This window comes from Homo sapiens, chromosome 16 (assembly GCF_000001405.40).
Source record: "Homo sapiens chromosome 16, GRCh38.p14 Primary Assembly".
In the NCBI taxonomy this organism is placed as follows: domain Eukaryota; kingdom Metazoa; phylum Chordata; class Mammalia; order Primates; family Hominidae; genus Homo; species Homo sapiens.
Window position 1 is genome coordinate 76,990,265 of NC_000016.10, and position 72,089 is coordinate 77,062,353.

At 37.9% G+C, this 72,089-nt stretch overlaps 1 long non-coding RNA gene across 1 annotated transcript, besides 1 other annotated feature; it reads right to left on the bottom strand.

Moving 5' to 3' along the window:
- Window positions 1-17,719: 17,719 nt before the first annotated feature.
- On the bottom strand, window positions 17,720-35,873 carry LOC124903724 (uncharacterized). Its single transcript, XR_007065120.1, has 2 exons — window positions 35,760-35,873; window positions 17,720-18,045 (listed from the first exon to the last, which is right to left on the bottom strand). It is a non-coding gene; the product is annotated as an uncharacterized LOC124903724 (long non-coding RNA).
- Window positions 29,347-29,516: an enhancer, noted in NCBI's record as "experimental_44883 CRE fragment used in MPRA reporter constructs". NCBI's record gives its function as "activates a minimal promoter by MPRAs in K562 erythroleukemia cells, with activity observed for both the introgressed and non-introgressed 16:77053593 variant alleles {active_cell/tissue: K562}" and the evidence as "EXISTENCE:reporter gene assay evidence [ECO:0000049][PMID:34662402]".
- Window positions 35,874-72,089: the final 36,216 nt, after the last annotated feature.

Here is a 72,089-nt window from a genome sequence, read left to right on the forward strand (position 1 = left end):
AATTCACTGGTACAGCAAAATTGCAGTAGGAAAAAAGTTTAATTGACACAGGACTAGCCAAGCAGTAGTTCATTAGTCAAATCAGTGTCCCCAAAATCTAGGAAGCTAGGGTTTTTATGGATACCTTGGTGGGCAGGGGGCTAGGGAATGGGTGATGCTGATTGATTGGGTATGAAATCATAGAGTTTTAGAAAATGGTTCTTGTGCACTTAGCCATTTTGCTTTAAGGTTAAATTATAAATAAATTACCCACTATGTTAGCTTGACCTACACCTAAGAATGAACAAGGACAGCTTGGAGGTTAGAAGCAAGATGGAGCCAGCTATGTCAGATTTCTCTTACTGTCATAATTTTGCAAAGGCATTTTCACTAATATGACTATTCAACTGCTGGGTATAGAGAAGACTGATATGTAATTGAACTAAATCATTCTCTACTTGAGTTAATTTTCTGTTACTGCTGTAACAACCAAAAACTTAATGACTAAAAACACAAAAATTTCTTTCCTAGAGGAAATAGCTTAAGCATTTAAAACAAAAAACATAAACTTATTATCTTACAGTTCTGCAGATGAGAATTTCAAAATGATTTTCAGTAGGTTAAAATCAAGGCATAGGCAGGGCTGGATTCCTTTCTGGAGGCTGCAAGGAGGAATCCATTTCCTCCCCGTTCCCGAAATGTAGAGACCACATTCTGTGGCTCATGGTCCTCCCTTTTTCATCTTCAAAGACAATGGCATTGTATCTTTCTGACCATATACCTCTCTCCTCTTCTGCTTCTTACAGTGTTACCATCATCGGATTAGCAACCTTAATTCCATTTGCAACCTAATTCTCCTTTTGCCATGTAAGGTAACACATTCACAGGTTCTGGGGATTTGCATATGGACATCTTCGGAGAGCCACTATTTTGCTCACTGCACTACTCATGAAGAAGATTAATAGATTTGATATGAATTTGATAAAGCAAGAAACCCTGGAAATCATATTATTTAATTACCTGTAGGCAACCACCAGAACTAAAATGAAACAGAAGGAATAAAATTTGAAGTTATATTCCTCTGCAGAGCAGGACTATAAATAGAAAAAGGTAGGGCAAGGCATTCTTGCTTTTCATTAATACTCCTCTGCTCTATTTTTCATATTTTAACATCCATATATTATACTACATTTTATTTTAATCCAAATATGCTTCTTTGATCCCCAAGACCCTTCTCTCCAAGCTCATTTTAGCCACTCCTTTCATTGCTACCAAACGTGTCACCCTCATTTTAGTTCCTCAGAGAGACTGGTGTTTCTGCCTCCCATCATTTCCACTTGCTCTCTTCTCTGCCAGGAAAACTTGTCCCCACTGTCTAGATCGATAGCTTCTTCCCCTTATTTTGGTGTAAATTTACGCACTGCCTCCTCTTGGAGGCTTGCCCTGTCTAAACTATCTCGTCAGTTGCTCTCATTACTTTCTGTCATATGCCTTATTTGCGTCTGTCTTAACGTTTATTATTATATGAAGTTCTTTTATTTAACTTCGTGTTATTTTCTCAGTCTCCATAAGGATTCGAAATCCTTGACAATGGGTTCTACGTGCCTTGTTCTCTCACTGCAAGCACAGGGCCTACAACAGTGATAAACGCAAAGCAAGTTTTCAAAACCTGTTTGAAGAATGAAGAAAATAGATGCTTGAATTATACATGTCATGGTCACATTGTACTTGAATACCTCCTGTGATGGGGAGCTTACCACCTCAAAGGACTGTTCATTCTTTTTTTTTTTTTGATATCTGTGTCTTCAAGAGCAGATAACAGGAAGTGCTAAATATTCATCTTTCCTTTTGCATTTCATATCATTTTTCTACAACTTTTCAGATAAAATATTGATATTGTTGATAATTAGCTGTAGCTTTCATCTTCATGAGTTACAAACCAATGAGGAAACAAAAAGAAAATAATCTTAAAAGGTTTTAGAGAACTATATATATTTATCCTATCTCCCCCACCCATTCCCACTTTGTCCAGCACATATTGCAAATCTAAGAATCATCTTGTTTCGCCTTGGGTTCATTAATGTTCGTTAATATTTTCCCACAGGAATATATTGAAAACCAAAATTGTCACATTTAAAATTTTCTTCCTATTTTGAATTTGGCTAATAAAACCCATGTTCTATGAAACACCTATTGTATGAACTTAAAAAAAAAGCAGTTTTACTTTTATAACAAGCAGATTTCTGTAAACCACATTGCTCATTTTAAAATGATTAATGAAATGAAACCATAAATGTCCTACTATATACTTGTTGTTTCTGTGCAGGTGGGCAACATTGTTTAGGTATATTTTTAAAGTAAGGGTTATACTCTACTATTCTATACCCTGTGTCCAAATACATCAAAGAAATTGAGTCATGTTACAATCAAGAAACTAATAAAAATAAAAGATGCAGTCATAGGTGCTGAGGGTGACTTTGTAGAAGTTATTTTTTGAACACAGATAGTGTGAAACCCCAAGTCCAGTAAACCCCTATTGGAAGGCAGTATTGTCCCAAATGAAGCAAGAGGAGCAAGTGGCTCAGTATTTCACATGGAAGCATCCAAGACGCTAAATGTGGAGGATAATGAAGAAGCAATAGATGCAGCAACGCTGATCCAGCCTCCCTATCCATCTTACACAGTCTGAGTTATTTTTTAAGTCATTATCCACTAGACACCAGGACAATTCTTAACACATAAAACTGGGACACAGAGACCTAGCATCTGAAGGAAAATCACTTTGATCATTGACCAAAGTGGTCAAAATCACTTTGTCCAGCACAGCAGGAAATGAAGCAGAGGCTGGGCTGATTAATTTAACCCCCAGTGCAGTCAATACAGTTAAAGATACTTGATTAGTGGTTTTACTTTTAATGTACTTTTAATGTACTATTAGATATTTGTAGACATTTTAATGTTGCTTAAAGTTCAGTAAGTTCTTCCTATCTATACACATAGCTTACTGTTTGTCCCTACCCTACTCTGGGGTGGCATCTTCTCCCCTTTTCCAGAAGATGCATTTTCCTGGCATTTAACAAATTTAGCTTGAGCAGACTGGAGCAATAACTGGAAACAAGCCTGATGAACTTCTTTTCATTGTGCTGATGAAATACGATAATGCTACAAGTTAAGAAAGAACTCTATATGATAATGGATATGGCCAACTATGATGAGAAAGGATCCAAGATTCTCAAGGCTAAAGAAAGAAAAGCGAAAAAGAAAAAAAATAGGGCTCATACAACCACTATAACCACCACATTTCTTGAAGGGTATTGGTGCTAAGTGGCTTACATACATTATTTCCTCATCACTTCAGCTCCAGACGAAGATACTATTAGGAAGAACATTTGGCAAAGCAGCAGCCAAGGCTCAGAGGTTAGCTGCTCTGCCTAATATCATCCAGCTTAAAAGAACTGAGATTCTGATCCGGGAGATCTGTCCACGAAACTTATCACTTTAGGCACTAAGCTTGAACATTCCATGACCTGCTTCTATAGTTTTCCGTCATGATACATGCAAGCATGATTCAGTGAATTGAGTAAGGGTTCAACTGTGTCACTGTCTGCATGGTCTTCGCTGGGTCATTTAACAGAAAGGCATAATAAGGATTGTTCTCTATTTCCACAAGAAGAGAGGAAATAAATAAGGTGCATATGGAAAGAAGTTAGGCTAGATATAGGTAATATTCATCTGGCAAAAAAAAGTCACTAAACTCACTTTTTTTTTTCCTTTTTTTTTTTTTTTTGAGACGTAGTCTCGCTCTGTCACCCAGGCTGGAGTGCAGTGGTGCGATCTCGGCTCACTGCAAGCTCCATCTCCCGGGTTCACGCCATTCTCCTGCCTCAGCCTCCTGAGTAGCTGGGACTACAGGCGCCTGCCACCACACCTGGCTAACTATTTTGTATTTTTTAGTGGAGACGGGCTTTCACCGTATTAGCCAGGATGGTCTCGATCTCCTGACCTTGTGATCCACTTGCCTCGGCTTCCCAAAGTGCTGGGATCACAGGCGTGAGCCACCGCGCCTGGCCTAAACTCACCTTTAAACAATCACCTACTTCTCAGGAAGATATCACCCTGCGTTGATGTATAGAAATACTTGTGAAGTGCAGTTGTTACATTTATTCCTTACTTGTCTCCATCCAATAGAATGTAACTGCTATGACAGCAGTGCTTTTCATCTGTCCTATTTACTGGCATTTTCCAAATGCCCAGCAGAGTGCCAAATAAGTAGTAGATACTCGGTAAATATCCCTGGAGTGAAGGAAGGGGGAGAGGAGAGAAGAAAGGGAAGAGGAATAATTTTAGGAATCAGAAACAATTCTGACAAGTCATTTTAATATCATCATGAAGGGAAATAGGTTGGGAATAAATTTGTACCATTTGATTAATCTCCCTAACTTCAAGTCTATGTTAAGTAAAATAATAGATTCTAAGGAAAGCTGGGGAAAAAAACCCTTTCTATCAGGTTGGATGTTCAATTTTAGGATACGAATCAGGTAGGTTCTATCCTCAGGACAGGATATAACCAACTTCCTTTCAGGTTCAAGACATCATTTTATGCATCATCCTTTTTTAAAAAAAACAAAAAGTCTATAGAAATACTAATACCAGTTTCTAACTGCTATTGAAATGCGTAAGGTAAAACCATGAAAAGCAGGTGTTTTTGCTGAAGAACTCTTGTGCTTTTCTCTTCCTAAACTTGTACAGAACTCCATAGTACAAATTAACTGGTATTCTCCCAAAAAGAGAAAATATTTTTCAACTATTTTGTTTTGGGATGGTTGATGACAAATGGGGCCGTTTTGCCAAATTTCTACCTGCTTCTGTGTTTCTCTTTGGTGCGTAAAAAGTCGATTTACCTCTCAAGCAAAATCTTTTTAGGGTTTTATCTTTTATGTGATCACTAAAACACTGTAATCAGTTCTGCATTTCTGATTACAGTTAAGGACCTTTCATGGATGTCATTCGTTATAAATGTGGACAATATCAAAAGAAGCCAATTTTAATAAAAGTCTCTCTGCAAAAAGATATTAGAAGCTTCTTCCTTCTGTTGTGATAAATACCTCCAGGTGGTATTTGATGGACAATAAGAATTCTGTGCAGCTGGCATTCATCGCAGAGTTGGGAATTAGAATTTCAGATCATGCTGGCAAGCCTAAGTAATTCTTTAATTCTTCAAATGCAATGCAATTTGCTCAATCTTACACAGCATTCTGATTTTAATTAAAATATACTATATGATATAGAAATGTTACATCAACTTGCAAATCCCTACTTGATGGAAGTTGGAAGAGGCATGAAAAACCACTATTTAATTTTTATATGTGTTAGACTTTGTCAAAAGAATAAAACATTACCAGAGGGGCCATAACAGTTCATACAGAGGTTATAGGAACTGAGCATTTCAAAAGGATGTTATAGTGCTACAAAGCAGATGTGAATGATCTTTATTTTCATAGAAAAGCTTTAAAAGTAAATACAGAGATCTGCTTCATGCGTGACTAGGTTTCCCCCAAGTATTCTTCTAGTCAAATGCTGTAAATGACATTTTCAGGAATAGCCACCTGGGGAGAATAATGTCAAGGTTAAGAGCAGATGTGTACACATTGTTTTAAATTGATAATTGATGCTTACTTGGAATATATTTTTTAAAAAGCGGAGGTGATATGAGAAGTAAACCACTAGCCTTTGAGATATTGCCCATGTATCATTAAATATTTCATTTAATTGGAGAGAGGAATTATGGATAACAACAGGTGCTCTCTCTAGACCCTACTGCCTCTTTGGAATAGAAAATGGGACTGCGAATCTGTTGTCAGTATCTGGACTACAGAAATCTCAGAGCTCCGGAAAAGCAAATACAGTGTTGCTTAGTAATGCTAGATAAATCTCGGTATTGAATTTTTAAGTGCTCCAAAAGCAATTTTTATTCAGGCTTAGAATAGAGAATGGCATTGTGGGCTTCTTACGCAGAAAAGGTGCATATTTTGAACTCTCAAACAAGTATAAGATATTCTTCTCGGTTGAGTCTATAAAAATGTATTAAAGACACTCACATCTCTATTAGAAGCATATTACCAAGTGACAGGAGCATCCCCAAACTGGAGTTTTCATAGGCTTTGTACCTTTCTGAATTCATGAATGAATTACATCCTGTATAACCAGCCAGACTATATGAATCTTTAAGACAACTACCTCTAGAATCGGACCCAGTGTTGGTGACAACAAGTTTCTTTTAGTTTTATCATTTAACTGTGAAAAATGTGGGGGCTTTGCTTATAAATTTTACTTCAATAAAGTAATTCTGTCAACCCTATATTCTAAATACCCCAGAATCCAAGTCACACTAAGGCTACATTTGAGAGTAATTGCAATAGATAGTATTATTGTTCCCAGTTAGTTACTCTCCTACACACCTAATCATTGTCATGTGACATACAATATCTCTTAATTGGAGTAATATACTTCTTTGTCCCATAGATGACAAGCTTGGTCTTGTGACCCATATTAGCAATGAAACATAACGGAAGTTGTGTACTCTACGTCAAATTGGAAGCCATGAGATCTGTTGCTCCTTGGTCCTTTGCCATTTTTCCTATGCCATGAGTACAACATGTTCCAAATAATAGTAGCTCCTTTAAACTGAATCCTGGCACAACAGAGCAAAAGCATACCTAAATGTTAGCCACCGCAGTGAAAATGCAACATGAATGAGAAACATAAAATTTTATTCTAAATTGTAAATATTGTCAGTCCAAAACTTTAGCAAAACCTGGCTAATATACTATTTTAAAAATTTTTATTAATTGAAAGTGATCGTGTTGCCAATATATTCCCACATTTACTAAATGCATGCACAGATGTCATGTTATTGTCAAAACTTGTATAATTTAGAATTTGTAAAATCTGATAGCAAACTCAGAAACATTCAGTATGTGGCCTTAGGTTTTTACATAAAAGATAACATTGTGATGAGGTTTTGGAAGCCAGCATGCTTAATTATTTAGCCAAAATGAAATTTTCTGAAGACACCCTAGACTTTCCCGCTTTGAGAGTGTTTTGACATTCAGAAGGTCCCTATCTCCATACAACTCTTCATTTCCACCTGTCATGGTTTCCATGCCATGGATTTGAGTTCAAATATCACATTCAGCTTCAAATCTCTGATCCTTCCAGGGGAGCTAATTTTACCATCTCTTCTGCTTCATGCTAGTTGCCTTCTTGCTTCAGAGGACACTAGAATGTAAGCTCCATGAAGTCAGCGACATCAGCTGTTTTGTTCATTCCTCTTTCCACAGTGCCTAGAACAATGCATGGCCAAGAGCAGTTTTGCAGTACATGTTATAGATGAATGAAGTGTAGCACTTTTTACAATCCACTTTGCATTTCTATCGCCATAAATACTAAGAAAATGTCTATATCTTGGTCAACCTTTTATCCTCACAGAGCCTCACACAGTGATTTGAACATACATAAAAAATGTTGATTAACAATTGTCCTACCAATTAAATTGTCTGTTTACCAATTGGCCTATTAGATGTATGGGAACAATATTAAAAGATCACAGACCATTTCTAATACCATTTTTGTAAATACATCTAGTGAATTCAAGAAATGAATGCTTCCTGACTCTAAATTTTTCTAGCTCTGTGATGATAGTCATTCAAAGCACTGTAAATTCTAGATGTTTGGCTGCATTTATACTGAAACACCATATTCCTTTGGCTGTTCTTCAGTATGTCTCACTCTTTGTGTTGGACTTGTCTGCCTCAACTCACAAGGAAAAGTTCCATAATATTGCACTGGCATAATTGGCTACTATATCTGAGCCAGCTAAAATTTCAGCAGACGACGAAAAGAAGATGTATTTGCCCAGTCCTGGTGTCTGTGAGTGATTTTCTCCTGTGTGTATGACAGCTGAAGACTCATAGGCCCTAATCCTAGCAAACATTATCACAACCTACACATGGGGCTATGAACGGCCTACACTTCAGTTTGGCCCCCATTAATTTACTTCATTTATTTGACAGGTAGTCACTGTGTATGCACTATGGAAGTTTTTTGACATACAGTCAAAAAAAAAGGACACATTGGATTATATTAACAAATTTAAAAACCTAAAGGTTTCTTCTTTATAAGACACTTTTCAGAATATAAAAGGACAAGACATAGAATGGGAGAAAATGTTTGCAATGTATCTATCTGACAAAGCAACTGTGTCCAGACCATATAGATGACTTTTACAACTGAATAAGACAAAATATAAATTAAAATTGTCACAAAGTTGAATAGGCACTTTACCAGAGGAGATGTAGCGATGGCCAATAAGCACACAAAAAGAAAATCAACTTCACTAGTAATCAGGGAAATTAAAACCATGAGATACCACTATCTGCTTAAAAGAATGGCTGAAGTTCAAAAGTTGTCAAGTGTTGGCAAGAATGTGGGTAGGGGGGTGGGAAATGTGGTTAGAAGAACAGTGATTAGTCCCATAAGAAAAGATCAGAAAATGTAACACATGGGGAAGTAAATGCAGAAAATATGCACTCAATATAACAACTTAGTTGACCTTTCTTGGCGGGATATGGTGGCTCACACCTGTAATCCCAGCACTTTGGGAGGCCCAGGCAGGCAGATCACTCAAGGTCAGGAGTTCGTGACCACCCTGGCCAACATGGTGAAACCCCATCTCTACTACTAATACAAAAATACAAAAATTAGTTGGGCGTGGTGGCCTGTGCCTGTAATCACAGCTACTTGGGAGGCTGAGACACAAGAATTGCTTGAACCAGGAAGGCAGAAGTTGCAGTGAGCCAAGATGCGCCACTGCACTCCAATCTGGGTAACAGAGTGAAACTGTGTCTCAAGAAAAAAAAAAAAAAAAAAAAAAAAATTGGCCAGGCATGGTGGCTCAGGCCTGTAATCCCAGCACTTTGGGAGGCTGAGGCGGGTGGATCATGAGGTCAGGAGATCGAGACCATCTTGGCCAACATGGTGAAACCCCATCTCTACTAAAATACAAAAAATTAGCTGGGTGTGGTGGTGTGTGCCTGTAATCCCAGCTACTTGGGAGGGTGAGGCAGGAGAATCGCTTGAACCCAGGAGGCGGAGGTTGCAGTGAGCTGAGATTGCGCCAGTGCTCTCCAGCCTGGTGACAGAGCAAGACTCCATCTCAAAAATTAAATAAATAAAAATAAAATTTAGATGGCCTTCCTTAATCCAGAAATAAAAACTGGAGACACTAAAGCAGCATCCTTACCCTACGCTGGGTCCTGACCACCTCTGTTTTCTGAAAATCCAGTAAAAGCTACACTCTTTTCACTAAAAAGTACACAAATCCACAAAATGTTCTTCTAGCCTTCTTTACTTTGCTCAAATTATACCACTTACATTTGGAATTTTCACAAAATGTTTGTAGTCTGCATTTTAAAAAGCATTTCTAAAATAAACCTCCCTCAAAAAATAATACATTTTATGATACTGTGAGGAAGCATACCATGAGTAATGTTCAGAGATTTATTTGAATCTAACTAGGTAAGGAAGTATATTTAAAATAACGTGCTGAAGAAATTCCACTCATAGGTCTTTATCCAAGAAAAATGAAAACATAAAATGCTTATACAACAATGTTTATATCATCTTTATACTTACAAGCCAAAAAACTAGAAACAAATGTCTGTCAAAATGTGAAATGATAAACAAACGTTGCATAACCATAGAATAGAATACCGATCAGCAAAAAAAGGGAACTACTCATATATGCGATGGATGAATCTCAAACTATACGCTGCCTGCAAGAAGCTGGACACCAAATAGCACATACTGTATGGTTCCACTTACATGAAATTCTAGAACAGGCAACATTAACTATAGTAACAGAAAGTAGGTCAATGATTGTCTGGGGCTGGAAGTTTTAAAGGTATAAAAGGGAACTTTTTTGGGTGATGGAAATATTCTGTATCTTGCTTATAGTGCTGGCTATACAGATATATCATTTTAGAAGCTCATAGGATTGTATACTTTTTGGCTAGTTTCTTTTGCTTAAATTCGGTTTTAATGGATTTGATTTAAAAGCTAAAATAAAATCTTGTAAGTAAATACATCTGTTGTGATGGTTAATTTTAAGTGTCAACTTGACTGGGCTAAGGGATGCCCAGATACCTGGTAAAACATTTTTTCTGGGTGTATCTATGAGGGTGCTTCTGGGACAGATGAGCTTTTGAATCAGTAAAGTGAAGAAGATCACTCTCACCAATGTCAGTAGGTATCATCCCAGTGCATTTTGCAAAAGTGCAGAATTGGGTGAATTTGCTCTCCACTTGAGCTGGAAGATTCATTTTCTCTTGCCCTTGGAGTCAGTGTTCCTGGTTCTCAGGCCCTCACGCTTGGACTGGAACTATACCATCAGCTTTCGAGGACCTGCTGCTTGCAGATGGCAGATCATGGAACTTCTCAGCCTCCACAGTCACCTGAGCCAATCACTCATAATGAATCTCTTTCTGCATATCATTATACTTCCTACTGGTTCTATTTCTCTGGAGAACTCTGACAAATAGACCTCTACATTCATGATTTCAAGGATGATGACTCTAACTTGTTTGAAATATGTCATTATCACACATATCTTCTTAAACACAAAGCACATGCACTGAGGCTTTTTTTTATAATATAACAAAATCCAGTGCATAATTATGTTCACTTCCCTAGGTATAAACAGTCATAATATTTATCGCATAATTAAACAGGCAAGATTTACTCCTTTGGGCATCTACCAGAACATATTTAAATGTTGTCTTTGAATTGTGCTGTATACACAAATGTACTTTGTATTTAAGAAAAAAATGGCTTATCCCTAATCTTCTCAACAAAATCAAGAGAATAAAATAACGTAATTTTTCATCTTTAGCTTGCATGTGGAGAAACTGAATATAACTTTTAATTTAGTGGGTGCCCTTGGGTCACTAATGAGTCAGAAATAAAATAAAAAACTTAATTTCCATTCTGCTGATTTTTAATGCCGTTATGTCCAACTCCCAAAGACTTAATAATAAAACATCAACAAAGTCACTTGTAGGTAATAACATTCTTCAATGCTTCTGTGTATCTTCCTCTAGGGATAAACAGGCATATCTACATGTATTTAGTAATAATTCTAAATTGCACAAAAGAAATAGCCCTGATATCACTATTTTCAAGCTCAAAAAAATATGCTGACATTAATTTCACATTTAACAGTTCTGTGCAAGTCGATCCTATCAATACAAGTGCTAGTCTCAAATCAGAATTTAAATTAATAACCCATCTCATATTAATAGCTAAACAACCATGAGGCTTCAGTGACCTCATTAGAGGCATATAGCTACATTTTTATTATAAATTTAAGCAGTTTGACAAGAAATAACCCCACAAAACACATAAACTGTAAATTCTTTCAATTGCCATACTGTATTAGCGTACAAAGGCTGCTGTAACAAAGTACCACAAACTGAGTGGCTTAAATAGCAGAAATTATTTTTCGCAGTTCTGGAGGCCAAGAGTCCAAGATCAAGGCACTGGCGAGATCAGTTTCTTCTGGGGTCTATGAGGAATAATCTGTTCCACGCCTCTTCCCTAGTTTTCTGATGGTTTACTGGCAATCTTTGGCATTCCTTAGCTTGTAGCAGTATTGCCCCATCCCTACCTTTAACCCTACCTTAAACTTCTTATGGCATTCTCCCTGTGTGCGTATCTGCCCCAGATTTCCCCTTTGTAGAACACCAGTAGAACACCAGTCATATTGGATTAGGAGCCACCCTGTTCCCATATCACGCCATATTAAATCATTGTATCTGCAATGATCCTAATTTCTAAATAAGGTCTCATTCTGAGGTATTGGAGGTCAAGACTTCATATAAATTTCGGAGAGGAGACACAATTCAACCCAAAGCTTCAAGTTATCTTTCTGGCTTCCCCTTAGTACCTCCTCATATGCAAATCTCAGGCATCTTTCCAGGTGCTCATTTGTAAAATTTAAAAAGGTGAGGTCTCGTAAGGTACGGCTCATTCACTTGTCCTCTTCCTGAGACCCAGGTATGGTCCTAACTTTGGGTAGAACTGAGCTAGAGAGCTCCACCCCAGGAGCTGCAAGCCTGAAAGACACAGTTCAAGGATACAGAGAACACACCCATTCCTGGATTCTATCCCTTCCACCTTCCTGTGTTAACAGCTGCTCATCCTCACCCCAAACCCCTCAAGGGTGGGAAGGTGTCCCCTTTCCTAGTAGGAGGGGACAGGGATGAGGCTAGAGAGGTATAGAGTGCCTGACGAGCCAAGAGCAAGAAGCAGACATAGAGCTGAGTTCCCTGACCCACACACCTGCCCCTGCCTAGCCCCATCCACCTGCTGAGAGGCAGACAAACACCCAGGTTTTAGGCAGTCTGCTGGGTTTACTTTTCTTCTCTCATCTCTCACTGTACCCCTCCCAACTGAGCTGAAGGTCTTTGTGTCCCTGGACCTCATCGTGGTGTCTTCCCTTCGCACAGCCATTCCCTTTGCCTACACCCCAGCCATCATCACCACTGCCACCCCACTGAGTAACACTTCCTCTTTTTCTTAAATTTAACTTTTATTTTAAATTCAGCAGTACATGTGCAGGTTTGTTATATTGGTAAACTTCTGTCATGAAGGGTTGATGTACAGATTATCTCATCACCCAGGTAAGCCTAGTAACGATTATTTATTTTTCTTGATCCTCTCCCTCCTCCCAGCCTCCGCCCCCAGATAGGTCCCAGTGTCTGTTTTTCCCCTTTACGTGTCCATGTGTTGTCATCATTTAGTTCCAACTTATAAGTGAGGTATTTGGTTTTCTATTCCTGTGTTAGCGTGCTAAAGATAATGGCCTCCAGCTCCATGCATGTTCCTGCAAAGAACACAATCTCGTTCTTATAACACCTCCTTTTACTCTCAGTTTAGATGCCCCTGCCTAACACTGACAGCACCTTAAGCTTTTTCGCAACAAGCCTTTACCGTAATAACTGCTCACCTATGCATAAGCTCTGTAAGGGCAGACAGATAGATACTCCCTTCACTCCACTAGCCCCAGCACCCAACATAGGCTTGGGCCATGCTCATTGCCCAATAAATATCTGTTGGTGAATAAATGAATGCACAGTGTTTGCAGATGACCTTGAGGACATGATTTAAGAGCACTTAATGATTTTTGTTTTTTACTTCATGTCCTGTCCTCTCATGATTTTGTTTAAACACTTTGACGAATCCTTTCCTCACAGCAACACGTCAGCCTACAACTAGTCTCAGGGTGTTAGAATTGGAGGTTCCTTGGAGAACATGTGGACAATCACCCCTGAGGGAAATAAAGTCCAGAGAGGTGAAGTGATGGGCCCAAGTCCAGCCAGCTCTTTGACAAGACTGAAGCTAGAATCTGTCTCTTGAGTCAGGCCTGTGCTCTTCCTAATCAATAATGTCTAACTCTGTTTCTGGAAAACCCAGGAATGCATGCACGCTTCTCAAGTCCACGTTGTGGTCTAAGTGGAAGTCCAAGGTTATACCACTGGCTTCTGCTGATTTTATCTTGCATTTTACAGGCCACCTTGCCTTAAGATAAACTACTAAAACTGCATCACAGACACATACACTTCTAATAACATTCAAATAATGCAATTCAAGCTGTTTTCCCAGCCCTCAATTCTCTTGCTTCCACTGCCTTAGGCTCCCTTTAAATGCATCTCTTTTTCTGTGATTCCAACAGGAATATTTCCATCTCTGGACTGAAGAACTAGCCCCATGTGCATGTTTATATCAATGCGCAATCAATCATAGTTTGTTCTTTTTAAAATGGTTTTCTTTTTAAAGACCCAAGTTTTGAATGGCTGGTTCAAATCAATTGGTCACTTAGGAAGGAAATTAACAATCTTTCTGATTGCAGATCAAGATTTTTTTTCTCCTCTTAATTCCTATTATTTTGTCCTGAACGCAAAAGTATTCCAGGACTAGAGAATTATGCAACAACAGTTTGGTAATGATTTTTATATGACTTGCTGACATATAACATAAAGAAGGAACATCTGAGAAAATGGCTCTTCTAAAAAAGCAAAAGTTGAATAGGACTTTACAATAAAATACAGTCGTGACTAGAAATACATTATGCTTTTGCAACATTGTGATCAAAATTTTCTGCATCTTCATGCAAGATAAATAAGGTTTAAAATTTAACAGCAATATAAATCAATAAAAATAGTACCCCTTAAATACACTGACTTGATCATCACATGTTCCATACATGTAATGAAATATATGTAGCCCAGAAATATGTACAATTACGCATCAATAAAGTAAAAGGAAGATCTAAGCATAATTCGTGTGTGTGTATGTGTGTGTGTGTGTGTGTGTGTGTGTGTGTGTGTGTATAGCCAATGTTTGTGGCAGAGAAACCGGTGAAATCGTACTTTCTAAACCCTTTACATTTTTGAAAGTTTTGGTGTTTACAGTTGTACTTCTATGACTTATCATCTTCATTTCAACTTTTTAAAAGGTATATCAATATTTATCTAAACCGGCTGGGCGTGGTGGCTCACGCCTGTAATCCCAGCACTTCTGGAGGCCGAGGCGGGCGGATCACTAGGTCAGGAGATCGAGACCATCCTGGCTAACATGGTGAAACCCCGTCTCTACCAAAAATACAAAAAATTATCCGGGTGTGGTGGCGGGCGCCTGTAGTCCCAGCTACTCGGGAGGCTGAGGCAGGAGAATGGCGTGAACCCAGGAGGTGGAGCTTGCAGTAAGCCGAGATCGCGCCATTGCACTCCAGCCTAGGCGACAGAGCGAGACTCCCTCTCAAAATATATATATATATATATGTATATATGTATATATATATTTGTTTATTTTAAACCATAAGAGCAAAAAAATGACTTGTTACATAATAACCCAGAGCAGAGAATCAACCAGAATAAAGGATTCATAAGTACAAGCAAGATTAGCAAAAAAAAAAAAAAAAAAAAGCCCACTAGCATTGTTCCCCACCTAAACTATTAACAGAAACTCAATTTGTGATGAATGTGTTGTAATCACTGAATTACTGTTAAATACAAATGCTTGGGCTTGCATTGAGAAACTCCACATACATTGGCTTCTTCTCTGAGTTTACAAATTCTAATTTCAATTTTTACCTTTACTACTAATACTTTTAAAATATCCTTAAAATATACTCAACACCCTAAGGCATCATATAGTGCCCCCTTTCCTGTACAATGAAAAGAACATACATGTAATCTATCTTTTCAATTCTCCCATAATCTTGATCATTAGAAGATAATAATTTTAACTAAAAAAGTATATATTAAAAAGTCCAGTTGTTTCATTCTGTTTAATGAATCTATCAATACAGCAAATTATTGGCTCCTTTTAAGATATTTCTAAGATAAATCACCTACCATGAAAGTAAATGAAAATCCACAGTTCTTCATTGAAAGTTTATGAAGCTTGGGGGCCAAGTTAGGACACTGAATCTGCTAACTTGTAGTTCACTCGTTGCCACAGAAAATATTTTTAAAAACAATGTGTAAATGTAACAATAACGTATTTCGTCGTATTAGCAGTATTAAGACTTACCAATTTACTGACTACTCCATATTCTGTAGCACAAACCCAAATCACTCTCTAGAGATTCCAAACCAACTTGGCTACAGGCACCCACAATGCAGACTCAGTACAATAGCATGCTCTCGTAGCCTGCAAGTCTTTCCCGCTCTTCCTGTTTTCTGCCTTGGTGTAGGATACCTCCATCCACTAGAATGGCCAACCCAGAAATCTGGGAGTCGCAGTGGTCTCTTCCCTCTGCCCTGTCATAGATGATCAATCATGATGCCCTCAAAATTTGGCCTTGTAAAAGATCTTGAGATCTGTTCAGTTGTATGCCAGAAAAACCTTGCTCTGTGAATAACTGTTTCTCACGTCACTTGGAAAATGACCTGAAGCATTAGAAGAAATGTTGACAAGTCTAAATTTTGGGGAGCAACAAATCTAGTGAGCTCAGGAACAGGACCAAGAAGTCTCTTCCACATAGAATCTAAGAGACTCAGCCTCATGCTGTAAGTCTAGATGTTGATCTTTGCTTGCCATTCAATGATTTCCAGGGAAACATTAGACAATTTTATTATAAAATGCTTCTTTTCTGCCTAATTGTGCCTTCTGTTCTCATAAAAAATAAACATCTTGACTTAATTAGCTTTTTTAAAAAATGTAAATATTAGTTGACATTTTCTTCCATAGTATATCTCTGCAGGATTCAAAAAATGTCATGACTTTTTATCTTTGAGTTTATTTTTCTCTTCCCCTAACTCCATGAGATTCAACAACTGAAAGGTTACTATAACTTCAAACCCCCACAGTACCCTTATAGTTGCTACTCCACAAAGTATACCCACTACCTTGACGTCTAACATTAAGAATTATGTTTGCGGCTGGGCATGATGGCTCACACCTGTAATCCCAGCACTTTGGGAAGCCAAGCTTGGTGGATCACAAGGTCAGGAGTTCAAGACCAGACTGGCCAAGATGGTGAAACCCCGTCTCTACTGAAAATACAAAAATTAGCCAAGTGTGGTGGCAGGCATCTGTAATCCCAGCTACTCGGGAGGCTGAGGCAGGAAATTGCTTGAACCCGGGCGGTGGAGATTGCAGTGAGCGGAGATCGGGCCACTGCATTCCAGCCTGGGTCATAGAGCGAGACTCTGTCTCAAAAAAAAAAAAAAAAAATAGAATTAGGTTTGCCTGTTTTGGGACTTGATATAAAGGAGAACATACAATTATGTACTCTTTTTTATCTGACTTCTCTCACTCATCATAATGTATGTGAAGTTGATCAGCATTGTGTTGTAGAAATGCTTTGTTCTTTTTCATTATTGTATGATGTTCCATTAAATAAATTTACCACAATTTATCCCTTGTAGTGTTGATACACATTTGAGTTGTTTTCAGTTTGGGGCTATCAGAAATAATGCTTCTAAGAACATTTGTATCCATGTCTTTTGGTGAAGAGATATATACACACCTGAAGAAAAAGGGCTGGACTGTAGGATATGCAATTATTTAACTTTAAGGGCTATTGACAGTTTTCAAAGAGATTATACTGATTGACATTCCTCTCAGCAGTGTATGAGAATTCCAGTTGCTCCATTTCCTTACCAACATTTGAATGTTTTTAGTATGATTTTTATTAGTATGATTTTTATTTTAGCCATTCTGGTAGGCATATAGATTATATAATGTTATGCTTTTATTATTTTTATATTTATTGTTTTATCAATGAATAAAAGACATTGAACATATTTTCACATTTATTGATCATTTGAATGTCTTTTTATAAAGGGTCTGTGCACTTTTAAAGATTCTTCTTTTTTTTACTGTTTTGTAGGAATTCTTTACACAGTTTAGGTATAGGTCCTTTGGCAGATAAATGCATTGCAAATGACTTCTTCCACGCTGTATTTTGCCTTTTCATTTTCTCAATGATGTTTACTGGTGGACAGAACTTCTTAATGTAGTTCAGTTTATCAACTTTTTCATTTAAAGCTAGTGCTTTTTGTGTCCAATTATAGAAAATTTTTGCCTACCCCAAGGTCATGAAAATATTTTCCTATGCTTTCTTCTATAAGCTTTATTGTGATATCTTTCAAAAAGGCCACATGTTAGCTGTAGGTTTAGTTGTGAGGAAGACATTTTAATAATAACAAGCACTAATACATGCTAGAACTTTAATCATTATATGAAAAGTCATGAAGCAGAGACAAAGGCAAATATTCTTTCTCTTGCTTTACTTTCTTGCAAAAATAAGAAGAAAAGCAGCCTAGGAAAAAGAAAAATTTTTAAAAAGCTTCACCTTGAAGGTATTCAAGTGGTGTGTTTCCGAAGTCCTTGTCGATGTTTCTACCCCGTGGAAAACCTCTGGAGATCTCCATGTATTGATTCTCTGGGGGCTCAGACATCTTCCTCTTGGGGGTGCTGATGGATGTTTCTGGGAAGCTTCTAATCAATTAAGTGCCAAAGGTGAAAAAAAGATAAGGCCATTAATGACTATGATATCAAGGTCTATGCTGGAGAAAAAATACCCTAAGTGAGCAATAAGATTTTCTAGAAATTTCTGAGACATTCAGACTTCTTTAAAGAGTACAAAGACTTTTAAAGGTGAACCAGTTACAATATAATCAGAGCATCCTGGTGCCCCTGCTTTTTTTTTTTTTTTTTTTTGCAACATTGATATTTTAAACAAAGAAAAAATACAAGACCCTGTGAGTTACTTGGGTTACTGAAAAGCAGACAATGAAATAAACTATGGAGAATTTTTTTTTTTTGAGACCGAGTTTTACTCTTGTTGCCCAGGCTGGAGTGCAATGGCACCATCTTGGCTCACCACAACCTCCCTTACTGGGTTCAAGCAATTCTCCTGCCTCAGCCTCCCTAGCAGCTGGGATGACAGGCATGCACCACCATGCCCAGCTAATTTTGTATTTTTGGTACAGATGGGGTTTCTCAACTATGGAGAATTTCACAACTGAGAGCAGGAAAAACTGTGGGAAGAGTCCTTGGCATGTCAGAATTCCTATAGAACTTCATTCAGCAATATGCTGAGGGTTTTTTTTTTCTTACAAATGTGGTTTGCCATGATTTTGCAGTTGGTTCCTTTCAGATAAGAATGATCCTTAGAATTCTCTTTCTTGCTATCCCATTTCAAAAAATGTTTATTTCCATGCTCTGAAAATTGGTAATGTGGCTAAATTCCTCATCTTTTTGTGTTTGTAAGAAATGGAATTAGACTATTATAAAGTGGGAAGGGGAATTATTTGCCAGCAGTAACATGAGTAAATTTAGTCAACTTTTGATTGATGACAGTGTCTTGCCTGGTGAAGAGGGAAAGAGAGAAATTCACATAGCTGGACCCTGACATGCACTGCAGGTGCCCAACTACATAATGCCAGCTAATCATAGGTGGTGAGGGAAAATAACTGTTGTCAGACAGTCCTAATAAAGACACTAAATCAAACATATTTTAGTATCAAGGTGATGATGATGAAAGGGAAAGAGTCTCCCAGATATGTGGAAAGTGATTAGTTATACAATAAAGGTAAAACTATGCCTGATAAACCATCAGACATAAGTTCTCTAAAACCTGCAGCACTAACAGGAGGGGAAAAATAGGCTAAGTAAATCATCAAAACATAAACAGACCGTCATTTTATGGTTCTTTAGTCTGCAGGCTTTCAACTTCTCTGTTAAACATTTTGCTCAGCTGGAAAAAACTCAGTAGCAAGACCAGCCATGGTCCTCATTCCTACCGGTGATGTTATCTCAAGAATGCACTACACCAAGCGCATTGGAGCCTGCCCAGCTCTGCACCGTGCCTGATAGCAGCCATCAAAGGGGCAGTCCTCAAATGCCACCATCACAGGACAATCCCCACCTGTTTGCTTTGTCCTTCCCTATGCCTCTTTAAAATTCGCACAATAGTGGTTCATGCTCCGAGGATTGTTATCTGAGTGAAGGCAGGCTGCCTGAATTTGAAACTGAGTGTCTTGAATAAAAACCTTGTGGTTTTGTTATGAATAAAAAGCTTGTGGTACTAACTTGAAGCAGAGAGAAGAACCCAGAAGCCAAGGCAAGATGGTCTGTATGGTTTTGAGCCTCTATATCAATGTTAAACATATTCTGTAGAGGTGCCCTTTGGTAAGGCATGACTCTAAAGAAATAATTCTGACTTCCAAAGGCAAGGTTAAAGTGGCCTTTAGTTTTCAGATTTTCAGAATTCCAGAGACAAATTATGATTATAAAACTGTTAGAATAATACATGTAAAGACAGAAGAGTTTCATGTTGTTAGTATATGTATTCGCATGTTTGGGACACTGTCTCTTCCTCTCACAATAAGTTGAACCACTTAACAATGGCAAGTTCTCTATAAATATGTCTTACTTCCCTAATGAACCTAGTTAATTACCATAATTCAGAACAAATCTCTATTCTTCTTTCTCCATGATCCAGAAGCAATCTTCAAATGTCTCTTTCCTCCCTTGACTACCACCCTTAGGAAACTGTCCCCCACCTCCAATTCCGGTTTAGAGGTGCCTTCTCTCAGCTCACAGGACCCCCAAGGGCTCTAGCACTGAACCTCCTGCACTGTCGTTAGAGGTTTGTCTCCCCCACTGAATTTCACAAAGCCTGGAAGGGTGCCCCCCTGGATTTTGTTTTAATCTTCAGTACCTACTATCACATGACTTATTTACCAATAGCCAGGTGTGGTGGCGGGCGCCTATAGTCCCAGCTACTTGGGAGGCTGAGGCAGGAAAATGGCGTGAACCCAGGAGGCGGAGCTTGTAGTTAGCCTTGATGGCGCCACTCCAGCCTGTGCAACAGAGCGAGACTCCGTCTCAAAAAAAAATAGAAATGTCACCAAAATTTTGCTCTAACTGGTGTAAGGGTTAATTTTGTGTGTCAGCTTGGCTAGGCTATGGTGCACTGTTGTTTGTTCAATCACTAGTGTAGATACGGTGCTGAAGGTATTTTTTAGATGTAATTAATATTTAAATCAGTAGGTTTTGAGTAAAGCAGATTACTCTCCATAAAGTGGGTGGGATTTGTCCAGTCAGTTGAAGGTCTGAAGTGCAAATACTGAGGTTTCCTGAAGAAGAAGGAATCTTCCTTAGGGCTGCAACGTAGAAACCCTACCTGAGTTTCCAGCCCGCAGGGTTACAGATTTCAAACTTGCCAGCTCCTACAATCACATGGCCCAATTCCTTAAAAATCTTTCTCTCTCAATATATATGCAATATATAATAAAATATATAATAGATGCTTTATATGTTATACAATATAATATGTATCCTATAGGAAATATAATTTAATATACAATACATATTATACTATGTATCACATAGGTATACCAATATACCTATAAGTTCTATTTATCTGGAGAACCCTGACTAATAAATACAGCTAGTAATTCACCATTTCAGATTCAGGCTTGACCCCTTTTCCAATAACCAGACATATGTATCCCACCACATACATCTGATGCCTCATAACACCTCAAACTGAAAACATCCCAAACGGAACTCCTGTCCTCCCTCCTCCAAGACTTCCCATGTCAGGAACAACATTGCTACATCTCCAGTCATGCCACCCTGAAATGGGGGAGCTCTCTGATACATTCGCCCATTTATCCCCGTGTCTGACCCACTCTGAGTCTGCCATTTTGCCTCCTAAATACTTCTTGAATCCATTTGGTTTTCTTCACGGTCATCAAAACTTTCCTGATCGAAACTATTGTCAGCTCTTGTGATCTCCTGGAGTGGCCTACCTCATCTATACTTTCTTCCTCCAATCAGTTCTCCATGCCCAGCCAGAGTGAGCTTTTCCTGAATGGTGGCCTAAGCAAGCCAAGCTCATGCTTGTCTTAGAACAAAGACAAAATGGGCCGGGCATGGTGGCTCATGCCTGTAATCCCAGCACTTTGGGAGGCAAAGAGGGCAGATCGCTTGAGGTCAGAAGTTTGAAACCAGCCTGGCCAACGTGGTAGAACCCCATCTCTACTAAGACCACAAAAATTAGCTCGGTGTGGTGGCTCATACCCGTATTCCCAGCACTTTGGGAGACTGAAGCGGGTGGATCACTTGAGGTCAGGAGGTCAAGAATAGCCTGTCCAACATGGTGAAACCCCATGTTTCTAAAACTATTAAAAATACAAAACTAGCCAGGCATGGTGACAGGCACCTCTAATCCCAGCTACTCGGGAGGCTGAGGCATGAGAAACGCTTGAACCTGGGAAACAGAGGCTGCAGTGAGCCAAGATCATGCCGTGGCACTCCAGCCTGGGAGAAAGAGTAAGACTCTACCTCAAAAAACAAAACAAAACAAAAAAACAAAAACGGACAAAAATCAAATGATCATCATGGTCTTTTTGGACAGACAGACTGGCATGGTCTGTCTCCTGTCCACCTTCACAAACCTCGACTTGACCTATGTTCTCCTCCCTCCCTGTCACATTCTGTTACTCCTTGGACACACTGTATACCCTTGGCCACCAGTACATCAGTTTTTTTTGTTATAAAACCTAACAACTCCCTTTCCTCACCCTCCGCCTTATTAGTAGATTCTGTCTTGAATAGCACATCCTCAGATCCTTCTGCTATGTTCCCCATGTCCCTTTTCTTCATAGCACTTATCAGATCTGTAATTTTAAAGTCATTCATTAAATTATTTAATCATTATATTTCTCCTTCTTCCCATTGCATTGTAAACCCGCAAAGGCAAGGGTAGGATATGCTTTTCCTTAGCATTGTAGCCTTAGGATACAATGATATTAGTAAGACTGGGGTTATCACTCCTCTTTGGTAGATTTTCTTAGAAAAGCTCAGAATGGCTAAATTTAGTAGCCATGGCAGAACTTGGATATGAGTACTGGCCTCTTCTTTCTAAATGACAGTGTTGCGGCTTTTTCATCCCTGTTGTTTGGTGAGTGAGTGGGAGTGTTATAGCTGTATTACTCCCACGGCCAGCCAGCGAGCTCTGGGTCCTTGTTCCATGACCAAGAAGAATAAGGCACGCGGACTCTGGAGAGTGAGTACAACAGACTTGGATTTATTATGCAACAGAAAATCTCTAAGCATGGAGAGGGGACCCGAAAGAGGGTTACCAGCTCTGGGGCAAAGTTTTGGGTTTTTATGGACTGGGAAGTGGGAAGAGTGTGCTGACTGGTCTGCAGGTGGTCTTGGAGAAAGCACCACTTAGAAAGAGATATTACAGTGAAAAGAACCAACTGGGGGCTGAAATGAAGGTTTGGCCCAGAACCAATCAGGGGCTGAAGTGATGATGCACCCTATGTAATGAAGATTCAGCTCACAGCTAAACATAGAAAGGTAGGCATATGTAAAATAAGTGAGAAGTAAGAGATAAAGGCATGTACCAAGTAGAGAGAAATGTGTCCAAAAAAGGAGTGGCATTTGTTCATCTGGGTTTACAGAATAGGTGTTTCCATTCAAAGACATGGGCTTGCTCTTATCTGGGTTACCAAAGACCCACCCTAACTCCCTGCCTGACTGGTTTCTTCCTTCCTCCTCTCTCAAAAGGGTGTTCACTCTCTTGTGCTTTCCTGCTTTCCCATTTTTATATGTGATGTAGCAGTTATCACTTTCAAAAACACCACACTTACTCTTATGTCAGATCCAACAGTTGTTCATCTTGCCTGTGGATAATCTTTAATCAATCGAAGAAACATATTAAATCCAACCATTCATATACATACCCCAACTCAACTTTTTCCAAGTACCCAAAACAATGTTTCTCCATAAGTACTTCATAATGCATGTAAAGCTCTTTTCCTCTGATACCGTTCTACGAGAAGAGGCTGCAGAGTACAGTCACTGATATATAGGTATTTTTTTTAATCTAGTTGGTTTTCCTATTCTTTAGCTTCAATTCCAAATAAGTTACAAGATAAAGATTTAAAACTCTAAATAAATACTCAGATTCACTTTTGTGTCTTCGGACTGTTTGATCACAAGGGAACAGGACACTGCCTTTGGAAAAAAAGTGAATAACCTCATAAAATGCAGCAGCTCAGAAGGCAGCCTGGACTGGTGAGCTCAGCTTCTGCTTACTCTGGGATAGTTTTACAGTGCCAGATGGAGCCGGCCTGTTTGTTCATCCCCACAGGCCCACACTTGAAGTTACTAGAGAAGAATTAATTACTATATTTTTGTGGTTGTTGTCCATTTAGAACAACTATTTCTGTTGGTTTCATAAAACCAGGACAACATGACATCCTCATTGGTGAGATAAGGGTCATTTATCAATGTTGGGAATGGGCTTTTTAACTCCAGCTCTTATCCCTGAATGGCCCTTGTGTCAATTCATGATTTGGGCCATCTGTCTTCCTGACCACATAAGAGTAGAACCCCCCCAAGCTCTATTTCCATACATCCCTAAAGCTCCATTTCAGTAGTCTTCTTCATTCATGTTGTTGCTCACTACCTTCAAAATAGTCTCCAATTTTTCAGTTTTGTGCCTTTCCCTAGCACAAGTAACCTCTGTTTGTAGCCATTTTTCTATTCCCTGGAAGGTTCCTTGCTCTTCTGCTACCAAGATGATGCAAAATATTATTCTACATATATTTGAGTTACTCAGCCAGAGCAGTATCTAATACTCATCCAAAATAATTTCTTGACTAAGTGCAAAATTTTAAAGCCCCAAACATTAAAATAGATTTGCTAAAAATTTTATGAACCTAAAAACATCCTCATTCCCACCAGTCAGATGAGTCCTTTGTTCTCAGCCAGGCCATGATTCATCTAACTGAAAGGAAATCAGGGGCACAGGATGTTCAAGCCTCAAACCTTCAGGCTCTATTCTACTTCTTATCCGTTCAGTGACCCATCAAGCAAATTAACACAGCCGTATTTTTAAAGCATGCTCCAACAATAATTACTTTAAAACATGAGAGGTGTCTTATATAGGTACTATGAGGAAGACCAGGTCATATGTGGACTGTCTCCTTGGCCATGGACAAGGCAAGGGTGAGAATCACAAATCAAAAACCACAAGTTTCACAAAGAAACATCAGAGTAAATAAATCTAGGGCATGGCGGTACAGGATGGGTGGGTTCCAGTGCAGCATGCATGGACCAGTCACTGAACCCAAGTCTGTTTCTGTTTTTATTTTTTTTTTTAAGAACCGTGCTGAGTCATTGGTATGGTCTTAACGTTTGTGTCCCCCCAAAATTCATATTTTGAAACTAAATTCCCTGTGCAATACTATTAAGAGGTGGAGTGTTTAGGAGGCAATTAGGATGTGAGGGCTCTGCTCTCATGAATGAGATTAATGCCTTTATACAGAGGCCCTCGTGACCCCTTCTACCATGTAAAGACAAAGTAAGAATGTACCATCTATGAAGCAGAGAGCAAGCTCCTAAAAGACATGGAATCTACTGGCACCTTGATTTTTGAAATCTCCAGTTTTCAGAACTGTGAGCAATAAAATTCTGTTGCTTATAGATAACTCAGCCTAAAGTATTTTGTTATAGCAGCCCGAACAGAATAAGATACCCATTGAGTCTATTAGACTGCCTCGAAGTAGTATAACTGAGTTCATATATTTTATCATCTCCCTCTTTTTCTGTTGATTCTGCTCAGTTTTCCAAGAGAGGGTAGCTCTGTTTTCTCCTCCTGGTGCCTGATTACTTGGTTCTATTTCTCGCCATTTATGTAACTTTAGGAAAATTAATGAATTGCACTAAGCTTCTTTCTGAGAAGTGGAGATTACAACTTGCTCATGAGATGGTTCCTAGAATTAAATGAGTTTATATGTGAAAAACACTCAACACAAGTAGTGAAGTGAGCACCAACAAATGATTCCTATTATTTTGATACTGTAATTATTAGCACCTATTATTATCCAAATGTACAAATATGTTAGACAGGGAAGAGGAGAAGAAAATGAGGAGAAGGAAAAATGGAGGAATCTAAGGGGAGAAGGAGAAAGACCAAGGAAGAAACACTAACCAGGGAAGGAAGCAGAGAGAGATTCAAAAAGAGAGAAAGAAAGGAACACTTTGGAGTGGTGTTCTCATTGATACCTCACTCTTACCAAAATTCCTCCAATTCTCCTCATTGTTCTCATTGATACCTCATTCTTATCAAAATTCCTCCAATTCTCCTCATTGTTCTTATTTGATACTTCATTCTTATCAAAATTTCTCCAATTCTGGCCCAGGCCACCAGCACCAGAATTTTCTGGACAAAAGAGTCCACTCATTTTAAAGATGCAGATTCCTGAGTGCACTCCAGACTTGGCCAAAAATCACTGGGTATTGAAAGCAGGGGATCTACATGTTCACCACACCCACTAGTCAAAACGTATGTCCAGGCAAGTCTGAAATATACCACAAAACTCTGTGCCATGATTCTTTTCAGAAGGTGCAGAGAGTAGATGGAAATCGAAATATCCCTGCAAGTTTCCACACTCCCGCTTCCAAAGGCAAATAACTACTCCATGTCCTAGACAAATGGGTAACCCACAATTTGTTCTGATATCTGATTGAAACCCCAAATCCTGGACTTTTGACTTTGATAAAGATGACACTCTAGGGGGAGAAATAGAGAAGCCATTAACTGGAGGACATTAAGGCCATGGTAACATCTCTGCTTCATATATGCAGCGGCAGTGCCCTTGTGAAGGAGCTGGGCCAAGAAGAAATAATTAAAAGGATTAGGTTGAGAAGGAAGACAAAGAGGCTAAGACATTTTTCAGAGGAACTGTGAGTTTCTTTGCGTGGAAAGGCATACTTACAGCCAAAATGAAATACACTGTTAATTGACTTAAAAGAAATAATCAAACCTTGCAGTTTAGTTTTAAAGGAAAAAGGCTCTATAAATTTGGTGAAATTGTTTTATACCAAATCAGTTTTAAATAACTTTTAAATATAATCTCTTCACTCCCATAAGAATATTCACTTACTGTTTTATCTTAATGTAAATTCTATGCAATCTGGTTTTATACACACACCCCCACACACACAGAGTACAGTTTGTTTTTTTTTTAATACAGTGGTGAGTTTAAAATAGTCATGGTTTTAAAGGTAAGATAAAATATGCAATCACAAAAAAAAATTTGGTTGTTTTTACCAAATCAAATGGAAATATCATGTCTTATTAAACCAAAAATGAGCATCCTTCACACTACAGCAATATCAACAGTACTCCGTCAGGAAAATTTCCAAGCTCACTTTATCACTCAAAACTGATCAGACATCAGTTCTCCTAACTGCTTTTTTTTCTCTGGCTTGTCCTTTACTTTACTTTCAACTTGGTAATTATCATCTTTGAAACAATGAAGTCTAAAAAGACAGTCAAATCTATTGAGAGGTTCCTTTATGGTTTTCATCTTTAGCAACATTCTTAGAAAGGTCTTTCCCACCCCTCAAATGCAGAGCCAATGCTCTTCAATTTCAGAATCTTCTAGTTCTGCTTTCTTTCCTTTATTTCATGCTGCATTCCACAAAAGCTCCCTTTGAGACAGTTTTTCATTCCATACGAATCTAGAAACACGGCTGCTTTGGAGAATATTGCTAACTCCATGTCTGCCTCTGCTTTTTTAGCAGGTCTTGGAAGGGTAGTCATGTTACAGCAAATAGATAGTCACCCTGTCATTCAGCAGGTGCTTATGGAGCAGCTACTCTCTAGAAAACACTGAGGCAGGAGAAAGGGGGCAGGGAAGGAAAAACAGACTCAGTCTCTATACTTTGGATGCAAAAGTTACAAATAAGAAGTAAAACAAATAGGCATGATATATTTTAATACATCTTTTGTGGATTGAATTGTGTCCTCCCAAAAGATACATCTAAATCTTAACCCTAGTACCTGTGAGTGTAATCTTATTTGAAAATAGGGTCTTTGCAGATGTAATCAGGTTGAAATTAGGTCATATTGGATAAGGGGGTGGGGGGTTCCAAAATCCAATGACCGCTGTCTTTATAAGAGAAAGGAGAGAGAGATTTGGACACAGGGTTACAAAGGAGACACACAGAGAGAAGATGACCATGGGAAGATAGAGGCAGAGTTGGAGTGATACTGCCACAAGCCAGGGAATGCCAGGAGCCATGAGAAGCCGTAAATGGCAAGGGGGATTCTCCCCTAGAGCCTTCAGAGGGAGCATGGCCCTGCAGATACCTTGATTTCAAACTTCTGGCCTTCAGAACTGTGAGAGAACAGATTTCTGTTGTTTCGAGCCACCAAGTTTGTGTTACTTGGCTATGGCAGCCCCAAGAAACCCATATGGCCTTCCTTGCTCTCCTTTGACAATCTGCCAGGTATTTTAAATTTTTCTAAGGATGTATTTGAATGCTCCAGGCTGAGCCACTAAGAATTGAGGACTTTCATATCAAGATGGCAAGGCATATTTATACTGTATAACCCTCACTGCTCTAGACTCTTAAAGAAAGATTGAACATAAAAATGGAAAGTCACGAAAAGACATAGGTAATCTAAAATACGAAATAGTTGGCTGTCTGAATTACAAATGGAACAAAACTCCAAAATGATGACAGGTATTAAGACCCCAGCTTGCTGGTCTCCAGTGGTGGCTTCTGACCTCCAGAACAATGAGATAATAAATTTGTGTTGTGTGCACCACGATGTTTGTGGTATTTGTTACAACAGCATTTGGTTAGGAATATATCCAGCACTTAAGCAAAGGAGGCATAACACAACTGCCCTTGAACTCCAACTGGGACTGGGGTTCATGGTGCCAAGGAGGCAGAGACACAGGACATAGGTACAATCTGAGCACAGCTGCTTCCAGGCTCTGAAGATGAATTTGCCATGAGCCCCACAGCTTCTGAAGCAGTAACTCCCCATGGCTACCAGCATACCCAGACTTAGAAAGGCAGCCTGGAAGGGCCCAGATAGGTCAACTGCAAAATCCACGGACACAGAGTGAAAGGCACAGAAGAGAGAAAGAGAGAGAAAATTGCCAAAACATAAAAGAAATACCTACACAAAATATACATCCAAACCCAAATTCTAAAACCACATGAAGACATTTAATGCTAAGAAGAGAGCCTACACATCCAGTACTCTAAATAGGAATTCCCTCCTGGTGACATTCACATTTTTAGAACTGTCGGACAAAAACTTTAAAATGAGTATATTGAAATAGCTCAAAGTGCTTAAAGAAGTAGCTCAAAGTGCTGAAAGCTTTTTCTAAAGGATACTAAAGCACAACCAATCAAGAATAAGATAACATAGTTATTATGAAATATGCTATATATATAAGATTAAACTCAAGTAGGGTCAAAGTTCAAAAGTAACTCTCAAGAAGGAACCTCGTGTGAAACAGCAGTGTGGCACAGAAAGATAAAAATTCTTAGCATAAATCAATCCCTACGATGAATATGTATGCATGTTTGCATGTGTGTATTCTCTAGTTTTAATTCTGCAGGAGCAAATAGGGTCTGAGATTGGTTTTCCTGATAACAAACATCTTCCTTACATCAGAATATGTTGTTTACTCCAGAGAAGACTTTGGATGTGGAAAGTCATGACAGATTCTAAATTTGAAGTTCCAATCCTAACATATGACAAAGGAAAGCCTGGAATTTTGAAAGTTAGAAGACAAGAAAAGGCTCCTGTTTCCCTGCCTTCTGCCGTTTATCCCTTCCGTGAACCAGTGAGCCTGTAGTATCCTGACGATGACCAAAAGGGAAGTATGAGAGGGTCACAAGTGAAGAAACAAAAGACCAAAATTGATAGAGAACCCAAAGGTTAAAAAAAAAAAATAGCATGCTGAAAATAGTATCCGGCCACACTAGCAGTATGAATAGAGAGAATCATTCATTTAAAAGATTTATTTTTTTTTCTAGACAGCCAATTATGTCATGGCTTCTCTGGAGAACCCAATAAACAAATTATCTTGAAGAGAATTTCACCTGTTGGGTTCTGCAGCTTAATAAGGCTGCAGTGCCATCAGCACAGAGTCCTAACGCGCCTCACAGGAGAATGTCTTGGACACACTCCTATAAATTAATTTTCTAATTCTGGCTCTGCCACCAGCTAATTTGGTTTCTCTGGATTAATGATGCCACACCTAAAAATGCTGGGATTAGACTAGATGTTCCCTGGCATCTCTTACATCTCTCACATTTTTTAGTTCTCTAATTTTTATTCTGTTTCAAAATGAAATTAAAATATTCTACGTCCACAAAGTCATCTTATGTGTGATTTATAACAGTGTGCATTGGGGAAAAAAAAGGCTATAGCAGAATTCTCAGAATAAGTTGCAGTTAAAATAAGGCATTATTAATGTCCTTAGTACACCATACAATATATCCTCAGACAAGATAAGAAAGTATAAGTTTTCAATTGTTATTAATTACTGCATACTACGCACCTGCAAGAAATGTTCAAAAACTGCAGAAATAGATACTACTTATTATGAGCTACATCAAGGAATAGGAAAGCAAGTTTTAGTTTGGGTAAGTTTTAAATATTTTTCCGTCATTTCTCCTTAATCAATATAAATTGAAAACAGATTCATCTAATCTACTTCAAGAACTTAGTAATGGATTTGGAAGGCCAATTCCAGGTCTCCCAGGCATTGAGCAAAAAATAATGCGTAAATGCTCTTCTGTCAATGAAGCTGAGGTATATAATAAAACTGTGACTCACTAAAAAAACTGAAAGCATCCCCAACTCTAAGTGTATGTGGACTCCAGAGAGCACCTGTCTCTGCGCACATGGAATACAGGAGAAAAATCAGAAAAGTTCTTCATCGTTTCAGGAAAGTGAGAAGCAAAAAATCAGGGATAACTAAGAGCAAAATAGGTTAGTGTTGGTACGCAAACTGTTGTCTTAAAGTTAAATGCAGTGTAATTACTGACTGAATAACGGGCATATGGATTTTCTTACATCTAGTATTAAAATCACACAGCTTTGCATAAAATTCATTAAAATTACATTCATAGCCCAAAATGTTTCTAGTTATTTATTGTTCCATAAAAAATTACTCCTCTCAAAGTGGCTTAAAACAATAATAATAATTTATGTTACTCAAGAATCTGGAATTGACTAGATTTATCTAGAAAGTTCTGGCTCAGTTTCTCTACGTGGCCATAGGTGCAAAGCAGATGGTGGTTGGGGCTGGGTTCTCTTGAAGGCTTATTCACTCACACATCTGGTACCTGGGCTGGGAAGGCTTAGACAGTTGGGGACTAGAATGACTGGGCCCCTATGGGCATCCCTCTCTGTCTTCGAGAGGTCAGTCTGAGTCATCAATCCATATAGCAACCTCAGAGCAGCCTGATTTTAGATGGCGGCTAAAGGCTCCCAGAGTGAGTGTCACGAGATAAACCATTACAGGCAGCACGGCCTTTCCTAACTCAGTCTTAAGAGTCATACAGCATCACTTCTGTCATTCCTTTTGTGGTGGTCATCACAAAAGGCCACCCAAGTTCAAGAGAACAGATTCCCCCTCCTCGTAAAGATGTGGCAAAGCTCTCAAGAGCAAATGGGGGAAAAAAAAAACTGCAGCTGATTATAAAAAAATACAATCTCCTAAAAGCTGGTTGGGATGAGACCCCCAATGATTTTAAGATATCATTTCCAGTTTATTGGGAGAAAACAAAGACTTTGGCATTTTATTAGTTTTCTTTTGCTGCCATGAGGAATTAGCTCAAAAATTTATTTTTTTGCACTTCTACAGTTTATAAGTCCAGTATGCAATATGGTCTCGCCAGGCTAAAATCAAAGTGTCATCAGGGCTGCTCTCTTTTCTGAAAACTCTAAAGGAGACTCAGGGATCCTATTCATTCAGATTTTTGTCAGAACTTAGTTCTTTGTGACTGTAGGACTGAGGTCCCCACTTTGTTGCTCATCGCTAGCTGAGGTCCATTTGTAGATTCTAAGGTCCCCTGAATTCCTTGGCTCATGGCTTCTTCCTCCATCTTCAAAACCAGCAATGGTGAGTGACAATCACTCTCACACCTCATCTCTCCTGCGTTTCTTCCATCGCATTTCCCCAACTGATCCTTGATGGAGAAAATTCTCTGCTTTTCATGGCTCATGTGATTAGATTGAGCCCATCTTGAAAATCCTGAGTAACCTATGTGTCTCGAGCTCTTAACCTGAATCACATGTGTAGAGTTCTTTTTCTCTTGTAAGTTAACATATGCTGTGGATTAGGACTTGAGCATGTCAGGGAGCCATAATTCTGCCTACCAAAGACATAATTTGTTTGATTAAAGAGAGCCCATGACAATGGAATTAAAGAAATTGATATTAAAACTAGATGGTTCTGGGGACTCCATGAAGTGACTCCACATTCATTAAGCACATCTGTTTAAACAAGTGATTTGACTTCCCACACATGGTCAGAAACATAAGATTACAAAGTGCATTGCCCTTAGGTTCATGAGTATTTTCTCAGTGGAAAGACCTTCTCGCTAAAATTTAATTGACTTTATTGTGTATGCAAGTGCAATAAAGGTTACTTGGTTTCCAAGACCAAATAACACAGCAGTTACAAATTAGAAGTGGCAAATACCAATCAACAATGACAAGTGTCATCTGACAACAAAGGAGAAATTTCAAGAAATATATTACACAAAAATGCAGTATCTATCACACATACAAACACAGTTAGTAGTCAAAAGTCATTTGTGGGCAGGCACTGTTATACCAGTGATTATCACTACATGTCATTGAGAAATGACTAAGTTATATTCAAAATATTCTTTTTATGAGTTTATAACATATTATAGAAAAACTTTACATCATTGAGGAAAGACAAACTTAGGGCCAGGCATGGCGGGTCACTCTGTAGTCCCAGCACTTTGGGAGGCCAAGGCAGGTCGATCACATAAGGTCAGAAGTTCAAAACCAGCCTGGCCAGCATGGCAAAACCCCATCTCTACTAACAATACAAAAATTAGCCAAGTGTGGTGGCGGACGCCTGTAATCCCAGCTACTTGGGAGGCTGAGGCAGGAGAATCACGTGAACCCAGGAGGCGGAGGTTGCAGTGAGCCGAGATCACACCATCACACTCTAGTCTGGGTGATAGAACGAGACCCTGTCTCAAAAAAAAAGCCTAACTTGAAGAAAAATAAAAGTGGGTGTATATGCAGTGTAGTGGACATGTTGGCAAATTAGGCTACTCCCTCCATTCCTGCTGGGAAGGAAATTGACCATGAGCACCCCCATTGGGACATTTGTGTTTGCACCATGGGATGTGTGATTAGGCTGAGCAGGTTGTCATGAGTTCTCGGGGCAGACATGTAGGCACTGAGAGAAGATGAAGCAATTCTTCAAGAGAAGCCAAGATTTCAGGCTCAGGCCTGAGTCCTAAATAGCTTTGAAGGTCCAACCCCACTCCCTCCAGAGAACCCCCGGGGAATTTCAGTCCTGGAGTCCCCTAGTGTCCTTCCAGTCATTTTCCTTTATTTATTTATTTTGGCCCAACTCAGTTGCAGTGAATTTCTCTTCCTTGTGACCAAACAATTCATCACTGAGACAAATGGGCAAAATCCCAGTCATTTGAAAAACAATCCAGTTATCAAAAAGGATCAATTCTCTAACAGCTCTAGATGGCTATCAAGTTTTGCAGTTTGTGTGGTTTACTGAAGTGCTTTTTGTTCAATATGTGCATTTCAAGAAACACTCCAAGCTTTGATTAAGAGAATATGGTTTCCCACCTCAATAACTAACTTTTCATAAAACAGATGTCTGTAATTTTATTTTAAATATGACCCAATAGTGGAATTTGATCTGAAGGAGTTGAAATAGAGTGTTTTTAAAATAACCTGTTTATGATTGGTTTTAATATATCTCAACACACACCTTTTTGAAATTGAGAAATTAAATCATCCTAGGAACTACAGATTTCAAAGAAAGCCCCTACCTTTTACTTTAAACCAAAAAAAATCTATATTTTTAGAAAAAAATAAATCATATTAGCATTGTAGATAACAGGATTTATTCCTGGAAAATCTTATTAGTAAGGTTAGAATTTCAGGATTTTGAAGTGCAGTGATTTTTATCAGTTAGTGTCAAGCCAGGAATATGAAGGTCACCTCAGGTAATTCAATAGAGGGAAATTAACATGGAGCACGAGTAATGATCATGTTGGAAGATGTGAACAGGCAAATGAGGAAGAGGGGCAAGCCAGAGATTCACAACAGCAGTTGGGACTGCACTACCTACGGCACAGAGACCTAAAGAGACCAAGAAGGAGGTCAGCGCTGCCAGGTGGGAACTAGAATCATAAAGGAGATATAGCTACAGCTAAAGGTGCCATATGAAGTGAAGAGAAATGGGGATGGATATGATTTGGCCATGTCCCCACCCAAATCTCATCTTGAATTGTAGCTCCCATAATCCCCGCATGTCATGGGAGGGACCTGGTGGGAGGTAATTGAATCATGCATGGGGGCGGGTTTTCCCGTGCTGTTCTCGTGATAGTGAGTAAGTCTCACAAGAGCTGATTGTTTTATAAAGGGCAGTTCCCCTGCACACACTCTCTTGCCTGCCGCCATGTAAGACATGCCTTTGCTCCTCTTTTGCCTTCCACCATGATTGTGAGGCTTCCCCAGCCATGTGGACCTGTGAGTCTGTTAAACCTCTTTTTCTTTATAAATTACCCAGTCTCAGGTATTTCTTCATAGCAGTATGAAAATGGACTAATACAGGGACATAACTTTTTTTTTTCCATTGACTGCCCTTAGTTGATAGCTGGTTGGCAAGGGAGCCTAGGCAAGGTAATTTGCAGGAGTCAAATCTCTGTAAACTGAGCAGATCACAGAAGAGATGGAAAAGGTTCTAAGGACAAACAGGCCACAATGATTGTGCAGATTTTTACACCTTAAAAATCCATTCTAATATGTGGAGTGACAGAGGTAACTGCTTCCAGCACAGAATAGTATTCCAGCTAAAAATCACATAACTACCCCCTATTAAAAGAAAAACTTCAGCCAAACTAAAGTTAAAGGAGTTTAAATGAGGAATGAATGATTCACGAATCAGATAGTCCCAGAATGACAGCAGATTCAGAGACTCCTGGGATGCCTCGTGGTCAGAACAAATTTATAGACAAAGACAGGGAATGACACACAGAAATCAGAAGTGAGGGGCAGAAACAGCTGGATTGGTTACAGGTTGGCATTTGCCTTATTTGAACACACTTTGAACACTCAGCAGTGTATGAGTGGTTGAAGTATGGCTGCTGAGATTGGCCAAGACTTAGCTATTGTTATAGGCACGTACTCCTAAATTAGGTTTTCAATTTTATCTGCCTGTTAAGTTAGGTTATGGTTTGTCCACAAATATTCAAATACAGAAGTACAGAGTCCTTCTCAGGCTATATTTAATTCGCTTTAACTCCCCAAAAGATCATACTATGACATATGAATGCCTACACCACAATACACAACATGATCTGGAAGTCAAAGAAATCAGCAAAGATTGTAACTTTTTGCCCTCTGGCATACAGATACAAAGCCAGGAATATTAACCTGCCCTGTGAGCAAATATTATTGTCATGATTATTATATTATTGTCAATAATCATTATATATATTAAGAATTATAACTGATATCAATGAAAATATGGTATAAGACATTGTGTTTACCTTCCAAAAACCCCTCCACCCACTTTTATTGCTTTGCAGCTTTATGATTTTGGTGGGAATGACCCCAGCCCTATCTAGAAGGTTGAGTAATGATGTGTCTACATTCAGGGAAATTCCATCAATCTTACAAGAGTATTTCAAACATAGCAACCCAGGCATAAGCTAATCAGCATAGGACATTTCATTGGCTATAGAACTTGTGCAGGAATGGTCCATTCAAATTTTATTCAATAATTGTGAAAATAAAATTCCATTTCTCTAAAAGATAAATGAATGAGCAATCATGATTCTTAAATTCCTTCTTGTAATCCTGGCATGGAACTCAGCATGGAAACAGTCTAACATCCTCTTGGTACACAGGGGTCAAAAACAACCAGATCACAGAAAAATGAATATAGAGCCTTGATCAAGTCATGCCTGAATTCCATTACTTTCAAATACTTCAGCTATATAAGTCAATACATCTCCTAGATTATTTAAACCAATTACAGCGTTTTTTGTTCTGGTTTTTGTTGTTTTTATTTATTTGTTTTTATATTAGTAACTACACACAAAATACTAGGGACATTGCTACTTACTGTGCATGGGCTGTCTCACTGATTTCTGCCAAGAGTCCATCCAGGGAAGTAGATTTTATCACTGCCTCCACTTTTATATTCAAGGAAAGTAAGGAATGCAACTTTCCCAAATTCCTACAGTTTGGAGAGAGAGAGTTTGAATTCACGCCATCAGACTTCAGACCTTATACTTTTAACTGTAGCATCACAGATTTCCCATACCTGCTTTGCTGCGCCAAAACATTTCTGTATTTGGTAACTCTACTCTGAGAGAGATTTTTTAAAACAAATTATTTTATAAAGCCCCAAACAGAAAACGGAGGAGCAGGTTAGAGAATGATCAGATGTACACAATCAAACCAAGTTAAACTAAAGATATAGTCAAATGTAGCAACCTTTACCAAAACAACTCATTCAGGGACATTAGGTATACATGAAACATTTTGATCACACAGGTTAAAATGTCAGCTCTTAAGCAATACTTTTTTTAATTTTTTTCTTTTTTTGGAAACAGTCTGACTCTGTCACCCAGGCTGGAGTGCAGTGGAGAATCACTGCTCACTGCAACGTCTGCCTCCTGGGCTTCCAGTAACCCTCCTACCTCAGGCTCCTGAGTAACTGGGACTACAGGCAAGTGCCAGTATGCCCAGCTAAGTTTTTGTGTTTTTAGGAGAGACCTGGGTGCAGCAATCCACCAACCTCAATCTCTCAAAAGTGCTGTGATTACAGGCTTGAGCCACTGTACCCAGACAGCAATATTCTTTTTAAAAGGTAAATAAAAGTGGTATTCACCAGGGATGCCCATTTTGTTTTCAGGACTGGGGGAAGTGTTGATTTTAACTAAAAATAATGTGATTATAAAATTTAGAGTTCTCTAAGAGTGTGATTCCCTTAGCTTATAATGATGGCTTTGAAAACAGATTTTAGGATTATACTTTAAAGTTACTCCTATGTAAAAGTTTTTGAGCAAAAAATACCATACATATTACTTATATATACACACAGGAATATATACACATACTCACATAATTCTATATATGCATACGTAAGTATATATTACATAAAACTCGTGTATTCTATAGAAAATAATTATGTGATCATATATGATGTGTTACATATGAATTATAACGATGCTTGATATGTACATATATATAAAACTTTGTTCTTATCTGCTAGATATATGTGAATTTCATTTTTAAAGCGTTTAAGTTCAGGGGTACAAGTGCATGTTTGTTACCTATGGCACATAGGTAAACTTGTGTTGTGGGGGTTTGTTGTATAGGTAATTTCATCAACCAGGTATTAAACCTAGTACCCATTAGTTATTTTTCTTGACCCCCTCCCTCCTCCCACCCTCCACCCTCTGAAAGGCTCCAGTGTGTGTTGTTGCCTTCTATGTCCATGTGTTCTCATCATTTAGCTCCCACTTATATGTGAGAACATGTGGTATTTGGTTTTCTCTTCCTGTGTCAGTTTGTTAAGGATAATGGCCTCCATCTCCATCCATGTGCCTGTAAAGGACATGATCTTGATCTTTTCTATGGCTGCATAGTATTCCATGGTGTATGTATACTACCTTTTCTTTATCCAGTCTATCATTGTTGGGCATTTAGGTTGAGTCCACGTCTTTGATATATATGAATTCTATTTAATTGTAGTATTCTTTCTCACTATCAAATAAATATAATCTCTACTCACTTAAGTCTTACACTCTGTCTCCAACAAAATCGCCTGCAGTTGTCCATGGCAGATATAACCTTTTATAAAAACTAAGTACAAGAGAATTGAACTACATGGGCTAGATTTGTGCACATTCCCAAAATACCACAACCCTCTTTCCTTTTTTTTTTTTTTTTGTTTTCTTTTGAGACAGAGTCTCACTCTGTCACTCAGGCTGGAATGCAGTGGTGTGATCTCGGCTCACTGCAATCAGGTGCAAGCGATTCTGGTGCCTTAACCTCCCAAGTAGCTGAGATTACAGGCGCGCACCAGCACACCTGACTAATTTTCTGTATTTTAGTAGAGGCGGGGTTTCACCATGTTGCCCAAGCTGGTCTCAAACTCCTGAGCTCAGGCAATCCGCCTGCCTCAGCCTCCCAAAGTGCTAAGATTACAGGCGTGAGCCACCTTGCCAAGCCCCCCAACCCTCTTTCCTGATCAATTCCTTAGGGACCCCTGAGGATTCAGAACATGCTGTGGCAGTGATCCGTTTCATCATCACTCTGGCACCCTATCACCTGGCACACATATTCTTCCTGCTGCTAGGAATGGATGAATGCACTGGAGAAAGCCAGCTCCTTGGTGACTCCCTATAAACAAATGTGTATTTTCCCTTGGAAAACATCCCTGTCTGAGGAACCAGTTAGCAGCTATTCTTGGCTGAATTTATTTTTTCTTTTGCCCTGTTGTGGGCATTTTGACTTCATTGTGTGTCCATTTTCCCTAAATAGAAAACACAAGGTCTATGCTGAATGTTTCAAAAAGAAACATTCTACAAAAATAAACTTCTACAAAAATGGTAGAAGTTTCTGGTTTGGTCTTGATAAGCCTAGTTCTAAAAATAAGAAGTGAGGACAGTAGGTTTTATATTGGTCTTTCTTCTGTTTAAAGAAGCAGCAACATTCTAAACTCACTAAGCCCACTAAGTACTATATAAGCAAGTGCTACCAAAATGAGGCCATTTCTGCCCACAGGGATTTGGATGTGTCAAAGTCCTATTTCCCACCACTGGTCAGTACCAGGACAGAAATAGCATCCTGAGAGTGAGTTGTGTCATCCTTTGAATTGAAAGAGGCTTGAAGGCCCTGCCCTAAGGCATTCGCTTCATGGGTAAACGTCCTGTTTAGCAAACATGTCAGTAGGACAAAAGTGAATCTTCAAATAAATTGGATACAAGATAGACAAGTTTTGCTGAGATTTTCTGGGGAAAGGGTCAAGAAAGGCCCGGAACATGTAATTATCAAAAGAATAAGACAGCTCAGGTTCCAAATGGAGGCTGGTGTCTGAGCAGGAGCTAGGGCCTTGAAGTCAAGCAGATCTCTTTTGACACCTGGGTTTGCTACCGGCATGAAGCCCTGCAACATTAAACAAATCTTTGAACAGTTCTTGCTATGCTTTGGTGTTCTCAGTTTGAAGATGGGATCGATGCCTATCCCAAAGTGTTATTGTGATAGGCTGAGGAGCTGACATAAAGCTCTTGGTTCTTCTAAATTCTCATTCAGTGGTGCTGGTCAATATTAAACCCCTCCTCCAGACACACATCGTCACTTAAGATATCTCCCAACCTGCAAGCACAGAGCTTGTATACACAAGGCCAAAGGTACAAAGCACTACTTTCTTAATCTTTTCCTGTGATTGGCAAAACTCTAAAAATGGCGCCCAAGATTTCACACCCTAATCCCTGGAAGCCATAAATATGAAACGATGTCACTCTCATCATTATTCCCATGTAACGCAGCCAAGCGCTTGTGTCATGCCATATGGTACAGTTGACTATGAAACAGGGAGGTAACCTGGGGGTATCACACGGGTCCTTTTAAGCAAACAGCTTTCCCAGCTGTTGAAGAAGGAAAAGTTGGAGAAATTTAAAGTGAGAAGGAAAAGTTGGAGAGATTTTAACATACTGTTGCTGTTCAGAAGACAATCCACAAGAGGATAAATGTCATGGTCTGAAGTTGCTGAAAGACCTCCCCACCAGCCACTGGCAGCCATGGAGTGAGGAGTGGGACCTCAGTTCTACACCTGCAAGGAACTGGATTCTGCTGACACCTAGAGCCAGCATGTGTCTAAGTCCCTTTGTGTGGCTGTAACAGAATAGCCCAGACTGGGTAATTTATAAAGAACAGACAGTTCTGAAGGCTGGGAAGCCCTATATCAAGATGCCGGCACCTGCTGAGGGCCTTTCTGCTATATACTCTCATGAAAGAAGGGCAAGAGAAAGCCAGCTACCTTCCCAAAGCCCTTTGCAAGGACACCTGATCCCATTCACAAAGGAGGCGCCCTCATAGTCTACCCACCTCTTAAAGTCCCCACCTCTTAATACTATCACATTGGCAACAGCTGGATTTTGGAGAGGACACATTCAAACCATAGAGGCTTGGAAGTAGATTCTTCCTCTGAGCATCCAGGGAGAAATGCAGCCCTGCTGACACCTTGATTGCATCGTTTTGAGACTGAAGCAGAGATCCCAGCTGAGCCATGCCTGTCTTCTGGAACAGTGAGATAAGACATCTGTGTAGCTTTAAACCGCTATATTTTTAAGGAATATGTTATATAGCAATAGAAAACTGCTACACTGAGATAGCAAGAGAGTCAGAGAGAGAGAAAGAGAGAGAGAGAGAATGGGCAAATGAAGCAAAAGCAATCAACAATTGGTGAACCTGGGAAAAGGATATAAAAGCCTTCTTTGTGTTATTATTCTTGCAACTTTTCTGTAAATTTGAAATTACAGCAAAATAAAAAGTTGCACATAATTAAAGCACAGGATAAAATAAAGCCCTTTGGCATCTGTGTAACTGCTAGTATATAATGCAAACTCATAAACCCTCCTTTAAAGTGTGCAGGAGATGGGTGTCTGCCATGAGTGATCCTCAGAGAGAAGATAAGTATTCAGTGACTCTGATAACAAATTCTCTGGTCTATTCCAGATGGTATGAGGTCAAAAGAAGGCTTCTCTTTTTAATTTTGGTATTAATATCTCTTTTAAAAAAGATCTCTGCCTGAATCTAATTATAGGAGGTTCATGACTCCTATCATGGCTATTATAGGGCCATTAATCCAAGGATACAGCACTGTGCTAATGCTGAATATTGGTGTATTAAGAAATGCATGATCATTCCCTTGAGAATGTCTAAAACCACATCCGTGTGATGAAGAGATCATTTGCACACATAAAGCAACATTTAAGACACCAGGTTGTTGAGTTTACAATGCAAAGCCTCAAAAATTAGTGTAGGCTTGATAATGTTAATAACTAATTCATCCATCAGTGGTGTTCTGTGGTCCTTCTAAATAAAGTAAAACAAACATGGATAAGCAGAATCTGTTTGATGTTGATTTCTCTGCTTTGCCCTTACTAGAAAATACATTTGAGAGAGCCTAGAAATAAGTCAAACGTTGCTCAAGTTATGTTTTAAAATATCCTCTAGGTCTGTTTTCTGTATTTCCTCTGTCAGTTCTCTCTCAGTTCTACATTTTTCATTAAGCTTCTTGGATTAACTTTCATCCCCGTACCTTCTGTCAATAGTACTCTAAGATATTTTGACATTGATTATCAACATCAGTTTCAGTTTGATGCCATCTTTTGTGCACTGTGGGACTTCGGCATGCCTTTTCTTTCTTTGCTTTTCCCCCCCACTTAGCTCATTTGAATTCCTATATCTCCTGACAGGTGGGCACATCATAATACTACAAAGCAGTTTCAAGCACAAGAAAAACAGACTTTATTTGAGCTCCACCACTCTTCTGTCCATGGAAAACCATCTTCTTTGCTTATAATAACTTACCAGTGGCCAAAGGACTAAAACCACGGACTCATTGAACTGTTATCAGATCTCTTCAGGGCAGCATGAGCTAGGGAGGGAAAACCTCAGCCTTCCTCTCAAGACAGTGCTTTCCATTTTTGGACAATGATAATGGTTTGTTAGAAAACACTTATCTGTGTGGATATGAATCTGCACCTCTATAACTTCTAATCATCATTCATTGTTTCTACGTTTATTCAATTATTATTCCTTTTGGGTTGGGTTAAAATAATTCCTTTTTCGAATTGACAGTTCTTCTAAGATGTGAAGATATCCTCTTCCCTTCCAGGCCCCAGCTCCTCTCTTTTCCAGCTAAAGTATACCAGAATTTTCCCAAGGCTTACCTGTGAGCATCTCACACTTGGTTGTCCTCCTCTGGACCAGCCCATTTAGTAAGCATCACTCTGTGTGTGCAGATATGTAGATATACATGTATATACATATATACAGTAGCCTAATGTTATAGAGTATAATAAAATTCTTGAAAATGAGACAGAGTTATCATTGACTTACCAATTATTATCTTGTCCTGGATAGGATTCAGGCATCTGCATCCTCTATCTTTATAAAAATCAGCCAAACACACACTTCAGTCTTTTTTTATTTTGAGACAGGGTCTCACTCTGTCACCCAGGCTGGAGTGCGGTGGTGTGATCATGGCTCACTGCAGCCTTGACCTCCTGGGCTCAAGCCATCCCTCTGCCTCAGCCTCCCAAGTAGCTGGCACCACAGGCACATGCGGTCACACTAGGCTAAGAGTGTGTGTGTGTGTGTATTTTTGTAGAGATAAAGTTTCACAGTGTTTCCTAGGCTGGGCCTGGGGCTTGAACTCCTGGGCTCAAAGGACCCTCCCACCTTGGCCTCCCAAAGTGCTGGAATTACAGCAGTGAGCCACCACGCCCACCCTCAGTCTTTATATTATGCTAATGGAGGATGGTGTGTTTGCAGGTTGGGAGGTGCTGTCATATTTTAATTAAGTGTTATTCTGTCTCTATAAACATTCAAATGCCAGTAGAGAATAATTCAAATTTTAACTGAAGTAACTGATAGTCTGTAATTACCAATTTTATAGTTGCCAAGTTTTTTTCAGACACTTATATGAAACCATTGCTTCATTGTAGCAAGGGCGCACTCCTACAGAACATTTTATTTAGCTGTCAATCCATTCATATGGGAATGTAAGTACACTTAGTTTTATTTGTTCTCTTAAAGAAACAACCATCTTAAAAATAAAATGAGCATACTAGCTTTCAAGAATGCAGCTATTTAATAGGTAGCCTCTGTCACAGACAAAATAAATGGTACCTAATTCATAAAAAGTTAAAATTTAGTCACATTCTGGGCAAATTAGCAGGTTGAAATATTGGTGGTATTCTCATAATAGCTAGACTGCAATTCTGAGAAAACTATGCTGTTTTATTGTAACTAGCAGGCCTAGAAGTCTTGTAGGCTTTCAAATCTCTGGGCATAATTTTCTGTGGTCCTACGACCTAAAGCAAAGTAAATTGCAGGATTAAAATTTGCAAAGACTGAGTGACAGTACTGCCCTAAATTCACAAAATTTTCACACACAGAACGTTGTAATTTTCACATTAGACATCTAGTCTTGTTTCTATACCTATGAGTAACTTATTTAAACCCATTCAAACTGTTTTATTTAGCATAATGATGCTATGTTAATGTTTAATTCTCTTTTATATGAAATTTGAGTGAGCAAAGAAAAATATCACATTGGTCCAGAAACCTTTTAATATTTTTGTCGTCTTAAGGTAAAGAGCTATAATTCTGGTTATCTCTAGGTAAAATGCAGCAGTGATATTCACAACACAGAATTGAAGCTTTTAACTGAGTATGACCTGCACTTAGATTTTGGAAAAATTAACAATTTTGCTTTGGATGCCATTATCCTTCCTCACTTGCTGAACAAGAATGTTCCTATCCTTTGCAAAATAAGACCTAGGATTTCCCTTGAATCTGTATTTAAATTTGTGATATGATAATAATATAAAAATAAATGTGCCTACCAAATACAAATGTTCTTAACCTACTACAAAATTAAAATTACCATTATAGCTATTTCTGCTTATAAACTCCATTCGTTTTCAGAGGTTGCTGCTTTCTCCCTAATGGCTCCTTGAAATTATGACCAGCTGTTCTTGTTACTTAAATGTTTGATAGGAAAACACCTGGAAATAAATGACTTCCACAGGGAGCTATGTTGCGCCATTTGCCAAAGAAAAGGTGGGGGGGAGCATAAATGACTAAAAATGAACAACTTTGCTACTCTATTTTTATGAAAATAGCATCTTAAGGTACAGATTTCATATATGTAGGAAATCTTAAGTTTTATAAAAATTTGACTAAGAATGCTGTCTTCAGATTTACTATTTTTATGTTAATCTAATATAAATACTATAGTTGACTTCATCTGTTTTATATTTTTATCCTTAGAGCTAAAAGTACATATGGCTAATGAATTAAAACTATAATATTTAATATATACTTGCAAAACAATATATTGTAGAACCGTAAAATTTTCTGCTTTGAACTTATGCTGAACCCCTTGCCCCCGATACCAAGATGCTAACCCATATCTTCTACCTTCCTTCTTGGAATCAACAATTCCAAAACGGAACATAAATGGCACAGACAGGCCAGATTGCAAAGACAAACCGTTCTGTAATATGTGTGCCTATGATTTTATGGCTTGTTCCAAGTGTGGTATTGAGATCCAGTATGAAACCAGTATGCCATTATTTCACTCTTGTAAATACATGTGCATGCATGGATGCACACACATGCACAGACACACATTATAGAATTATAGAATGTGTATACACATTCTATAACCTGTAGAAAATGTCAAGAAGTAGACATAGTAAACTACTAGCGGTAATTTCTTCTGGGGTTAGAACTAGAATTGGGCAGAAGCAGAAATTGCAATTTTGCTCTACTTGATTTTCAATGTTTTACATTTAAAAGAACCAAAAAAGAAAAACAACAAAGTAACTGACTTTGCTACTGATAGCCTTATAATGAATGTTTTGCTTGTGAGTATAATCTTCTCACCATACCTAGGCCTAAGTTTCCATGGCCGGTACCATGTACTTTCTCATGCATCATTGCTTAAGTTCCTTGTGACAGCTCTCTACAGGTGTTAGCATAAATATTCTTGTTTTTATTTTACGGACTAGTACAATGGTCTTTAAACAAAGTTTATCAATAGAGTTGAACCATTTCATATGGAGATGCAGAGTGAGAACCTGCAAAGTTTGTCTTTCTGTGCCTGGCTTATTTCACGTAATGTAATATCTCCAGTTCCATCCATGTTGTGTTGCAAATGTCAATCTCATTCTTTTTTATGGCTGAGTAGTACTCCACTATGTATATGTACCACCTTTTCTTTATCCATTCATCTGTTGATGAACACTGAGGTTTCTTCCAAATCTGAGCTATCATGAACAGTGCCGCAACACACATGGGAGTGCAGATATCTCTTTGATGTACTGATTTCTTTTCTTTTGGATATATACCCATGTACTAGTTCATTCTCACGCTGCTATAAAGAACTGCCCAAGACTGGGTAATTTATAAGGGAAAGAGGTTTGATTTACTGCTGTATCCCATAGGTTTTTGTATGTTATGTTTCCATTATCATTTCTTTTAAGAAATGTTTTAATTTCTTAATTTCTTCACTGACTCACTGGTTATTAAGGAGTGTATTGTTTAATTTCCATGTATTCATGTAGTTTTCAAGATTCCTCTCGTTATTAATTTTTAGTTTTAGTCCATTGCAGTCAAAAAAGATGCTTGATATTATCTTAATTTTTTTGAAAGTTTTAAGACTTGTTCTGTGACCTATCACATAGTCTATCCTTGAGAATGATCCATGTGCCAAGGAAAAGAATGTGCATTTTGCAGCCATAGGATGAAATGTTCTGTAGATATCTTTTAGATCCATTTGGTCTACAGTGCAGATTAAGTCTAATGTTGCTTTATTTTGTTTGTTGATTTTCTGTATGGAAGATCTGTCCAGTGCTGAAAGTGGGGTGTTGAAGTCTCCAGCTATTGTATTGGAGCCTCTCACATTAGCTCTAATAATAGCTGCTTTTTATATACCTGGGTGCTCCAGTGTTGGGTCATATATATTTAAAATTGTTATATTTTCTGCTGAAATGATTCCTTTATCATTATACAGTGACCTTCTATATCACTTCTTACAGTTTTTTTCTTGAAATCTATTTTGTCTGATGTAAATATAGCAACTCCTGATCTTTTTTTTGTTTCCATTAGCATGGAATATCTTTTTCCATTCCTTTATTTTCAGTCTATGTGTGCATTTATAGGTGAAGTGTGTTTGTTTTAGGCAACAGATCAATGGTTCTTGTGTTTTCATCCATTCGGCCAGTTGATGTCTTTTGGTTGGAGCATTCAGTCCATTTATATTTAATGTTATTATTGATAAGTAAGGACTTACTCCTGCCATTTTGTTATTTTTTTTCTGGTTCTTTTGTGGTCTTCTTTTCCTTTTTGCTTTCTTTCCTGTCTTCCTTTAGCACAGGTGATTTTTTTTTCTGGTGATACAATTTAGTTTTTTGCTTTTTATTTTTTGTGTATCTGTTGTATACTTTTGGTTTGAGTTTGCCATGAGGCTTACAAGTACTATCTTTAACCATTATTTAAACTTGATAATAACTTAACACTGTTTGCACAAACAAACAAGCAAAAAGAAAACTAATAAAAACTCTATACCTTAACTTCATCACCCCACTTTTTAACTTTTTGTTGTTTTTATTTATGTCTTACTGTACTGTCTATATCTTGAAAAGTTGCTGTAGTTATTATTTATGATTGGTTCATCATTTAATCTTTCAACATAAGAGTAGTTTTCATAACACAGTTACAGTGTTATAATATTCTGTTTTTCTGTGTACTTACCATTACCAGTGAGTTTTCTATCTTCAGGTGATTACTTATTGCTCAGTAACATCCTTTTCTTTCTGATTGAAGGACTTTAGCATTTCTTGCAGGACAGGTGTGGTGTTGATGAGATCCCTCAGCTTTTGTTTGAGAAAGTCTTTATTTCTCCTGCATATTTGAAGGATTATTTCACCAGATATACTATTTGAGGGTAAAAGTTTTATTCCTTCAGCACTTTAAATATGCCATGACACTCTTTCCTGGCCTGTAAGGTTTCCAGTGGAATGTCTGCTGCCAGATACATTGGAGCTTTATTGCATGTTACTGGTTTCGTTTCTCTTGCTGCTTTTAGGATCCTTTCTTTATGCTTGATATTTGGGGTTTGATTATTAAATCCCTTGAGGTAGTCTTCTTTGGGTAACATTTGCTTGGTGTTCTATAATCTTCTTGTACTTGGATATTGATATTCCTCTAGGTTTAGGAAGTTCTCTGTTACTATCCCTTTGAATAAACTTTCTGCCCCTGTCTCTTTCTCTACCTCCTGTTTAAGGCCAATAAGTCTTAAATTTGCCCTTTTGAGGCTATTTTCTAGATTCTATAGATATGCTTCATTGTTTTTTATTCTTTTGTCTCCTCTGACTGTGTATTTTCAAGTAGCCTGCGTGCAAGGTCACTAATTCTTCTGCTTGATCAATTGTGCTATTAAAAGACTCTCATGCATTCTTAGTATGCTAATTGCATTTTTCAGCTCCAACATTTCTGCTTGACTCTTTTTATTATTTCAATCTCTTTGTTAAATTTATCTGATAGAATTCTGAATCCCTTCTATGTGTTTTCTTGAATTTCTTTGAGTTTCCTCAACACGACAATTTTGAATTGTCTGTTTGAAAGATCACATCTCTCTGTTTCTCCAGGATTAGTCCCTGGTGGCTTACTTAGTTTATTTGGTGAGGTCTGTTTTCCTAGATGGCATTGATGCTGTTAGATGTTCTTTGGTGTCTGGGCACTGAAGAGTTAGGTATTGATTGTAGTCTTCACTGCCTAGGCTTGTTTCTACCCATCCTTCTTGGGAAGGCTTTCTAGATATTTGAAAGGGTGTGGTGGTCTAAGCTGTGTCTGCTTTAGGGGGCACCCCAAGCACCGTAACACTGTGGTTCTTGCCAACTCATAGAGGTACCACCTTGATGGTCTTGGACAAGTTCCGGAAAATTCTCTGGATTACAGGCAGAGACTCTTGTTTTCTTTCCTTACTTTCTCTTAAACAAACAGTATCTCTCTCTGTTCTGAACCACCTAAAGCTGGGTGTGGAGTCACACTGGCACCCCTGTGGACACCACCACTGTGACTGCACTGGGTCAGACCTGAAACCAGCACAGCCCTGGGTTTCACTTAAGGCCTCCTGTAACTACTACCTGGCTACTGTCTGTTTGCTCAAGGCCCTCAGGCTCTACAGTCAGCAGGTAGCAAAACCAGTCAGCCTTGTGTTCTTCTCTTCAGGGTGATGAGTTCCCCTAGGCCCCATTTGGATCAAGAGGTACCATCTGGGAGTCAGGGACTAGAGTGAAAACCTTAAAAGTCTGCTTGGTATTCTGTTGTACTGAGGCTGAGCTGACACTCTAACCACAAGACACAGTCCTTCCCCTTCTTCCCTCCCCCTTCCAAAGGCAGAAGAGCCTCACCCCCTTAGCCACCACCACCACAGGCCACGAGGAGTACTGCCAGACTACTGCTGGTATTTTCTTAAATCTCAAGGACTCTTAAGTCAGCTTGTGGTGAATGCTCCCTGGCCTGAGACTCACCCTTCAGAGCAGTGGGCTCCCCTCTGGCCCAGGGCAGGTCCGGCAATGACATCCAAGAGTCATATTCTACAACTGGGGACCCAAAGAGCTTGCCTGATGCTCTACCCCCTTGTGGTTGTGCTCGTATCTAAGGTGCAAACAACATCCCCTTTACTTTTCCTCTGCTTTTTTTAAGCAGACGGAGCTTTGTCCCCTAGCCACCGCAGCTGGGAATGTGTTGAGTCTCACCAGCAAGTCTCAGAGGCTCACTCAATGTCCTTGACATAGTACCTAGTTATCACTGCTGGTTATTCCTGGTTCAAGGGCTCTTCAGTTAGCAGGTGATGAATGCTGACAGAACAGAACTGGGTCCTTTCCTTCAAGGCAGCTGTTTCCCTTCTGGCCCAGGGTGTGTCTAGAAATATCATCTGTGAGCTAGGGCCTGGAATGAGGGCCTCAGGATTCTGCCCAATGCCCTATCCTGCTGTGGCTGAGCTGATGTCCAAGATGCAAGACAAAGTCCTCCCCACTATTGTTTCTCCTCTCCTCTTCTCAAGCAGAAGAAAGGGGTCTATTTTTGAGCTGTGAACTGTGCAACCTGGGATTTGGGGACGGGTGATGCCAGCATTCCCTTGGCTGCCCCAGCTGGTGTCTCCATATGTCTCATGCCCCCACAGTCCATTGTCTCTGGGCCGATTTCAACACTAGGACTCTCCTAAGAGTTTCAGACCTTGTGGCCTAGACTGTCTTTCAAGTTTACTTGGAGACTCAGAGCAATTTACCCCCTTGGTGGTGAGGTTTATGAAAACTCAAGTTCAGACCGCTGGGTTCTGCAATTCCCCTCTGGCTAAAGGTTTTCCCCTCTGGCTAGAGGTTCTGCAATTCCCCTCTGGCTCTGGTTTATATGCTCCCTCCATGGGTGGCTGACTTTGGTCTGGTTTTCGTTTCTGCTCAAACAGGATAGCACTGAGTTCAATGCCTCACAGCTGCTGTGCTCTCCCTCCCCTGGCACCCAGAGATACTCTCCACACCATGCCAATGCTGCTGCTGGGAGTATAGGAGGGAGAGGGGTGGCATCAATGATTCAGGAGTGTTTTTGCTATCTTTTCAGGGATATGAAGTTAAAACCAGGTACTATGAGGGCCCACCTGATTTTTTGTTCTTATGAAGGTGTATTTTTCTCTGTAGAGAGTTGTTACCTTGGTACCCTTGCAGCAGAGATGATGGGTGGAGCCTTCTATTCTGCCATCTTGCTCTGCGTCATTGAGTTGTGGTATTTCCAGTTGCTTTTTCTAAATCCTGTCTCTAAAACAAAGCAACCAACCTTACTGGAAACATTTTGTTCAGAAAAGGCTCAATGAGCACTAAAAATGTACCAGGAAACAAAAGGAAGTCAGCATGTATTTCGAAAATCTTTCTGGAGAAGACTCATAGACTAAACATGAATAAACCCAGACAATTATTTCTAGAGTCTAACACTGACCAAATAACGTTTTACAGCCTTGGTGTATTTTGAAGAGGGAGTCATTACTGCCAACACGAGTATTTTCATAAATTTCAGTAATTTTTTATTATTATTATTTGCTTCTTAACTTCTAATTTCAGGTTAGGAATGTATTTAAATTTGTTTATTTTTTTTTTTGGACTTTTCCTTTCAAGCTGGGCATCCCTTGCTATGCCCTTCAATGTGGGGAGAGGCTTTCAATCAAAGATTTATCTTTACTGCGTAATTACTCATCATGCAATTGTGTTGTCTGTGACTATTCTGAAATATTCATAGTACGTTAATTGTTGTACCTGGATAACAGATCTCAGCAGCAGCATATTCTGATTAGGGTATCGCTCAAGTTTATTATATACCAACTATATCTTCAGCACCAACTAGCATTCTGCCCTGTGGCACAGGTACAAAGTGCCCTAAAAGTCCCTGGTTTCAGAAAAACAAAGTGAGCAGTAACACAGAAATTCAGTAATTATTTGTAATGTAGAAGGAGGCAAAGGACATAACAAAATAATAAAATACTGCATATCAAAGACATTCCTCTTTGGCGTGTGGAAAAATGCAAGTGAAAAAACAATTTATTTTGTGCTCCCTACCTCCTATATACCTGGCAGTGTGAGAGGAGTATGAGATACAAAAATATACATTTCAATAAAACATCATCCTAGTCATCAAGGAATGCATTGCCAAACTGGGGCCAAAAGCCTAAAAAGAGGGCATTTCAATAAAGGAAGGTCTATGTTCTGAAAGGAATAACAGGATACTTTGTTAAGTGAATGGTGGTCAGAAAACCCCTTCCTGGAGAAGACGTTTCCTGAACCAAAGCTGTAAGGCCGAGTAGACAAATGGCATTGGTGAATTAAGGTTATGTCCTAAATAAGCACGTTTTCCCCCAGGAAAATTCTAGACACTTTTGTTCCTAGCATCAGGTTAAGAATGCTATTTCTTCAGAGTCAATAATAAATGAGTACTTTTTTTAAAAAATTCAAGTTGATGTATGAAAACGTTATCTTACTTGGAGTTTTAATATGCAAATACAGAACTTTTAACATTAGTGGTGACATTGCCTTAGGAGAGTCTGAAGAAAAACTAAGGCTGCAATCATAAGGCAAGCAGATTATAACCCTGTGGAGGCTGGCAACCAAGGAGCAAGAGATCTGAGAATGTTCTTTCTAAATCCAACATCTTACACAAGTCTTGTGGCTTAAAGTTATCTAGTGAAGATTAGCAAAGTGGATCCAATAATGAGCTTTTGTTAAAAAATGGAAGATTTTAGTTGCAAGCTACATTTCAAAAAGAGCACGTTTTACATACTAGAACTTTTAAAAAGTTTATTTCAGGTTGAAGAATTATATTTTCATAGTATTCTAGCATAATCATGCTACTTAAGGAATGAGATTTTTAACAAAGCCATATTCAATAGCGCTGTACTGCTTCATAATCATGGTAGTGATAAATATCGTTTCACAGATGGGATTTGAATATTGTTTGTTCAACTGATTATCATTTTAATATTCCTGAAATTCTTTCATTATATGACATGCACAAAAACCAGACTTTATCAATGTAATCAACTCTAATATCACTAGGTTAATGTTTATTGATTATTTTAATTTTCCTTTTAAAAGTTTTTCGTTTCATTTTGATATTGCAAAATAACTAAAGGATATTGCCAGAGTTGCTAATGAATATAGAAACTTAGTATATGATAAAGGCTTCATGTCAAAGCAGTAGAGAAATTTAAAAGAAAAAGATTAATTCTTTTCTAAAAATAGTATGAGATCATTGCTTAGTAGTGTAGAGAAAGATAAAATGAAAGCGTACAAATAGTAGAAGAATGCATGGATGCATTCCTCTATAAGCTAGGAATAGAAAAAGCTTTTCTTAAATATGACCCAAAATCTAGGAACAATTTGCTGAAAGAAAAATAAAAGTGCTGACATTAAAAAATCACGTAAAAATGCCAGAGCAAATGAAACGACAAATGAAAAACCGGGAAAATATTTGTGACTTATATTAGACCAAAGGGTCAATGTACCTAGTATATGAAGAGCATCCAAAAATAGAGAACATTGTAAGATAAGAATGGAGAAGAGGCATGCACGAAGAGTTCACTGGAAAACTAATACAAATGGCCCTTAAAAATAAAGATGCTCAGTCTTACTCAAAAATAAGATAAATGCACATTAAAAATACTTTGTAATATTATTTATCACCTATCATCACCTTTCCATCACCTGTTGGTGGGGGAGAGGGTTTGACCACTCACTTGGTTGACAAGATTTGAAGAAACATTGCTGGTAGGAATCAAAATGTTAATGAAATGAAAATATTAATAGGATGAAAAATAGCATAACACGTATACAAGAAAATCTAGCAAGACATAACAGAACTGCATGAACATTAATTTTGTGTTTGACCTTAGTAGTGGGATAAAATTACCTTTTTATTAAATGCTGCTATGTTCCTGGTTAATAAAGTATAAAAGCTAATCTGAAGGGATCAAACTGCTTTCAAGTAACTTAATCCCTACAAGTCAAAAGCAAAGTGAAACAGACAAACCTAACTACCAAAGTGATTGCTTGACAACCCAGAAAGTATTTATTTCAAGTGAATTTAAAACACAGCAATCTGACTAGTGGCATAAGTCCTTAGGATAAAAGCAAAATTAAGAAATCTTAGATTGTTTTGAGTAATATGAGTTGTAATAATATTGATATGGTTAATCTGAAACTATGATATATACACACAAGCACACCTAGACATACACATAGTTGAATAAAGGAAGCGAGGGATAATATTAATACTTTATTGTAAATATATATACATAATCAAAGAAGTTAAAATGTATAATTCTACATTTAAATTCAAAATATCAGTATGAACATATTTTTTCCCCTCTGGAAAAAACAAAAACATATTCCTAACTACATCCATTGAAAAAGCCTAGAAATAATTACCCAGACCAGGAACAGTGAGCCCCTAGCACCCAGATTTTTTAATGTAAATATCATTTCTCACTAAAGTGAACCAAGACATTTGGAATAAGTAGCTGATTCAGGTGAGTCTGGAGCATTTTACATGAGAAATCACATGTGTTAACAAAGATGGGACACTTTGGCATCAGAAAGAATAACCTGCAATGCATGAAAACATACACAAAATGTTAAATCTAAAAATTTATAATTTAAAAACCCAATTGTTACTTTTGGAGAAGGCTAAGGAATCAGCTTATTATTCTGAAAAGCAGTAAGCCAAGGGGAAGTACATAACAATTATTATGCCTTGACTTGGTTTCCTCAATGTAATCGAACCGCTGATTAGATAAATAAATATATATGTGATTCCAGTTGTTAAGACAGAAGTTATAATGAACAATTATTGTTTTTCCACTTGATAAAACTATTGGTTCTAGGGACTGTTCAGTGATAACTAATATGTTACATAAAAAATGGAGAAGTTTATAATGGATGGATCAAGCTGACATCACTAGAATTTACTCATTAAATATCATGAAAGAGGAAGCCAGACATTAATTGTCCCTTGATGTGTTACAATAGAAGGTGCCATGATGCCACCTATAGGATGCTCTTGCCAAAACATTGGCCCTAAATCTCATCAAGCCTTTAGATGTAACCACAGTTTATATAACACACCAAGGAGAGCGGGACATGCCAACTAAAACCATGATATTGCAATCCTCAATACTCAGAATGTGGAATATTCCACAAGACCAACAATCTTGACTCCTCAACAAATAAATTACAGAAAAATAATAAATACGGAAACCTATTGATTAATACATCCTTAAAGACATAGCCAAATTCAGTGGGTTGATCTTACTTGAATTTTGATTTAAAACATATTATATATGCATATAATGATAGCTGGGTGTATAGTTATGGTCAAAATGATAAGTCATAGATTTCAGACATTATAGATGTTGCAGAAAAGAAGACACAGTCCCTGGCCCCAAGGAACTTAAAATCCATTATAAATGGGAGTGAAAAGAGTCTGAGAGTGAAGCTTTTTCTATTAACCGAGTTAATCTTCCATTGCATTCTCCACCACAGCACTTTATAAATCTTCTCTAGAACTGTGCTGTCCCTAATGTTATCTACTAGCCACATGTGGGTGTTAAGCCATTCAGTGGAGCTAGTGTGTCTGAGAAAACACATTTTTTATTTTTATTTAAATTCAAAAATCAGTGCTCATTTAAGTTATTGGAAATATTTTAAATGTAATTGGAACAGCATGAGTTTGCAAATCTACTTTTCAACGGCAAATTTTATGAAATCTTAATACAGCTCATGTATTTCTAAGGAAGATTTAGTGTTCAAATTAAGATGTGCCATAATTATGAAATAGACACCTGATTTTGAAGGTTTGGTATATGATAAATTTTGTGAAATAGCTCATTCTTATTTTTATATTGATTACATATTTAAATGATAATTTTTATATACAAATTAAGTACAAGTATTACTAAATTCATTTCTTTTTTACTGTATTAATGTTGCTATCAGCAACTTTAAATGTGTGATTTATAATTTTAAATGATAAATGCATAACTTATCATTTTAGATTATAAAATTTTAAATTTGGATCTTTTCTTTTTTCCAGTATTTATTGAGTGTTTACTATATGTCAAGTTCTATTTAAAGATGAAGAGACTACAGTTTCTGCCCTCAAGGAGCTTAAAGTCTAGTGGGTGAGGGAGACATTTAATTAAACATTACCACTTATTCTGATAAATGCTAGAGCAGCACTGTCCAACAGAAACATAATGCACAACACATTATAATTTTAAAATCTGAGTTATCATATAAGACTCAAATGGTGCAGTATCTTCTTTCCAAAGATGCTGCAGGTGTCCCGGACCACACTGCTGCTTCTCCAATAGCACCCTCTGCCAAGCACACTGACTTGGCCAGAAGTCCTGGGTATACACCCCACCCATGCTGCCCTTTTTGTGCTGAGTTTTCTCTTCTCTTCTTGACTTAGAAGAAATGTTCTTGGGGGATAGGATCTGGCTTCAAATGAATCTTGATAATATTATGCCTCCAAGATTTAGGTATATTTCCTGCTCTGCAGCGTAATTTAGTCGGTCTTGAGTGATGCAAATTATCCATCTATCATCTATATACCTATCTATCTATGTTTGTATCTATCTGCATAGCTTCTCTGTTCCTACCATAAGTTATACTCATCTTTCTCTCTGCCTTAGTTCATGCTGCTTCCCTTACCTAAAAGCCATTTTCTCAGCTTTACTCTAATCCACTGTTTTATAAGAGTGTGTTGTAGGACTGTTGTTCTCCCTTTTCCCTGAACTCCCAGCTAGCTTCTGTGGAAATTGTGACATACTTTTCTGCAACTAACCACTTAATTTATTTTCTTTTAAAAAATAATAATAGTAATTGTATATTTATTTCTTCAGACCCCTCTTTTGAGACCTTTTGCCTCTCTGTGCCTTCATGAAGTCTAATCGATGCCCTCTATCAGAGCTTTGCAGAGTGCTGGAGCAGCATCAATCCTTTTGAACAGAGGTTTGGCTGCCATCGCGCAGGGCCAGGACTCAGGCCAGGAAAGTGAGGTGCTTAGGCTGCGCACTTCACAGCATCACAGGGTTGTTCAAGTGCTGATGTTGAGCCACAAATAGTCTAATATTACTGAAAACTTAGGGATAAGGATGTGGAATAGTGAGAGGTCAGACTGGACAGGCAGGTGAGGGCCTGATCATGGACAGCCTTCTATGTCCTGGAATGCAATCAGACTCTATCCTCAAAGCAAAGTGGAGCCAAGTGCAGTGTGGATCAGGAGAGAAACGTGATTTCAGATGGGCATGTTAGAATGACTGACTTCATATCAGCCTAGAGAATCAGCTGGAAAGAGCAAGAAACCAAAGACAGAAAAGAGTTTAGACTGTGTCATCCATGGTGGTAGCAGTAAAAATAGAAGAGAAGATTATTCAAGATATCAATGATGAAGACTTGAGAGGATGAGGAAGGAATCAAGGCAAGGAGATCAAGAAGACCCCCCATTTCTACTTGGCCTCCTGGGATAATGAAAATCCCATCCACCAAGATGGGTCTTTCACAAGGCTGCTGAGGTTACAGCTACGTCTGGAAGACCTAAAAACTATGGGCGTGAAAATGAGGTGGATGGCAATAGAAATGAAGAGAATAGTTCTTAGGTTCAAAATAATGAGGAAAAAATCCCTTTTCTGGTGATTTTGATAGATGGCCAGATTTGGGAACCATGAAAAACCTAATAACTTGTCTACTTTGTACAACACACTTAAAAATTCCATCACTCAGAATACTTCCCTGAGAACCAAAAGTTGACAAGAGGCTCTCACAGGTCCCACCAAACGATCACCCTGTGTGCCACTGCCTGCCTGCTGCTAAGTCGTTTCCCAGTTGGCAGCTATCAAGGCAGTCATAAGAATGAGTTCCATAAAACTCAGCTGAGAACTATGAAACTGGAGGTGAGGGCTTTTAGGAAGCAAGGGAGAAACAGCAGCACTTGGACAAACTGCGGGGATAGAAGAACTTTTGGAGATGAATACAATTCCCTGTGAAGAAGAGCTCATACAATTAGTCATGTTAAATTGCCAAGGTACATTATCAGCATGAGCCACAGCTGCCCCATCTCAGCGCCAGGGAATGTTATTTTCACTCTTACAGTTACAGCAAGACTCTAATTACTGAAAGTGCCGATGTCACCTTAATTATAGTTTTATTTAATGATCACATTGGGCACTGCCGTATGATGTGGGATTTTTTAAAATAAAATATGGCAGAGAAGTGGAGGAGGAGAAATTAGCTCTCAATGTATTATCATTCAGCTCATTGGGGGCACACACTTAAGTTATAGCACAAAGAACTCCCATTCACAGAGAATGTTGTTGTAATTTAGCATTTGTTGTTTAAGAGATAAGAAAATAGCACATTTTTTAAATGCAAGCTCATGCTTTTCCAGCCAGTCATTATTGGAAATAATTATCATTCATACCTGTATTTCTCAGGATAGAAACCTGTTAGAAACACAACCGAATTAGAAAGTTCTTACATGTGCTGACAATTTGCAAAATTTTTGAATGCCCATTGAATAACTGAACCAGGCAGACTCCAAGAACTTGCAATGTAATCATAGGAATAAGTGACAAAGACATACATTAACCGCATGTAAACAGCTGGGCACTAAACAATCGCAGAAATGGTGTGAGTGACTAGCATGATTCTAGGCAGATGTGGTTAATGAAAATCATAAAAGGCTCAATATGGAATCCACCTTAAAGTGTATCTCTTTCAAGTCCTTCATTCTATTGGCAACAAGAGTGAGAAACACAGAAGTTAGGGCACAATAAATTAGTGACAGACCTGACATTGTAATCCAGGGACTCTGGGTGTCAGGGTTGGGAGGGTCCAATCTGAAGCAGTCATCAGAAGAAGAAAATGGAAGGAGAGAGAGAGAGAGAGAGAGAGAGAGAGAGTGTGTGTGTGTGTGTGTGTGTGTGCGCGCGCGTGTGCGCGCGCGTGCCTATTTGTATGTGACAGAGGTGGCAAATACAGGGATGTCCATATGCAGATACTATCTCCAACACGCCCAGGGACAGAGGCTAGCAAGTGAACATGGCATGATTTGTTACATAAATAGAGAACAACACAAAGGATGGGAGAAAACCTAGGGAACTGGATAATGGGAGAAATGGTGAACAATATACGAACAACTACATTCCTGAATTTCAAGAGATAATTGGAAGCCATTTCAAAATTACAAAGAAAAAGTGCTTTGCATGATCAAAACTTATCTTGTTGATAAATCTTGCTCCTGCAAGTAGGACAGATTAAAGGTGGAAAAATCTGCAGTCGTGAGAAAGCCAGAAATAGGACTGTTGCTGTGAACTGGACATATGGTTGGGAAACAGGAATCCCATAAGGATTTTCATGAAAAAATAAATGAGCAACTCTGAAGATTTTACTCAATACACAAGGATGAAGGAATTTTTTTTTAATCTCAGAACACAAGTTGGTAACTCAAATAAAATACTGGTGGTATAAATTTGGATTTTAGAAAGTTCTTACATGTGCTGACAATTTGCAAAATTTTTGAATGCCTATTGAATAATTGAACCAAGCAGACTCAGTACTTTCTTTTAGTTGGCAGTGAGTCTCCCAGGTAAGGATATAACATCAAGAGAGCAAAATATCCAATTATAACATTAATTGGTCAGGGCCAGACACAGAGAGATTGCCATATTTTGAATATAACAATTATCTTCAAATGCTTGAATTCCTAAACCTATTAAAAATATCGAATATCAAAGCTTAACTTGGTCAATTTTTTTGAAAGACTATTTTGGTCAAAATATAGTTTATTTTATACCCATAGTTTTTAAAAATTGGAAAGTAATAACAGCCTTTCCTACACTACTCTGATACTGTGGAATCATCCTCAAGATTATCAGAAATTGCCTGTAGCTCCATGAGGCTAATGTTGCTCTTTATGGGACATAAAGCTGCTTTAGCATCAGGTTTATTGCAGAAGGCAGCTTGAAGAGACATATTTGCCCTGCTTAAGCCTTTAAAAACTTACAAAAATAGCAAGTGCATCTCATCTGGCTCTATTGAAATAACATCCCTGAAAAGAAAAAGCATTTCAACAAGCCTGAAAAACAAATGCCTCCCCAGAGATCAGGCTGCTCTTTGTAGAGAAGACTTTTTGTCAAAGCTCTTGGGGAGTTTTATGTAGAACCAGATGGGGCAAATTTTTCCTTTTATTGCCTTCACCTCTAATTGATGGGTATCCAGAGAAAGCCTGATTCATAAAGTGCGGGAGACCATCTTCATCTACACTCTTTAAGTTCTTTGGAAGAGGTTTATTTTCAGGAAGTCTAGTCCATTGACAAGAGTACAATCAATGCAATTAAAATGAACAAATCGCTTTGCAAATCACCACCTCTAGTTTCCACGAGCCTCCTCTTAAAATCCATGAATGCTTTTATGGCCTTCTACTTTTCTCTATGGAATTCAAATTGCTAAACATTCATGAAAGTGTAGATAAGTTGGAGATAAATCCAACCTTTAAGATCAATGCATGAAACTACTCTTAAAATCCAATCTTTGTCCCCAGTTCTTACCTTTGGGAGTAAACTATTTCAAATTATTACTGGACAGGATTGCCTCATTTGTGCTTCCCTTTATCTCTGTTGTTTAAGTCAACCCTCAAGGAAGTATCAATAATTATCAAAGAAACCTCCAAGTTAACATAGAAATACACACAGACACACACACATACACACATACACACACACACATATATATGTGGCAAATGCTGTCTGCCCCTAGCACATGACCTCTTTTTTTAAATCTAAGAACACAAGTTGGTAACTCAAAATGCTAGTGGTATAAATTTGGATTTTAGAATAAGAAAATAAACTCTAAATTTAACTTTCTTTTAGATGGTAGTGGATGTCCCAGGTAAGAATATAATATAAAGACCACAGCACATGGCAAAATTGTCCTATTGACTCTGCAGCCCCTACGTGGAAGACCAATTGAAAGTTCTGTGAAAGAAGGATGAAAAGGAATTTCAGGATAAATGTCTCATCCCCATTGTCCCTGGGTTGGATAATTCTGAGATCTGTCACTGAATCTCAGTGTTTCTGCACAGGCTCAGCTTCTATACCCTAGTGGCAAGCCACTTCATAAACACTGCCTTTATTGGCTTCCTGCATGTCCCTGCCTCTCTTCCCCTTATCCCCGTCAATGCTCCCTGGAATTACCTTCCAAATAAACTACTTGGATTTAAGGTCTGCTTTGGGCAAACTAAAGTTGTTACAATGTTTGTCCATGGAAGCCTGGGTAGGGAAGAAACAGATCAGGGAATACAGATGCTGCTCCACCCCTAATCGCTCCTCTGATAACGGCATCCTGAATAGGCAAAAAGCAATCCAGCATGTTATAGGGCATTAGTACATGTGCTCTCCTAAGAACTTTCTCCCTTATCTGCAAAGACAGTTCTGATGGACATAGCGGGATGCTATGACATGAATTTCCTTTATCCCTTCCTTCCATTTTTTTGTCCAGCTGTCACAAGTAACCAAAAGCAGGCCATAAGTGTTCTCAAGCACATCAAAGCCACGTGTTGTGCATGGTAATAGAAAATGTTTTTTTGGAAACACAGTATAAACTTCAGGTTTGGTCCTCAGATTATTCATATCTTCCTGGAACCTGCCTTATTTCACTTTCATAGAAACTCATCTGTAAATAAGAGAATTGGAAATTTGAGAACTTGGCCTGGCATGGAGGCTCATGCCTATAATCCCAACACTTTGGGAGGCCAAGATAGGCAGATTGCTGGAGCCCAGGAGTTTGAGATGAGCCTGGGCAACATGGCAAAATTCCATCTCTACAAAAAATACAAAAATTAGCCAGACATGGTGGCACATGCCTGTAGTCCCAGCTACTCAGGGGGCTGAGGTGGGAGAATGGCTTGAGCCCAGGCAGCGGAGGTTGCAGTGAGCCAAGATCATGCCACTGCACTCCAGCCCGGGCAACAGAGACCCTGTCTCAGAAAAAGAAAAAAAAAGGAAATTTGAAAATTTACATTAGTTGCCATTTTATATTTGTATAAATCAAGCGAAATTTCTGTAAAGTCTAGGCTGATACCCTTTACAGGTATTGAGGCAAACATTTTCAAAATCTATGTACGTTACCAGAAGTTAACATGAAATAGGAAATCTCTTCAAACCAAAGTCTTCCTTAGACAGGTACATTTTTTTTAGCATTTTTCGCCATCACTGTCTGGAGATTTACCATTTATCAAGAAAACTAGACTGCCCATAGTTGCTCATGGATAGAATGGACAGTGGGGTAATTTCATCCTAATGCCTGATGAGGTTCTTGCCCCTCATCAACAGGCTTGGTAGCTCCCAGCTATGACTTCCTTCTTCCAGTGCTTTTCCCCTCTGGCTGAACTTCAAAATCAAAGTGAAATTTATCTGCTTAATGTAATACCTGCTTTGCCCAATTCATTTATCAATGTTTGGCTGATTTCTTTCCAAGAGGCAGATACTTGGGCATAAATATTTTCTATTCTATATGTAATATGTAGCCCTGGGTAACTTTCATCAGGGATGGCATTAAGCTCTGCAAAATGATGGACTGTTTTCCTTCACATTACCTTCCTCCAGGTAAACTACTCTGTAGATTAGTAACTGGTTTTTCTTGATTTATTTTTGAAGGTTACTCCATATTCCTTTACACAATACTTTTCTATGAATTATGCATGCTACTAAAGTCCAACACCCAGCAAAGGCAGTAGACTATAATTTCTTCTCTTGTAATTTACATCATACCACCATAAATGACTTAAGTTTCTAAATTTTTCATTCAGAACATACAGCTTGATACTCAAGTGGGAGGTTTTCAGGCCATCCAATAATACTTCAGTTGAGTACCATTAATTTTATTTTGAATTTGATATTTCTATGTTTTAATTATAAACCTTATCTACATACTGAAACATAAATATATAGAACCTACATTGACCCCCAAATATAAAACATCTGAAATATGGGCATTTCCTGTTTCTTTTCTGAGGCAATAAGGTGAGTTGAGAATCAACAGAAGAGACATGAATGGAAAAAAAAGATAATATCTCTAGGGTTTAAGTTATTTTTATCTTTAATTATCACAAATTACCCTGGATTGTTTCTCAAGCCTACATAAATATCACTTTTTTGGCTTTTATTCTTTTTAATGAGGTTCAGAATTTTCTAATTTTAGTACAATGAACACATACTATTCTCACATAGCAAATGTTAAGGAAAGTCTTTAAAAGTAAAATACGTTTAAGAACAACAGCAACAACTTCCTAAGAAAAGCTTTAATTCAGGCTTCAATTCTACCTCTCATCCCATTTCTCTTTCCTTATGATTTTTGAACATTGATAGGAATAATTGTTGAAAGGACACAAAGGCATAAGAATGATACAATGGACTTACGGGACTTGGGGGGAAGAGTGGGAGGAGGGTAGGGGATAAAAGACAACAAATATGGTGTAGTGTATACTGCTCGGGTGATGGGTGCACCAGGTTCTCACAAATCTCCACTAAAGAACTTGGTCATGTAACCAGTACCACCTGTACCCCAATAACTTATGGGAAAAAAAATTTTTTAAAGGATCAGAATATAAAAGTTCTGGAAGATAAGTTTTTTTTTGTTTTGTTTTGTGTTTTTTAAGAAATAAAATAGTATGGGATAGAGAGCACCTCAAGAGTTCACAGGAGACCATCTCTTTTACTGATGTGCAGGACAGGCCTAGCCAGTGAGTTAGGTGTGAGTTCAGATCCCAAACAAGACACCAAGGTAACTTACAGGGGGAATGTTGGGAGGATTCAAGGAAGAAATCAGAGTGGCTAGAATGTTTATTTAGAGAACAACAGAAATTATCTGACAAACTGGGTAAACCACTTGGCATTTTTTGTCTTTTTCCCTTTTATTGCTTCAATGAACCATGTTTTAGCCTGTACTTGTTATTCTCCATGTTCCTCCATGTACTGTCCATGGAACTTTCTCCTTTAGTTTTAAAAATCATGGCTGGGCACGGTGGCTCATGCCTGTAATCTCAGCACTTTGGGAGGCCGAGGCAAGCAGATCACGAGGTCAGGAAATTGAGACCATCCTGGCTAACATGGTGAAACCCCGTCTCTACTAAAAAATACAAAAAATTAGCCAGGTGTGGTGGCAGGTGCCTGTAGTCCTAGCTACTCGGGAGGCTGAGGCAGGAGAATGGCACGAATCCAGGAGGCAGAGCTTGCGGTGAGCCGAGATCGTGCCACTGCACTCCAGCCTGGGTGACAGAGTGAGACTCTGTCTCAAAAAATTAAAATTAAAATTAAAAAAAAATAAAATTGCGGAAGTTTGGGTTGGTTTTAGTTTTGCTGGTTTTTTACGCCTCTTGAAGAGAGAGGTTTACCAAGAGCACTGCATTCTCCAATAAAGCAAATGGGCTGGGCTCAGTGGCTCACACAGATAATCCCAGCCCTTTGGGAGGCTGTGGCAGGAGGATCACTTGAGCCCAGAAGTTCAAGACCAGCCTGGACACCATATTGAAACCTTGTTTCTACAAAAAATATAAAATTAACCGGGGGTGGTGGCGCATGCCTGTAGTCCCAGCTGACATGTGTAGTCCCAGCTGACATGCAAGGATTGCTTGAGCCTGGGCGTTCAAGGCTGCAGTGAGCTATACTCTTACCACTGCACTCCAGCCTGAGTGATAGAGCAAGACTCTCTCCCTTGTACAGTAAAATAAAATAAATAAAAATAATAATAAAACAAGGGAAGATGACAGTTCAATGTACATTCAGTCTTTAGTAATTGCTAAAATATCTTTGCATCTATTTATAAAAAGAGATAAATCTTTCCATAATTCATCAGAGAGTAGTGGGTTTTAGTAACTGTAGTATAACGTGTAACTCATTTGCTCCGTGAAGCACTAACTTCCATACAAGTAATTTTTTGTATGTGTGTTGTGTATGTTTATGTGTGTTGGGAGAAAGTCTAGACTCCTTACCCACAAAAAGAAAGTGAATTCCAGAAAAGGTTTAACTTATCTAGGAAGAGAAGAAAACTAATGCAAATCTTGCTATTAACTTAATGCATCACGAAAATGACTTCACCTAAGTGTTTTGTGCCATATTTTCTAGCATCTGTAGTATGATTATAATAATAACCTTCTTAGAGAAGAAAATCTTTTTTTCCAAAAATTACACTGCCCTCAATCACGAATATTGCTTCAAAATTCATATTTACATTCTGTTTTATAAGGTTATTTTTCTAAATACTTTTTCAACCCAAATGTCATGCAAATGTTTTGAAATCATCACAATGAAAAGCACAATGTTCAAGTCTGTAAGAAGGCAACATTCCATTGTAGATGTTCCTTTATTACTTTTTCTTTTCCATGCTTACATTCATAAATTTTTAAAGTACGCACAGTATCTCCTAAAGAAACATATTTAAATGACGTTTGATTTAGCAATATATTTGAGTGGAATACATGCATTTTTTTTACTCACTTATAGGAAGACAAAGATATGGCTTTGTGGAAAAAGACTAATTTCGTCTAAATTCTACATAAATTATGCATTTCCAATAAATCAAAATTTTCTCCATTTTTTTTCATTTTTGTTGAAAACATTCCACTTTTTACAATACATTTTTGTATTATTACAATGAAAGGGTTTGAACTACAATTACAAAGTTGCACAAGAATATGGTCATTTAAGAGCTTGATTAATTTTTGTTTTTTAAATTGTAATTGTTTTTTGTCTTAGAGGACTTCATAATTAATTTTCAATTTAAGTGATATTCTTTGGAGGCATCACCCACAGATTACAAAATGTTATTTCTCTATTTTATAGCCATTAAGGAAATATTTGGAATTTTGAATGAGTGTCTACAAAGAGAAAAGTTGTGAATCACTACTGACCCTCAGGAAATGAATGAGGCTAGTTGTAGAAAGCTTCATGCAGATAGAAATTATAAATCACTTTCTTATTTTCCAGGTTATAGAAATGCTCTTTAAGACCAACTGGAGATGTCAGTATGACTCATGTATATTTTACAGAAGTCAATTTGATATAGAAACCAAATTGACATAGAATTCAATTATACACTCACACATACAGACACACACAAGTGTGTGTGGGTGTGTATCTTTTATTACTTACAAAAAGCTATTTATTAAAGTTTACTTTCATAAAAAGACAAAGTCCGGTTCCTTTGTCACCACAGACAGTGTTTTCAAATGAATCCTATCGTTTTAGCAGACTGTATGATGTTTTCATAACATCGTAGTTAAAGATGCAGGCTTTGGTACAGCCATATGATGGATACCACCCAGAAATAGAAGAGGAGGGGATGCTTGATTTAGGCAACAACATGGATGGTTCTTAAATGCACTTTTCTAAATGAAAGACACCAAATTCAAAAGGCTGTACACTGTATGTCACACTTCATGTGACATTATGGGAAAGGTAAACATACCAAGATCTGTGGTTCCCAAGGGCTGGTTGCCTCTCAAGGGAGCAGGAGCTGTCTAAAAAGTGGCCACACAAGGGAATTTTTAGGGTGATAGAACTGTTCTATGTGGTACTTTGATGCATATTTGATGCATTTTTTACACCACAAGGATAAACTTAACCACGTGCAAACTTTTATTACAGTTTTTGATAGCTTTACTGAGGCATAACTGACATAAAAAGACCTGTACACTTTTCACCATATACAAACATTAACTCAAGATAGATTAAAGAAGAAAACCTAGGAAACACCATTCTGAACATCAGCCTTTGGAAAGAATTTATGACTAAGTCATCAAAAGCAATGGCAACAAAACCAAAAATTGACAAGTGGGACTTAATTAAACTAAAGAGCTTCTGCACAGCAAAAGAAACTATAAACAGAGTAAACAGACAACATACAGAACGGGAGAAAATATTCACAAACTACATATACAACAAAGTTCTTATTTCCAGAATCTATAAGGAACTTTAACAATTGAACAAGCAATAAATAAAGAACTCCTTTAAAAACTGAACAAAAGACATAAATGGACACTTCTCAAAAAAAGACTTATGAGCAGCCAACACACATATGAAAAAATGCTCCACATCACTAACCATTAGAGAAATGCAAATCAAAACCACAATGAGATACCATCTCACACTAGTCAGAATAGCTATTATTAAAAAGTCAAAAAACAACAGATGCTGGCACAGCTGTAGAGAAAAGGGAACACTTATTCACTGTGTGTAGGAATACAAATTAGTTCAACCACTATGGAAAGCGGTTTGAACATCTCTCAATAAAGTTAAAACAGACCTAACATTTGACCCAGCAATCCCATTACTGGGTATATATCCAAAAGAAAATAAATTGTTCTACCAAAAGAACACATGCACTCATATGTTCATCACAGCACGATTCATAATAGCGAAGACATGGAATCAACCTAGGTGCCCATCAACTGTGGATTGGATAGAGGAAATGTGGTACCTATACACCATGGAATACTATGCAGCTATAAAAAAGAAGAAAATCATGCCCTCTGCAGCAACGTGAATGCCTTTGGAGGCCATTATCTTAAGCAAATTAACGCAGGATCAGAAAACCAGATACTGCAAGTTCTCATTTATAAGTGGGAGCTAAATATTGGTTACTCACGGGCATAAAGATGGTAACAATAAACACTGGGGACCAATGCAGGGGAGAGAAGAAGGAGGACAGGGGTTGAAAACTACCTATTGGGTACAAAGCTCAGTACCTGGGTGACCGGATCAGTTGTACTCCAAACCTCAGCATCACACAGTATACCCAGGTAAAAAACCTGCACATGTACCTCCTGAATCTAAAATAAACATTGAAATTATTAAAAATAACCTTGAGGACAGATATTCTTTTGCTCTACTTACCTCTGTAGGCAACCTAATGTTTTTGTAAAGAAAATACTTGATGCTTATGTAGAATAAATGAATAAATAAAAGATGTGAAGTACTAAAATTACTTAGCCCTTTAATGAAAATAACGATATGTGAATTTGAGAAATAAACGATTCTTTAAATCTGAGAATTCACTTAAGCCAAAATAATAGCTACAATCATTTATAGGTAATTCATTTATAATTCAACATAAAATTTTCTTTTTTTAACTTTTAAGTTCAGGGGTACATGTGCAAGTTTGCTATATGGGTAAACTCATGTAATGGGGGTTCAGTGTAAAGATTATTTTGTCTCCCAAGTATTAAACCTAGTACTCATTAGTTATTTTTCCTGATCAGCTCCCTCATCCCACCTTCCACCCTCCAGTAGGCCCCAGTGTCTGTTGTTCCTTTCTTAGTGTCCATGTGTTCTCATCATTTAGCTCCCACTTATAAGTGAGAACATGTAGTATTTGGTTTTCTGTTCCTGCATAATTGCTAAGGATAGTAGCCTCCAGCTCCATTCATGTTCCTGCAAAGGACATGATCTTGTTCTTTTTTATGGCTGCATAGTATTCCATGGCTTATATGTACCACATTTTCTTTATCCAGTCTACCATTTACAGGCATTTAGGTTGATTCCATATTTTTGCTTTTGTGAATAGTGCTGCAGTGAACATATGTATGCATGTGTCTTTATGATAGAACAATCTGTATTCCTTTGGGTATATACATAGTAACCTGATTGCTGGGTTGAATGGCAGTTCTGTTTTTAGGTCTCTGAGGAATCACCACACTGCTTTCCACAATGGTTGAACTAATTTACACTCCCACCAACCATATATAAGCATTCCTTTTTCTCCCCAAATAAAGTTTTCTCATGTGTAGTTTTATCCTCATAAATAGAGTAGCCATGTGTCTTGGTTTATCCTTGCTCTTCCAGCATACTCGTTGATCTTATCTGGTTTGGCCAACATCTGGCCTGGATTTTCCATATTTTAATCAAGTATTACCTTAATACTTGCACTAACATAAGCTAAGCTGGATTTGGTAGATCAGTATTGTCTTTTGAGCTTCTTCCAGAACCTACAAAGGAAGTGTCTGAGTCACAGGTGCAGGGAAACAGAGTGCTTATTGAAACGTGGTTAAACCCACAAGACAACTAACTGGCTGGGACCTCTCTCTCTTTTCCAAGCACTTTACAGACACCAGTTAATTAACACCTCCCTTTCAAGGACTGCATGCAGGGCACTCAAAGATAAAATTAAGGCTCTGTGACAGGAGCAGGTAGGGACAGCAACCCCATGGACTCTTGGACAGTGGTGGGAGGAGGGCACAACGCTCTGCCCCCGCGGGTCACTTGGTGTACCTGATTGCTGTCTGTGTTGGGAGGAGCTCAAAGCAGCTGGGCTGCCAGGCAGGGGAACAGAGGGGAACATGAGAATGACAGGTTAGGAAATTACAAGTTAGGTATGTGAAATAGGTGTGACAAGACATAAAAGCAAAAGCTTGAATCCTCTTGCTTCCGAGGTTTTATCATTTATTGCGTGTGCAAATGTCTTTTGTTACTTGGGTATTTTAATGGTTTTTTTTTGTTATGAAATAAATCTTTGACACCAGTGAGCTTAAAAATACACATTTAATTTTTAAAACCAAGAAGTTTGATGATGCATGTGTACAGTGTCTAGATTTCATCAACCACAGGAAAACCAAGAGATGCAAACTTGCTAAGAAGTATCTATTACAAAGTCAGTTGTTATTTAGAGAAGACAGTGGCCCAAAGTCACAACCCTCATTCAGTTGCAGAAAGTGCTGAATGTTTCATTTAGATCAAGTAACCGTTTTACTAAATTAATTTTGCTTAGTTTTGATTCCAAATTTTTTGCATACACATAAAAAGTGAAGCGTTTGCTGTTAATGTTAGCTCTATTTGCCAAATAATAATAATAGAAGTAGTACAGTAGCAATGGTAGCAACAACCCCTTAAATTGAAATGATGCCATTTTATATCAGGGCTATCACATATTTTCAATGCAAAATTACTTGTTACTATATTTCAGTAAATATTCTATTTTTCCATCCAGTTATTGAAATGAAATTTAAGCTTGGAGAAGTTTATTCAGGTAGAAGCTATCTGTCATTGTTGCAAATAGTTATAAATTCATTAAAATTCATTTTTAAGAAAACATTTTGATTTTGTAGCAATAATGCAGTCAGAAATTTTAGTGGAGCATAGCATTTTGGTAAAAGCCACATTCTTAATAAATTAAGCAATGTTAAGATGAGAAATGTACTTAAATTTGGCCATGTGGTACATATCATTTATCCATGGCAACCTAACAAGCTGAAGCTTTAGCAGTTTTGGAAATTTTCAAGAACTTGCAATTATCGATGCAAATTTTACAAAGAGAATAATCACCTTCACAAAATAAAAGACCCAAAATTATTGACAGATGAGAGCTAAAATGGTGTATGAGATTTAGTTCTGTACTTCTATAATCGTGTTTGAGAATATTGCAAGTTCCTATTTATAACTGGATAAATTTTATATTCTGTGCTGGAACTATATTGAGAAAGCCTATAATTTGGTGAACTATGTGAGTTTGACAAAATATTCAAAATAATCACAAGTAGAAACAACTTGTTGACAAGTTTTGTCTGTAAACATATTTGACCAACAAACAACAGTACTTTATATAAGGGCAAAAAGCCAGTGCCTATGAAAATATTTGGGCTGAAATATTTATATGCTTCAATTGTGAAACAAATAAACTTGAGGATATTTCCCATTTAGCATGATTAGCTCTGATTTTACCTGGTGATCAGGCATGTAAATATTTTGAAATGTTTTCCTAAGATTTCAAAATATTGTGGTTTATGTAAAAGAGGCATTTGAGCAATTAAATACAATTTTGAAGCAAAATGCAGGCACTTTTCTTTTTAAAAAGTGAAAATAATTTTTAGAAACGAGAATTTAGGAAATAACGATACACATCATTAAGGAGATAGGTAAGGCACTGACAGAAATACATGAATACAAACCAAGAAACATCCTACTTAGCCTTTTTCTAAATTTTCAAATAACCAACAAACAGGATTTTTGTTTAATGTGCATGAATTAAACAATGTGTTATTCTTAGTTTTATAGATACTGTTTTAAGAAAATAGTTTCAACATAAACTATATTATAGATCCAATATAATGACCTAATAGTATTATTGACTGATAAACTATAGGTCATTATATTGGCCTAATTTGAGATGTTTAACTATTTTAAATTTTTACTTCAAAGAGTTTTATCTAAAAAGTTTGGATGATAAATTACTAGAAGAATAAAAACCCTGTGAGGTAACTGTACAACAGATATTGTTTATGTGTGTGATTTGCTTAAAGTCACACAGCCACAACATGAAAGGTCTGGGACTGGAGCCAAGTCCTTGGAGAAGGATTGAGTGAGAATCTACAAACTAAAGGGCAGCATTCCAAGTTCAAGAAACATATGCATTGTTCTCAACATGCTTCCTCTAGTTAGAATACAAAATAAAGGAAAGAGGGGAAAAAACAAATAACACAGAAGTCTTTGAGAGGTCCAAAATACTAAATTTTAAATTAAGGAAGCAATGATATATAAAATAACATAGTGCGGACCAAAAAAGACATAGAGGAAGGCTACTGTTTGGAAGAATTCTGAACCACGTTTTGGAAAGGGAGGAGAGAGGGGTCCATACCAGAGATCTGGGCTGGAGCACATTGGCTTGGTGGGTGACTGTGTAGATGGATAAATCAGAATCAGCACAATGCCTATACGAACTGGAGGGTTTCTAATGGCCAGAAGATAGGAGCTTTAAGTGTTGAGTTTGAGATTCGTAAACAGAATGCTAGATTTTAAAGGTTACATTAGAAATGCTGGATAAAATGGAACTACTACAACCTGTATAAACAGAAAAAAAAGATGTAATGCAATTTGCTATACTTAAATATAATTTACTATATAAATTATATTTGGCGGTCATTTATTCGTTAATGCATTCAACAAACATCTACCAGATGTGTACAATGTACCAGGAACTGCTCTGTGCAGTGAGGAGAGAACAATAAATGAGACAAAGATCCTGTCCTCATGGAAGACTAGTAGAGAAAACAAATGATAATTTATATAAATCATAGATTACAATACAATATAGAAGGACAAGGAAGAAACACAAAGCATGGATGGCATGGGGATTACAGCAATGGAGTGCAACTTTAGATGAGACGGCCAGGGAATAAAGCTTGTGCTTACATAGTTATTATTCTATATATTAAAACATTTAATCCTCACAAAAATAGTATGTGATAGGTGTGCAAGTTTAGTCATTTATCCAAGGCTACATGACTAGAAAGTGGTGCCATTATTTAAAATTTAGACCATGTGGCTTGAGTCCAAGTTCCTAATCATCATGTTAATACTTTTCTATGACTTTGAGGTAGTGACTTTGAGCTAAGACCTGAGTTAAGCAAGAGAGTCAGCCATGTGATTATCTGGAGGAAGATTGCTTCAGAGGGAACAAAGGGTGCAAAAACCCTGATCAAGAGTATGCTTGACATGTGCAAGAAACACCAAAATTGTGTGATGTGGCTGAAACTGAGTTAGTTAAGTAGGAAATTGAGAGGAAAACACGGTCATATTATTAGCACATTGTGGTCCACTGAAGGGAGAATAGATGGTAGCTGTCTAAGTGTGGAAGCAGAAAGATGTCACCATCTATATGACAGGTGGTGCTGGCTTGGATTAAGGTATTGATGATTGTGATGTTCTTTTTGACATGTCAGTTTGGCTACTGTCTCCAGTTACTCAAACACAAATCTAGGTGTTACTGTGAAGGTGTTTTGTAGATGTGGTTAAAGTTCATAATCTGTTGAATTTGAGTAACACTGAGTTTTCTAGATAATCTGGGTGGCCTTATCTAATCAGTTGAAGAGTCTGAAGACCAGAGATGAGGCTTCCTGAAGAAGAAAAAAATATCACCATGGAGAGCAGTTTCAGTTCTTCCTAATGGTCTGCCCTACAGATTTGCAACTTGCCAGTTCAGTCCCCACAATCACATAAAGCAATTCTTTGCAATAAACCCTTTAAAGAATGTTTCCTGTTATGTGGTAAAGGGGTAGACACTGGTAATATTCTCAGGATATATCAAAAGTGGTATTAAATATTGGATGTGAATGAGAATGGGAGAAAGAAGTGCTTACTTTGTCAACAATACTACATTTTAATTGTTCCCCCATTGATGTCAGAAAACAATGGAGAATTCAGTTTGATAAGAAGAGTAGAAAGTACTTCACAGTCAGCGTTTGTTGTGGAGTAAATCTAGTTATCTTTTGTGAGTGCCCATATGATACATATGTGTGTATGTATATATAAAATACTATATCTGTATATAATATAGATTTATATAATATACATATATAGAGAAAATGCTATATGGATATATAGTATATATATACTATATATATTATATATGTTTATATAAAAACACACAAAACTATTTTCATTTTACACTGTATGCCAAATATGAACAGATTATTTCTGGGTAGTTTTGTGGGTTCATTCCATTAAATCGTTAAATATTTATTAAGTGCCTTTATTGTCCAGACATGAAATGCTAAGGGCAAACAGGAGTGAATCTGATGGGTTTTTAAAAATTTTTTTTTATTATACTTTAAGTTCTGGGATACATATGCAAAACGTGTAGGTTTTTTACATAGGTATACGCATGACATGGTGGTTTGCTGCACCTATCAACTCATCGTGCTTTTCAGGTTTTCTATAATGAGTTTTAAATTACTTTTTAAACACGCAAAATTCCTTTTAAGGATGGTGTAATCTCAAAGTTATTTCAAAAGAATATTAAATGTATTCTCTCTAGCAGTGGGAGTTCAGAAAGGAAAAACAAAACAAAATAAAAAACAAAAAAAACCACATGCAGCACCTCATTCTGTCCAAAATAAGACTAAATCATCCTGAGTCTGCTTTCATGACACCAGGTATGATTTTTTTTTTCTGTTCTAAGTACTCAACAAGTAATATTCAAACTTCCCATCATGTTGAATCCTGCTGCTATTTGAATACAGTCTCTTGATTACATCCCTTTTTACAATAGCC